This window comes from Bidens hawaiensis, unplaced genomic scaffold (genome assembly GCF_021521415.1).
Source record: "Bidens hawaiensis isolate Kalapana, Puna unplaced genomic scaffold, B.hawaiensis_p1.1 tig00023728_1, whole genome shotgun sequence".
In the NCBI taxonomy this organism is placed as follows: domain Eukaryota; kingdom Viridiplantae; phylum Streptophyta; class Magnoliopsida; order Asterales; family Asteraceae; genus Bidens; species Bidens hawaiensis.
Window position 1 is genome coordinate 232,482 of NW_027493730.1, and position 72,089 is coordinate 304,570.

Genomic DNA, 72,089 nt, shown 5'->3' on the forward strand with positions numbered 1-72,089 from the left:
GCAAAAATCCAAGTTCCATGAACTACTTAAACAACTTCACCTGAACATTCCTTTCTTTGAGGAGCTTACTCAGATACCCAAATATGCCAAATTCCTCAAGGAAATTCTTTCCAAAAAGGAAAAGCTAGATGAGGTCTCTTCTATTCCATTGAGTGTTAGGTGCTCTGCAGTGTTGCAGAGCAAGTTGCCTGAAAAGATGGCCGATCCTGGGAGTCTTACAATTCCCTGCATCTTAGGTGACGATACGGTTCGACATGCTTTGCCGACCTTCGGGCCAACATTAATCTCATGTCGTATTCTGTGTTCAGTAAGTTGGGTCTTGGCGAATCGAGGCCAACCCGAATGAGTATCCAACTTGCTGATTGTTCCGTGAAAAATCCGCGAGGGGTAGTTGAGAACATGCTTGTTCGTATCGACAATTGCATCTTACCGGTGGACTTTGTCATTCTGGATACGAATGAGGATGATAGCATGGAAGATTATCGACATCAAAGGGATTAATCCCTCGTTCTGCACTCATAAAATCCTCATGGAGGATAATTTCAAATCCGTCGTTCAGCCTCAACAAAGGCTTAATTTGGAAATGCTAGAGGTCATTAAGAAAGAAATCATCAAAATCCTTGATGCGGGAATCATATTTCCCATCTCTGATAGCGCCTGGGTGAGTCTGGTCCAAGTGGTTCCGAAGAAAGGTGGCATGATTGTCGTCACCAATGATATGAACGAGCTTATTCCCACTAGGACCGTGACCAGTTGTAGAATCTGCATCGACTACCACAGACTGATTGATGCCACTAGAAAAGATCACTTTCCTCCGCCCTTCATTAATCAGATGCTAGAGCGTTTGGCGGGTCAGCGAAATTACTGCTTTCTAGAAGGTTTCTCTGGGTATTTCCAAATCACGATCTCTCCCGATGATCAGGAGAAAACCACATTCACCTGCCCCTACGGCACGTTTGCCTATAAACGCATGCCCTTTGGACTTTGTAACGCTCCAGCTACTTTCCAGCGGTGTATGGTGGCAATATATCATAACATGATTCCATGGAGGTCTTCATGGACGATTTTTCTGTCTTTGGTTATTCTTTTGATCATTGTCTCTCCAACCTTGATAGGATGATGGCTCATTGCGTCGACACTAACCTAGTCCTCAACTGGGAGAAGTGTTACTTCATGGTATGTGAGGGCATTTTTCTAGGACATAGGATGTCTAGTGTGGGATCGAGGTCGATCGAGCTAAGATTGAAACCATTTCTAATCTTCCCACGCACACGTCTGTGAGATCTATCCGTAGCTTCTTAGGTCATGCAGGTTTCTATCGCCGGTTCATTAAAGATTTCTCAAAAATTGCGAGACCGATGACCATGCTACTAGAGAAAGACGCTCCATTTGTCTTCTCTGAATAGTGTATCGAGGCGTTTGATCTTCTAAAAGACAAACTCGTTAACGCCCCGATCATGATTTCTCCCGTATGGTCTTTGCCATTCGAATTGATGTACGACGCGAGCGACTATGCCGTTGGAGTAGTGCTTGGACAGCGGAAGGAGAAGCACTTCCACCCGATCTACTATGCTATCCGAACCCAAAATAGTGCTCAGGAGAATTACACCACCACCGAGAAAGAGTTGTTAGCTGTGGTGTTTGCATTTGATAAGTTTAGGTCCTATCTTGTTCTGTCCAAAACAGTCATCTACACGGATTGTAACATTATGAAAATTCCGAGTTCAAAATATCAACTTTCCAAAGTCAAAGGACCAAAAATGCCAAAATTCCAAACCTTAGGGTTTAAAATGAAAAATCTGTTTTCTTGTCCTATCGCGCTACGCGACGGGGAAAAAGACAAGCCCATCGCTTATCGCGATGGGGCTTGGCCAACGCTTCTAGAAGAAGTCAACAGCGATACGCGATCGCTGTTAACTTACGTCATCGCGATACGCAATGACGTGGCCTGACACCTCTTGCACAAGATGGCCACGCATCCACACGTGGCACACCTTTCGCCACGTGTCCCGACACGTGGCAACACGTGGCACATCGTCTGCCACGTGTCAACACGTGGCACACCGTCTGCCACGTGGCAAACCTATATGATGACTGCGCAGGACTACGTCGCGATACGCGACGGATGCCCAGGAGGCCGTCGCGTACCACGACGGGTTCCAGATTTTGCCTATAAATAGCAGGCCACGGGTTCAGTTCATTCACACCTCAACCACAGCCCTCTTACATCTCTCTAGAATATATGAACCATACCCTCGATCTACCTCGATAAACGTGCCATAATACCTCGATTTTCGTGTCTCGATTCCTCGATTTGCGTGCCAACATCTCCTAGAAGTTTGTGCCACCCTCCACCCCATACCAAAAAGGCGTTTGTCATAAGATGGTGGAGGGGCTTGAAAGACGCGACGACAAGTGTTGACGTTCAGTGTTTATTCGTTTGGCAAAAGAAAGGTGACTCGGTCAAGAAGTCAAAAGAGATCAAGTGGGATTGGAGTGTTGCTCAAATCGTTAAAGTTTATAAAGCCAAACAAAGGTAGGTTTACTAGCCAAATGAATATAATAATAAAATATTATAAGGCTTAAACCTTAAGTCGAGGTTATACTCGATACCTTGATAAAAGAAAAGAAACAAAAAGATAAGAATATGAGTATTTATATATATGTGTGTGAGTATATATTCTTTGTTATGAAAATATTATTTAAGTAATAATGAGTATTATTAAATAATAAAAGAAAAGAATACGTTTCTTAGAGAAGAAGAAACGTCGGGTTTTTATAAATAAACTAAAGGTTTATAATTACTTTTAAACTACAGGTTTTCAAGTAAAAGAGATTTATGAACTAAAGGTTCATCGAGGTAGAGTTATAAAATAAGACTAAAGGTCTTAAGCGGGATTGTATATCCGACTAACAAATGGTTATACTCGTACTATAAGTGCGAGATAGCAAGGGAAAGACCCTCGGACGGTGTTGAAGCCGATCCCAAAGCGATAAGGTAAATACGCCCCCAAACTTTTAAACTTGTTTCAAAATGAGTCAAACATGTTATATGAAAATGATTACAAGGGACTACGTGTCCCTAAAACCATTATAAATGAAAGTATAAACCTATCCCTCAGGCTGTGGTATACATGTGTCTGGATCCTTACATATGTGGTAGTACGCGATGGGCACATCGCACCACCCTAATCGTAGGACGCTTTCCCGCGGGAAGTACGATCATTGTGTATACTTATGGGTACTTAACTAAGTCGAACGCTGTGATATTTGCTGAGGTGACCTAGAGTAGAGACTTGAGTTTATAAATGTGTTATTTAACTTTGTTATTCCTAAGCCATGATGGGCCGAGGCAGGCGTAGTCTCGAGGGGTAATAAAGTAAAAGAAAATGTTTTAGCGTCAGCGTGTTCACCAGCATTCGTTGCTGACGTATTTTATTTACATTTTGCAGGTGAACAGGATTAGCGCTTGGAATGTCGAAGTGCTATTTATATATACGATGGCTCGGATTTGTTTTGTATAAACTTCGAATATTAAATGGTGGTTTTGTAAGCATAAAACAAATAATCTTTTGAACTTGAACGGGAATCTTTTAAAATCCCGACTTATATATATATGTAAATATTTACAACTTTAATCCACATGTTTATAAGACTTCCGCTAATCAAACGTAACTCTAATTTATTCACAAATATGGTACCAACATATCCGTCACACCCCTAGGCCGTGTTTTGGGGTGTGACACGGATCATGCTGCCATTCGTTATCTTTTCAACAAGCAGGACGCTAAGCCTCATCTTATCCTATGGATCCTATTGCTTCAAGAGTTTGATATAGAAATCCGTGATAAAAAGGGGGGCGAGAATGTAGCGGCCAATCACTTGTCACGTCTTGAAAGAGCCTAGATTGGAGAAGTTGGGGTCATCGTCAATGACCATTTCCCGATAGAGAATCTTATGTTTGTCAAGGCCCAAGATGACGGCTACTTGTGGTTTGCCGATATAGCAAACTTCCTCGTCGATGGTTCCCTCCCTAGGAGGATGTCTCACCAGCAAAAGAAGAAATTCTTTGCTGACGTAAAGTTCTACATCTGGGACGATCTGTTTCTTTTTCATATAGGTGTTGATCAGCTAGTGAGGAGATGTGTGGGTGTTGAAGATGGGTGGCAGATTTTGAGCCACTATCACGAGGGACCGACTGGAGGTCACCATGGTGCTGTTCTTACTACTAAGAAGATCTTCAATTCAGGATACTATTGGCCTTCGATTTTCAAAGATGATCATGCGCTCGTTAAAAGCTTTAACCGATATCAGCGTGTTGGTAACATCTCATCCCGAAATGAGTTTGTTGTTTTCACTTGGTTATGATCCTGTGTTTCTTTTTCAGGGACGAAAAATGTTTAAGTGTAGCGATATTTGATGTGGTCCAAATTATAAATATTATTATATAAATATTTCCTACACTTTTTAATAATTTTTTAGCTATCTTTAATAAAATATTACTCTTAAATGGCTCATATGTGAGTTTTAATGGTTTCAAGAGACAACGACTTAAAACTGAGTATTTGAACTGAAACTTGAAACCAATGATAAAAAGTTTGATAATATTATTTATTTGGTTATAATTGTGGTAAAAAAATATATAGTTTTTCATAAGAAAAGTTTGTTTTGTTTTGTAATTAATAAACTTAATTGTGAAATTGGGCTGTTCATTATTTAGACGTATGTTCACAGTGCAAGGAAAAATGATAGGGGCCCACAACAAAGACATGAGAGTCAAGGAATTACATGGGCTTGGAAAAGAAAGAAATAAGGTTTTTTAAACCCTTTATAAAGGAAACTAAAAGGGTCCACGGGGGGATGATTGACGGCTAACACATATTATACGAAATATATATATTTTAGTGGTGGAGTACAAGGCCGCTGTTTTTGGAGCAGTAGATCAAACGATAATTGATATTTATATAGTTTTGATTTGGAGGTCAATTTTTGCTTTTCTTTGGGTGTGGAGAATATTGTTTTGTGCTACTGTATCCGCAAAGGATATTATACATAGAATATTATTATTATTATTATTATTATTATTATTATTATTATTATTATTATTATATAGTGGTGTTGGCGGTTACGGAGAAAATAAGAACGAAAGGTATTATTATTACACAATTTTGGCTGTTACACAGAAGGCTAGAGCAAGAAAATAATTATAAAGCTTGAAGAATCTTTTGGTTGTTTTCTTTTCTTTATGATTATGGTTTGTTTTGAGTTTGGATCAGATATGAACATGCTTAATATTTTTGTGTCTTTGTTTATTTTTACTATTATGAGTAGCTAAACCTTTTAGAACTATCTAGGTTTGGTTGATTGACGATGTGTTGACGATTATTTTGGGTTGACTAACTAACATATGATTGATTTTCTATTGTCAAGTTCATATTATTATGATTTTATTCTATGACTGCTATTGAGTTTGGTCAATATTATATTAATTTAACCCCATGCGATTTTATCTTTACATGAATTAGTTTCATGTTTGGTTTAGGATTGCATGGTAGACTAATTACTTGGTGTTGTTAGTTGTTTGCGGTAGACGTCACTGTAGGGTTTGATTGGTTAGAGTTGTTTATCTCAGTAGTTCATCTCCTTTTAGTTGGACCAAGACATTAGGAGTTGGTTTATCTCTTTGGTCTAGTCGATTTAGTTAGCCGTTGCGAGACCACGTGCGGTTTTCTAGCCATTGATTAGGTTAATTTGTAAGCTAAATTATTTAATATTTAATTTTGAATTTCCCCTTAGTCCCTAGGTTTTTTAGGATTACGGGTCTTAGAGGAATTTGTGATTTTGATACGGACCAAGTAATAAATCATTAGGGTACTTAGAAAAATCAACCGTGCTTTATTCTTCTTTCTAGAAATTTTTAGGGGTCTTTAATAAAAACTGATCGTGGGGACCTATTTTCCCTTATCATTGTCTAGTTAGATTATCTTTAGAACCCGGTTTTATGTGTTCGCTGTCACCCGAGTGTCGTTGATAGTCGTTAAGATACCTTACCTAGGTGGTCCCCCTTCATCAAATTTGAGAGCCCCGTTAGTGCCGTTAAGTTTTCCAGTTAGTTTCGTTTAGTTAAGTTAGTTTAAATTAATTAAAAAAATCATAAAATCAATTAGAAATCTATTAAGGTAGGACTTAGATTAGGGTTTATAATCTGAGCAGTTCTCACGTGTCTTCGAGTTCGATATCCGGACTTTCCTCATCTTTACTATCCGCGACCGGTACACTTGCCGTTTGTGTGAACTAGGATAGGTTGTTTGGTTTTTTAAAGCTTAGTTGCAATTTGTGTTTAATTAATTAATATATATATATATATATACATATTCTGATGTGTAGTAAAACACACTTACTTTCCTTATGATTTTATCATGGTTTTTATGCTTAATTGTTTATTTTATGAAAGTATTGGGGGTTAAGTGCAATAATTTACAAAGTTTAAATGTTAATTGTAGGTTTATGAAAGATGGTGAAAAAAGAGTTAAGTTTGAAGACTTTAGGGGCCTTTTTGGTCAAGTTTCAAAGCTACAACTCAAGGCCCAACCCAAGCCCACAAGTTAGAAGCCTTACATGATATTATATTAAGTTAATTAACTTAGTTTTCAGCCATTATCCAGCCCTAAATCCCGAAAAAAAAAACCCTTCCTATCCATAGTTCCGATCGGCAGCAGCAAAGGAGAAGGAAAAAGAAGAAAAGTTTGGCGGCTGTGGTGGCTGTGACGGCTGGAGAGGAAGAAGAACACCAAGGAGACTCTTGTGCAGCTGCTAGGCATCAAATACATTCATAATCTCAGCCATATAACCCTAAGTAATCATCTTTAAACTTTGTTTTTTGTTCAAGAACCCTAACTAGTTGAATTGATCTTTTTCTTTGGATTGTTTTGCAATTAATTGATTGTTTGACTTTGATTTAGTTATTCTTGGATCTTGAATGAGTTTGATTATGTTTATGTTGATGTTTATGATGATTTACTTGAATGTTAATGGCTGTCCAAACTTAATGAGTAGCTAATCTTGTTTGTTCTACCTAGGTTTGATGAATATTGTTAGGTTTTGACTAATAATATGGATTGTTAATGTAAAGTTTGATTTAACAGTAAATTAGATTGTGTTTAGTGGCTGTGTTTTGTTTGATTATACCTAATAACCTCGTGCTTTAATTAATTGAATCGGTTTTGATTAGTTGTTGCATGTTTAAGGCTCTTTACTTTGTGTTTAGGGTTATTTTTTGCGGGAAGTACAACCGTAGGGATAAGTGGGTAAATTAATTAGATAAAATCAGTTGTGAAACACCTTCTTAGAGACCGAGAGGTGATAAGAAGTAAACTCGTCTCATTACTTTTACTTGTTAGAATTAAGATCGCGCTAGAGCGGGTTTTGTTCTTGTCGGGTTTGGGTGTTTGAGCGATTAGTTGGTCTAGTTTAAGTTAAGTTGAATTGTTCCTCTATCCTTGGTTGCGTAGTATTCGTTTCCATTTGGCTAGTGTGTCGGTGAGACCGAGAGGTGAGTCGGCATTAGAACACGTTAATAATTTGTTTTCCCGGTTTGTTCCTAAAATCAACTAAGATAAGTTAGAGTTTGTTAGTGAGACCGAGTGGTGATCTGACCTTCTTGAGTGAACCTTAGTTGTGTCATCCTTTAGAACCGGTGTCGTGAGAGTTTTCAATCCATTGTCTTGTCATCTCCTTCAATATGATTCTTACCTAGGTAGACGTTTTTATCACTGCAGTCAAAGTTTCCGAAGTTTTGTCAAAAGTTTTCATTTAGTTAAGTTAAGTAGTTAAATTAAATCTAAAAAAAATCAATTAAATATTTTGGTGAGTCTTGGTTAGAGTTTAGTGATTATAAACTTTTTCACGTGTCTTCGAGTTCGGTATCCGGACTTTCCTCGTCTGTGCTATACGTGACCGGTACACTTGCCGTTTGTGTGAACTAGGATAGATTGTTTGGTTTTTAAAGCTTAGTTGCGACTTGTGTTTTATTTTTATATATATATTTTCGCACATCAAGTTTTTGGCGCCGTTGCCGGGGACACGGTTTGAGGCGTATTAAGAACAACTCGAGTTAGGACTTGCCTTGTTTACTACTTGTCTTTCTTATTTGTTTTGTTTGTTAGTTTAAAATAGTTTACCTAATAATAGTTTCTTTTATTTATTTTAATAGTTGTATGCGACGTACTCGATCTCTAGGACCACCAGAAATTGAAGGATTTCCCGAACCAGAGAGAGAGCTTTTTGAGAGACGTCGTACAAAACCGTCTCTTAGTTCATCTACATCCGTCGGTAATACGTTCTCTTCTCCTACTTTTTCTGAACCCGTCATTAGGGATAGGATTATGGGTGACGCGAATCCACCACCGAGGAGGACAGTTGCAGACCGGGCCCGTCCGGTCGATACTGGCGCGAGATCCAGCATTGCTCCACCAGCTAATGTTCTGAACACGATTGCTCATTCTGCTCAATTTCATGGGTTACTCCATGAGAACCCACATGCTCATATCACTCGCATCACACGAATTTGCGACACGTTTCATCTTGCCGGCGTATCCGAAGACGCCATCAAACTCCGAATCTTTCCGTTCTCACTCGTTGATCATGCGAGTCTGTGGCTTGAGTCCCTCCCACAGGGATCCATTGCTACTTGGGCTGCCATGCAGACCCAATTTCTTTAAAAATACGATCCTCCGGCTAAGGCCGCTCGCTTGCGTAACCAAATTTATTCTTTCCAGATGGAGGATACCGAGAGCTTCTACGAGGCGTGGGTAAGGTTCAAAAATCTACTTGCGTTATGTCCAAACCACGGCCTACAAGACTGGGCGGTTGTTGAGAAGTTCTACAACGGAGTGACGTACGCAACTCAAAGTATGCTCGACACAGCTGCAGGAGGTAACCTACTGACAACGAAGGATACAGATGAGTGCATTGCCTTGTTTAACAGTTTATCCATGAGTGGATACCAGCGACCACCAGTTAAGAGTACCAATACCGTCGATTCCCTATCACGCGGCATGCATTCGGTCGACACGAGCACCGCACTTGCGGCACGAGTTGAAGCGTTAGCAAAGATCGTGAAGGACTTGCAGGTGAAAAGTAAGTTATGCGAGATCGGTAGAGGGGGACATGATACTGTTCAGTGCCCCGTAGGTTTCCAAGAGGAGGCAGTCGACTTCGTTAATAATCCAAACCAAAATCAACATTCTTTCAATTCTTATAATTCGGGGTGGAGAGGTAACCAAAATTCCAACTGGAGGAACGGAAATCAGTCCGGCTTCCAGCAACGTCAGAGCCTATTCCAGGATTCCGGTGAGGGAACGAGTAGTGGGGAGAAGAAGCCCACATTAGAGGAGATGATGGCACAGTAGATACAGATGCTGTCGCAACTCATGACTCGAGAGGACTCCCGTCACAAAGAAACTCAAGAGAAATTCCGGGAGCACGAGTCATTCATGAGAAATCAAGGAGCGTCAATTCAAAATCTTGAGCGTCAGATAGGAGAGATAGCAAGTCGTCTAAATGAGAGGTCGCCAGGTACACTTCCAAGTAACACTGAACAAAATCCGAAGGCGTTCGCGAAGGTTGTGACAACAAGGAGCGGTGCAGGGGCACGTAGCGAGCCCGTGATTCAAGAGGCGACGAGAGGAGTCGTTAACGAGCCTACGGTAGATGTAGAGGAGCAGGTAGACGAGGAGATTCAGTTGGAGTCTCCACCGGGCAAGGTGCATCAGAGGCACAGCCCCGGAAGTTCAGCACAGGCTGAGAACCAACCATTACCCAGCACACCACCGAGAGTCGACAAACCTAGACTCCCATATCCCGGGAGAGTCCGTAAGGATAGAGACGAGGAGCAGAACTCCAGATTTCTTGATCTTCTGAAGCAACTTCATCTTAATATTCCTTTCCTTGAAGCACTTACGCAAATGCCCAAATACGCAAAGTTTCTTAAGGATATTCTTTCGAAAAAAGAGAAGTTAGCCGAAGTCTCTTCCATTCCTCTGAGTGCTGGTTGCTCTGCAGTCTTGCAGAGAAAGTTACCAGAAAATATGTCCGATCCTGGGAGTTTCACAATTCCCTACATCTTGAGTGATAATATGGTCGTCCATGCGCTGGCAGATCTTGGTGCCAGTATTAATCTCATGCCGTATTCCGTGTATCGCAAGTTGGGTCTAGGGGAACTGAGGCCTACCCGTATGAGTATCCAGCTTGCTGATCGTTCTGTGAAATAACCCCGAGGGGTGGTCGAGAACATGCTTGTTCGTGTCGGCAAGTTCATCTTCCCGGTGGACTTTGTCATCCTGGACATGAACGATGACGATAGTGTCCCACTCATCTTGGGCCAACCATTCCTTGCCACTGCACAGGCATTGGTCGATGTCTACGAGGGTAAATTAATCTTAAGAGTTGGGGATGAGAACGTCACCTTTGACGTTCGACAGTCACTGAAACACCCCAAGTCTGCTGATGACTCCTTATGCTTCATTGATACCATCATGGAGCATGTCGGGGAGTTTCTCAGCGAAATTTGTGGAGGATCTGCCTCCGACACCCAGATTCTCGATAGGGAGATTCCGGAGATTGAAATAGTTGCCGTAACCAATCAGTCCTTAAATGACGACACCGAGTCGCATACCCCCTGAATCTGGCGTGTCTGCTGAGATCGTACGAGACGATCCGATGGACCGACCTTCGGTCGAGAGTCCTCCTCTTTCCTTAAAGCTTAAGGATTTACCTTCCCATCTTGAGTATGCATTTATTGATGAAGAGAGGAAGCTTCCGGTTATCATTGCATCTGCTTTGACCGAGGTCGAGAAGGAGAAGTTGTTGAGGGTGCTACGAGAGCACAAGGAGGCTATTGCATGGAAGATTATCGACATCAAGGGTATCAACTCGTCGTTTTGCACTCATAAAATCCTCATGGAGGAAAATTTCAAAAACTGTCGTCCAGCCGCAACGGCGGCTTAATCCGAAAATGCAAGAGGTCGTAAAGAAGGAGATCATTAAACTCCTTGATGCAGGGATCATTTTCCCCATTTCTAATAGTGCTTGGGTGAGTCCAGTCCAAGTTGTTCCTAAAAAGGGTGGCATGATTGTCGTCACCAACGAGAGGAACGAGCTTATTCCCACGAGGACTGTGACAGGATGGCGAGTCTGCATCGACTATCGCCGATTGAATGATGCCACCAGGAAAGACCATTTTCCTCTCCCATTCATTGATCAGATGTTAGAGCGTTTAGCAGGGCAGCAGTACTACTGCTTCCTAGATGGTTTCTCCGGGTACTTCCAGGTTCCGATAGCTCCCGACGACCAGGAGAAAACCAATTTCACCTGCCCTTACAGAACGTTTGCTTACAAACGTATGCCGTTCGGACTTTGTAACGCTCCGGCCACATTCCAGAGGTGTATGGTGGCCATTTTCCATGATATGATCGAGGACTCCATGAAGGTGTTCATTGATGATTTTTCCGTATTTGGGAGTTCCTTCGACCATTGTTTATCAAATCTCGAGAGGATGATGTCCCGCTGCGTTGACACCAACCTAGTCCTTAACAGGGAAAAATGTCATTTCATGGTTCGCGAGGGCATTGTTCTAGGTCATCGAATCTCAAGTGCGGGGATAGAGGTTGACCGGGCAAAGGCCGAGACCATTTCTAATCTTCCCCCGCCTACTTCTGTGAGATCAATTCGTAGCTTTCTAAGTCATGCCGAGTTTTACCGCCGGTTCATCAAAGATTTTTCTAAAATCGCGAGACCCATGACCAAACTTTTGGAGAAGAATGCTCCATTTGTTTTTTCTGAGCAGTGTATCGAGGCGTCTGATCTTCTAAAAGACAAACTCGTTAACGTCCCAATCATGGTTGCTCCCGACTGGTCGTTACCATTCGAGTTGATGTGTGACGCGAGCGACTTCGCAGTCGGAGCGGTTCTTGGACAACGGAAGGATAAACATTTCCATCCGATCTACTATGTGAGCCGGACCTTAAATGGCGCACAGGAAAGCTATACCACCACCGAAAAAGAGCTTTTAGCTGTGGTGTTCGCTTTCGACAAATTTAGGTCCTATCTGGTTTTGTCCAAAACGATTGTTTATACGGATCATGCCGCTATTAGATATCTTTTCAGCAAGCGGGATGCTAAGCCTCGTCTTATCCGATGGATCCTGTTGCTTCAAGAGTTCGATATAGAGATCCGTGATAAAAAGGGGGCCGAGAATGTGGCGGCTGATCATCTTTCACGTCTAGAGGGAGTTGATTTAGGAGATTCGCGAGTTAGGATCGACGATCGTTTTCCGATGGAGAGTCTGATGTTTGTTATTGCACAAGAGGAAGGTTTTCCATGGTTTGCTGATTTCGCGAACTATCTTGCTGACGGATACCTCCCAAAGATGCCTTACCAGCAAAAGAAGAAATTCTTTGCTGACATCAAATTTTACCTTTGGGACGATCCATATCTTTTCCGCATTGGTGCTGATCAGCTTATTAGAAGGTGTGTAGATGTCAAGGAAGAATGGCAAATTTTGAGCCATTGTCATGTGGGACCGACTGGAGATCACCACGGTGTGAGTTCTATGGCAAAGAAAGTCTTTGATTCTGGTTTTTACTGGCCGTCTATCTTTAAGGATGCTCATCTGTTCGTTAAGAGTTGTGATCGTTGCCAGCGTGTCGGCAACATTTCTTCGCGAAACGAAATGCCCCAGAATGCCATTCAAGTTTGTGAGGTTTTTGATATTTGGGGTATTGATTTCATGGGACCGTTTCCATCTTCGCGTGGAAACAAATACATACTCGTGGCCGTCAATTACGTGTCTAAGTGGGTTGAGGCTAAAGCTCTACCCACCAATGATGCCCGAGTGGTAGTCCGTTTTCTAAAAAGTCTATTTGCTCGTTTTGGAGTCCCGAAAGCCTTGATCAGTGATCGAGGTACTCACTTTTGCAACTCGCAGATGGATAAGGCGTTGAAGCGTTATGGGGTCACCCATCAGCTTGCGACCGCCTACCACCCACAGACTAGTGGGCAAGTAGAAGTGAGTAATCGGTGAATCAAACGTATTCTCGAGAAAACGGTTTGTTCAAATCGTCGGGATTGGTCGGACAAATTAGATGACGCTCTGTGGGCCTTCCGTACAGCCTACAAGACTCCGACTGGTTCCACACCATTTCGGATGATTTATGGGAAGGCCTGTCATCTTCCTGTTGAATTGGAACACCGCGCTTCATGGGCCCTTCAAAGGGTTAATCTTGATTTACCCGCCGTAGAGGGAATCGTTTCCATCAATTACACGAATTATAGGAGCTCCGGGATCATGCATATGCACAATCATTTCGGTATAAGGAGCATACGAAGGAACTGCATGACAGGAAATTGAAGGGTAATAAGTAGTTCAAGTGTGGGGATAAGGTTTTACTGTATAACTCACGGTTGAGGTTATTCCCGGGAAAGTTGAAATCCTGATGGTCGGGACCGTTCACGGTCACTGAGGTTTTCCCGTATGGCACGATTGAGATACAAGATCGAAGCGGGAAGTTTAAGGTGAACGGACATAGATTGAAGCACTACATAGGAGAGCCGATAACTGATCAGACAGTCGAGGTGTTCTACCTTGACTCATTCACCGAGGAATAGTCGTGATGGATGCATCACTCGGGAGACGGCCTGAGTTGTAGAGTTTGTATTATGATTCTCTTTATTCTCTGTTTTTATTTGTTTTATTTTTATTTATATTTAAAAAAACATAAAAAAATTAAATATTTAATAAAAATCAAAAAAAAAAATTTTTAAAAAATTCAAAAACACAAAAATATGTTTATTTCTTATGTTTTTGTTTTCTGTTTCGTACGCCGCTACATGCGAGCGAGTTTGAGTTTTTACAGGTATTATTATGCGCATGGTAGCTCTGATGGCGTTTTGGAACTGGTTCACCCGAGGTTGCGGCCGCGAATGAAATGCTATACTGTCGTTCGTTCGAGTCATACACAGCTGATGAAGAATCTGCATCTAAACCAACGGAGTAACCCGTTCTCTATTTTAATTTCTGTTCTTTCAAGTTTTAATTTTATGCTTTACGTTTTATTTTTATTTTATTTCTTTTCCTTGTTCTCATCGAGGACGATTTCGTTCTAAGTGTGGGGATGGGAATTTATTTTACTTAGTTGTAGAAAAAAAAATGTCCCTTGTTTTTAGTTTCTTTTGCATTAAAGTGGGAGATGATGATATTTATCGGAAATCGGTTTTTCAAACTACTAATAATATGAGATAAATAAAAGAAACGCACTTAACTTGGGATGTGTCGGTAGGCTCAGCCTTGAAAATGAAAGGGCAAATTTGATAAAACGGTTAAACGGAAATCTTTTGTGGGTAAAGCGTTTTGTCCGTGGAAAATAAGCAATGAAAGGTCGGGCCATACTCAAGCCTCAAATTTTGGTATGAAAAAAATGGAAGTATCATGAGTTTTAAAAATTTGAATACGTTATCATATGATGCTTGGGTAGGTTTAACGTTAGAGTATGCCGTGTAGCCTGTGATATAAATCTTAAACTGCTAGTTTAGTGTTTTACACCTCATTGGCGTATGGTTTTATAACCTTAAATCCTGTATTGATGGGATGCTTCGGGTCCGGAGACCATGGGTCTGTATGCAACCTATTCATTTGGGTATTCACAATTCCTAAGTGGGGTTGTGGATATTTAAAATAAACCCAAAGAGCAAACCCTTATAAGTCTATAAACATGATCACAAAAAGTACAAAAGTACAAATACACTACAGACTTGATCATCCATGCCGTTAGCCATGTGGGGTCCCCTAGCTCGCGTCTTATTACCATTAAAAAACGGACCACAAGGGACACGCTACATGTAAGCCCTACAGATGAAATTTTGCATACTCGCCTATGGTGATAGATTTGGGGTATTGCTTGATAACGGGGGTATGTCATGTTGTGGGGAACACTAGCTATTAATAAATTGAACCTTAATTGTATCTAATAGCTGCTTGGTAGACTTTGATGCTTAGGTGGATAAACAATACCCTTGATCGTCTTAACTATTCATAAATATTGAGCAACAAAGTTTTAAATCTGCTAACTTTGAGGTTTAAGTCAAGTTGGGGTGGTCTGGTCCGGTAAAAGCTGAAAATAAGCGGGTCTTAATTGTGTAAACCACTAAGTAATATTATTGTCGGATCTTATTTGTCTCGGTAAAGATTAAGGCATGGGTTTAGGTGGACAACAATATCGATGTTCGCGGTTTTTGCGTTTTTCTGAGCTTTAAAATCTAACCTATATGTTTGATTTGACTATGATTTTCCGATTCTGATCCAACTGCAGTCAAATCTTTTTCAGGGACGAAAAAGTCTTAAGTGTGGGGATGTTTGATGTGTAGTAAAACACACTTACTTTCCTTATGATTTTATCATGGTTTTTATGCTTAATTGTTTATTTTATGAAAGTATTGGGGGTTAAGTGCAATAATTTACAAAGTTTAAATGTTAATTGTAGGTTTATGAAAGATGGTGAAAAAAGAGTTAAGTTTGAAGACTTTAGGGGCCTTTTTGGTCAAGTTTCAAAGCTACAACTCAAGGCCCGACCCAAGCCCACAAGTTAGAAGCCTTACATGATATTATATTAAGTTAATTAACTTAGTTTTCAGCCATTATCCAGCCCTAAATCCCAAAAAAAAAAACCCTAACTCCTATCCATAGTTCCTGATCGGCAGCAGCAAAGGAGAAGGAAAAAGAAGAAAAGTTTGGCGGCTGTGGTGGCTGCGACGGCTGGAGAGGAAGAAGAACACCAAGGAGACTCTTGTGCAGCTGCTAGGCATCAAATACATTCATAATCTCAGCCATATAACCCTAAGTAATCATCTTTAAACTTTGTTTTTTGTTCAAGAACCCTAACTAGTTGAATTGATCTTTTTCTTTGGATTGTTTTGCAAGTAATTGATTGTTTGACTTTGATTTAGTTATTCTTGGATCTTGAATGAGTTTGATTATGTTTATGTTGATGTTTATGATGATTTACTTGAATGTTAATGGCTGTCCAAACTTAATGATTAGCTAATCTTGTTTGTTCTACCTAGGTTTGATGAATATTGTTAGGTTTTGACTAATAATATGGATTGTTAATGATCATGGCTTAAATTGTTAATGTAAAGTTTGATTTAACAGTAAATTAGATTGTGTTTAGTGGCTGTGTTTTGTTTGATTATACCTAATAACCTCGTGCTTTAATTAATTGAATCGGTTTTGATTAGTTGTTGCATGTTTAAGGCTCTTTACTTTGTGTTTAGGGTTTATTTGCGGGAAGTACAACCGTAGGGATAAGTGGGTAAATTAATTTGATAAAAGCAGTTGTGAAACACCTTCTTAGAGACCGAGAGGTGATAAGAAGTAAACTCGTCTCATTACTTTTACTTGTTAGAATTAAGATCGCGCGAGAGCGGGTTTTGTTCTTGTCGGGTTTGGGTGTTTGAGCGATTAGTTGGTCTAGTTTAAGTTAAGTTGAATTGTTCCTCTATCCTTGGTTGCGTAGTATTCGTTTCCATTAGGCTAGTGTGTCGGTGAGACCGAGAGGTGAGTCGGCATTAGAACACGTTAATAATTTGTTTTCCCGGTTTGTTCCTAAAATCAACTAAGATAAGTTAGAGTTTGTTAGTGAGACCGAGTGGTGATCTGACCTTCTTGAGTGAACCTTAGTTGTGTCATCCTTTAGAACCGGTGTCGTGAGAGTTTTCAATCCATTGTCTTGTCATCTCCTTCAATATGATTCTTACCTAGGTAGACGTTTTTATCACTGCAGTCAAAGTTTCCGAAGTTTTGTCAAAAGTTTTCATTTAGTTAAGTTAAGTAGTTAAATTAAATCTAAAAAAAATCAATTAAATATTTTGGTGAGTCTTGGTTAGAGTTTAGTGATTATAAACGTTTTCACGTGTCTTCGAGTTCGGTATCCGGACTTTCCTCATCTGTGCTATACGCGACCGGTACACTTGCCGTTTGTGTGAACTAGGATAGATTGTTTGGTTTTTAAAGCTTAGTTGAGACTTGTGTTTTGTTTTTATATATATATTTTCGCACATCATATTCTCACATCAGCTTTATAACGTCCATCTGACGTTTCATGTTTCAAATCTGAAGAAACGTCTTGCTAAGGGAAACCTCCATGTACCACTCGACGAAGTGCGCATCGATGAAACAATGCACTTTGTCGAGAAACCGGTGGAAATCATGGATCGCAAAGACAAGGAAACTAAACGAAGCCGTATACCTTTGGTAAAGGTTCGTTGGGAGTCCAAGCGTGGCGCTGAATTCACTTGGGAACGAGAAGATCAAATGCGAACAAAGTATCCTCATCTTTTTGTTACGGATTCTTTTACTTAATTTTGGGACGAAATTTTCAAAAATAGGGAATGCTGTGACATTTTTCAATTTTTCATATTCGTATTTGTATTTGTATTTGTATTTGTTAAACCGACCCGTTCATTATTTATTCGAAGCGTTCATCTTCGAGCTATAAAATTTTATAAAATAATCAAAGTTAAAAACTATATGAGTGTAAACCGTAGACAATCCAAAGATAATAAAATATAAAAAGTTTGATTAAGTTATATATAATTATAAAGTTCAAAGTGCATAGTGTAATTAAAGTTTAATAACAAACTATTAAGTTATTTAAAGTTTAGGGGCTAGAATGTAAACTTGAATTAAATCATAATAAAAAATAATAATAATCAATCAGCTCAACCCCCCCCCCCTTCCCCTTCGGTTTTCCAACCCCAAGTCCGGCCGCCGGATTTTCGGCACCGGCAACCCCTAAAATACCCGTTTACACCTCGTTTTAATCCGTTAATCACCCCAAACGTCATCTCCACTAATTATAAACATTATTTCTTGATTAATTCCATCATTTAACAAACATTTAACTCGTATTAATCACTAACTCGCCGGATTATAATAAAACCCAATTAACTCGAATTAAACACCAAAAGACGCAATTGAGGCTATAAATAGAACGATAAACTTCTCTTAAACGTTTTTGAAACATAACATTCCACAAACAAACTGTCCTCAGTTGCTAATTAGTTCATCCAAGATCGGTTCCGGCCAAGTCCAGTTCATCGTGTTTACGGCACCAAACTAAGTAAGTGATATATGAAATCGTATTAGTTTCAAGCGTATAACAAAACCCCTAACATAAATTAAGCAAACAATCAACAGATTAGGAGAATCGAATCTAGGGTTTATTCAAGAAGATGATGAACTTGATGTTTTTATATTTATGTTTTATGTTTCTAATTTTATAACACAAATCAGTTTGGCCCAGTGGTTGAGTGGGTTTGCTATGGTCATGAAGACCCGGGTTTAAACCCGGGTCACTGCAGATCCATTTTTGTATTTTGACAAACCATTTTAATAGTTTTAATAAATCAAATATATGTTTATAAATCGAATAAAATTATTTTAAATTAAATAAAAATTGTTTTAGATTATTTTTAACCTTTACAATAAAAAACCTAGACATTGTTAAAGCTCGTATTATATATACATATGTATACATATAATATAATATTGTTATAACTTTATTGAAACTAAACCGTCAAATGTATTACTAAAACATACCGGTAACGCTAAAATCCCGTAAACTGTATTATATTCAAATTTAATATTCATCTTATAAATAATATTATAATAATAAATATGTTAAAATGTGCAAAAGTATATATACAAACGATAATATAAGAACTTTAAAACCGACATGTTATTTCCATTAATTAGTTAGTAATTCTCATTTTCTGATTATTTTAGCTCGTGAGATTCAAACTTTTGGTTTCATATAACGCACTTCCCATTTCATTTCCAAGTTGTTCTTCCAATTTCAAAAGTAAGTTTCTCACACCCCATTTTTACCCTTTTTAACTAGTTTGAGGGTAGCATATATATCCTATCAAAAATTTAATTTCGTTTCTTTATTATTTACAAACTTACAATCGTTAATAATTTGAAAACCGACAAATAACGAATCAAACAACAAACCGACACCTTCTTCACCTTAGTTATGTTCTCTAAACTCTTCTTGGACGACAAAACGATTAACAAAAACAATCGATATTCGTAGTTTAAGCGCAAAAACAGGTAATAATTTTTAATTTGAGTGTTCGAACTTACAATTAACAAAAATCAAGCCGTTTGGATCACCGTTTCGAGCTTAAGTTTAACATCAATCGATTCGTATCCTCCTTCCGATCAAAAGCCCTAAAACATTAGTTTGAAATTCGGAAAAAAGTATAACGTCGTTAAGTCATTTTAACGGGGGACCACTAGTGGCCAGTTTCTTTAAATCTGGGAACGCTAGTGGTGATCAAATGAAAAGGGATCATTATCGGCCAATACTGTTCAGTCGGGATTATTAAAATCTAATAAACCTTAAACATACCATCCTAAATTGTTACTACTATTTATTAAATTCTTATAAAGTATTTAATACTCAAAACTAAAAATGAATTTTCATAAATTCGATGGTTCAATTTTTTCAGTTTTAATCACTCAAAATCAAAACCAAAAAATTCGGGTTTTACGACAAGTATTCTGTCATTTTTTTCGGTTACAAATCGATTTTTCAGTTTCATACAGACCTAGTTTGACTTCTTATCATCTCATGTATGAAATGATATGGATATTATTTAAAGGGATATTCGGGTATGTAGCCACAACTTTAATATAAAAAAAAACATCACTAAATTATAGATCGATGCTTATAGAGACTACAACTAAAGTGACTTTGCTAAATATGCCCAATTAGGGATGAGCATTTTGTCCCAAATAATCATATCCGTACCAGTATCGATTTAGCCTGTAACAAAAATCACTAAATTATAGATCGATGCTTATAGAGACACAACTAAAATGAGTTTGCTAAATATGTCCAACTAGGGATGAACATCTTGTCTCAAATAATTGTAACCGTACCCGTACCAATTTAGCCTATTTGGTACGGGTATCGGTACTCGTTTTTCGTTTTTTGTTGAATTTTGGTACATGTGCAATCGAGTAAACGTACGGGTACGGTGCGCGTACGTTTGGTATTTTGTACTTGTTTGGATTATGTAGAGGTTTAATTGAATTCTTCAAATTTAATATATAAAATAAATTCTCCAAGCATGTTATTATTGAATAAGTACCAAAAGTTTCTTCAATATTAAATAATATAACATCCAATACTCGAACAAACAAGCAAATCACTTAATTACAGCGAACGGATAAGGGTTTTTCAATACTATCTTATTATTAAATTAGCGACCAATTTGGTACTTGTACGAATTTGGTACCTGTCACGTACATGTACGAGTACCGGTACCCAGACTAATTCAGGTTGCTTGTTACTTGTAGTAGTGCAGGTTTCAAGATAGTCGAATATTTGAAAATAAAAAAGCAATGTGGTACAAAAATAGGTATTGTACCAAAATACTTGTACTCGTACCTGTACCATACCGAAAAAATTGGTACGGGTATTGGTACATGTTTTTTTATTGATTTTTGGTATGAATACAATCGGGTACAGGTACGGGTACATATACAGGTATTGTACCATGCTTATCTCTATGCCCAATATAAATCTCCTTAAACATGTGTAAGATTTATATAATAATTGAAAACCAAGAACTTTACATGTATTGTGTAGAGGATGTAAGGGTGAATTCATCTTACATTCTTGCTTATTATTATCTTTTGAAGTATATTATATATTTTTAAAGATTAATTAGGATATGTTTAGATTGCATTTAACTTTGTTAATCATTAGTTTCCTAAGATTTGTATACGCTTGTTAAAAATCTCTATTTCACTGATGATATTTGGGATGCTACGATTTTGAAAACATAAGTTTCATTAGAAATGTTTGATTATCTTACACCCATTTGAGATCAATTCATCAAGTCTTCTTGATGCCTTGAGTCAACAGTTATATGATGTTTGAGGCCTTTAAACTTCACAAAACTTGTTTAGAAAATTAGATTACACACGACATTCATAAACACATATATTGATGTGATAATTGCTGGTAAAACATCATGTACTTGAACAACTGATTGACTTTTAATTGTCACAACAAGTTTTATGCAGAAAATTATTGTAAGTTACTGTGGTACACAAGGCAGTGTACGTACATACGTTGGGGTCAACGTATATGTGCACTGAGTATATTTATTAAAGTTAAATGACGTTTTCTTTTACAGGTTTTCAAAGATGGTTTTTTTTCCATATAATAATTATATGAACTTACTTAATCAAGTATCTTCAGGAAGGAGTATGGATCATTCATCATTGGATTCGTAATTGAGTGCCCAAGATTCGATCTCTAGATCAAAGACGAGTACGTACGTTTGGGATTTTGCTCTCTAAAGGTTATGAGTTATTCAAAAGCTTGTAAATGTGAAGTACCAACTCACAAACCCAACTAAAGATATGATTTTGTATGATAACGTACTCGTTTATTAGTTTTTGTATAGAAAGTTTACCAAGTATTTTTATGGATCGAAAAATTTGGGATTGCCTTTTGTTAATAAATATTTATTGTAAATATGTTTGATAAAAATGTGACTGTTACAAATTATGAAATAACTGTATATAATAGACGAGTTGAATAAAGTTTGATCCTAACTCGAGTTTGAAAATTACTCACGAGCCGAGCTTGAGTTTTAATAGAGTCTTAAACAAACTGAGCTTAGCTCAAACTCTCCTAAATTAATCAAACCGAGCTCAAACTGTTGGAAGTAATTTCCAACTTAATAGGCTCATCACGTGTAGGTGACCGGGTTGGACCTATTGGACTCGTGAGATTCATTAATATGTAATGGGTTTATAGGGTTGCAATTAGGGTTTTATTATATTTTGTAATGTCTTGACTAGCAAGTTAGGTTAGTCTGTATAAACCGAGTTATGGTTAGACATTAGAAATTGTGGTGTGAGATGTAACCGAGTTAGGGTTCATCTAGAGACACACACGAGATGTAACCAAATTAGGGTTCATATAGATGCAACCATGTTAGGGTTCATCAAGAGTCAAATCGAGTTAGAGTTTGAGAGTTGTAATTAGTTTTTTAAGTGAGATTTTCTAATTAATATAAAAGAGAGTTAGTCATTTAATTTGTGTTTGATTATTGATCCAGAACTTGACAAACTATGCTCGACTTGTCTAAACGTCTACACACATTGTTTTACTTTCATGTCTCATATAAACTCTTTTTACTCTTTCATATATGATTATTTTACACCTCAATATTTCTACCAACGTGATCAATAATTAAAGAATCTTAACTTTATAGGAATACTAGCTTAAACTTGTCTTTATCTTTTTATAAAAGATTTACAGTTGTATAAAATTTGTAACCTTATCATTTGTTATTAAATATTAAAAAATCGACTATTTGGTCTTGAGACCCTTAAATAATTCTAGAAACTACAATTTTTTATTTAAAACCAATACAAATGATCCTGATTTGAACTTAAAATAAATTCATCACTCCAGCATGGGAGGGACATGCATGGATAAGAGTCATCAATCTCAAAAGCCTTCATGATGTTGATACTTCTTCAAAGTAACACCATTACTTTTTCACCCCAACATATTTCTGACTCGCAAAACTCCTTTTCAGATATTTCATCAATTCAAGATATACTTTTTTATTCTGTTACTTTGAGTTTGTTATAAAACTGTTGACGAAATTTTTTCAATATCACAATATTCTTTAAATTATAAAAAATTATTACTCAAAAAGTATTATGCTTAAGATTGTACAAAACTTACCCTGCCTCTCTCATTTTACTATTGGGTAGCTCCATGTGTCACCTTTATACGTTGTTATACATGAGTTAGGGACTTAGGGTGCCAAATGTGATATATGAACGAATGGAGAATGAAATGAACTAATGAAAAATTCTCATATTAAAATAAGGAGTTATGGAGATTTAAAATGGATGTATAGAGAATATATCATGAAGGAACCTTTTTAATTTTTGTAAATCTATATAAAAAAAATAAAAGTATATTAAATTTCGTTAGTTAAAAAATATACATAAACAACTCATTGAATTTATCTTCGTCTGAATGGGGGAAGGTTTAGACTTTGCAAGATGTTTCACAAAATCAAATCGAAGTCTTAAATGTAACTCCGCATTGTGCAACTTGGAAATGACATTATCTTCAATAACCGGCTAAGTTAGAGGATCCCTTATGTAAACCGGTGATACCGCGTTTCCATCATCTTTTTGTGTCATATTGTGCAACACATTGCGCACATTTATTTAGTTCATAATCTTCTCTTTCTTCTTAACCGGGCGGGTTGCTTAAGTATGCACATTTTGGCTTTTAATACATCGAAAATACACTTAACGTCTTTTCTAGTCGACTCTTGCACTTTCTTGAGCTTCTTTTCCCTTGTCTCAGTTGGATTTGAGAACGTTTTCACAAACATAGACCAAGGAGGCTAGATCTCGTTGATAAGATTTTAGCCACGTCAGTATTGTCACTTGTTTACATAAAATGGAATTCCAAACAACTCTAGTTGATATTGTGGATTGTTCGTCAACATTTATGTTGTTATTTGAATCGGTTTATATATATAAGGTTTTATATAAATCAATGAATTTTTGTTACGTCAAACATGATTGTTGCTAACGGTCAACCCCTCCTACCAACCGGATTCTGTTGCTGATCACCCTACCCGAACCATCGAATGCGTTATATCTACCCGACGGTCCCAAGCAACCAAAAGACGAACCCGAGGAATGCCCCCGGATACCCTTACCCTTTATGTCCTAATTATATCCTTATAATCCACATAGACATCAAATGAGGCCGCGTTAGTATGGTGTAAGGAGAGCATTCAGGTACATTTAATAGGGATAGGGACAAAAATGTAGGTGTTGAAGTGGGTAAGAGATCTGAAAAGGAAAAACTTAAAGGGTTGACTTAAAAAGCAATGCAGAGGGAGAATTAGAATCTTTGACCAAATGTGCCCCTCCCTACACACATATATTTCCCAAACGTCAAGAATATAATATCTGTCATTTTGAAAGCATCCCAACATCATTCCAAAATTTTTATTTCTTTATCAAAGTAGACATCAAGTACCTTTCCACCATGATTTCACTAAACACTTTCCTATGTGAGGACTTGGATTGCACAAATCAAAATGTCATGTAAGACAAAAATAGGTATTTGTAAAAAAATTTGTTTTGTTATTATTTGGTGATATATAATGATCATATTATATGTTGTTCATATTGCACTGTGATATGTGAAGTAATATTGGAAAGGTTAAAAAAGATTTGAAATGAGTCAATGATTACAACTTTATATTTAAAAACACGCTTGTGATAAATGATCATGAGTTCAATGTGTACCGAAAGATCCTTCGTTAACAAGAGCATGTTTACTATTTTCTGTGGCAAATAATTTGGTTTAAAAAATATCAACTTAATTAGAATTGTGTTTACTTTAGAAGAATTAGGTATGCTCCACATTATAAAAATGTGTCTACAAATAAAACAAGTCTACAAGAACAAGCTACGTACCATGTATAACTTATAATAGATGGCAAAATGGTTGGAAATCAACTTCGCTACCCACTTAAACATGTGACAAAATCTTAAACATGCGTATATCCAAAATTATCTAACTAATATATATGTAAACTAGTCTGTATAACATAGTCTTTCATTATTGGTAAAGTGGGTAACGTATACCGTATACGGAATTACGGATCATGCATGATGGAATTTTCGGTTTATAGAAAATTTTGTTTCAGTGATTCTGTTAAATATATTATTCACAAGTTTTATTGATTTGTAGTACATAATTAAAGAGATATATAAATAAGTAGAACAAATGCAGAGAAATAAACGTAAACAATATTTATAGAATTTGCATGTGAAATCCTGGATTTTTTTCGTCACCTTTTATTTTAATAATACAAAAGTTAGTATGTTTTCTTGTTTACACATATTTGAGATTACGTACAGTTGTTGACTTGTTGCTACTATAAAAGGCAATTTAACAATGACTATTTACATGAATAAACGACACTATTTCAATCTATGGGTTAAGTTATAATAAAAAGATTAGTTTTTTTAAAAAGGATATGAAATAATTTTGTCCATTCATTTTAAAATTGAATGGTTGAGACTAGATTAGAAAGATTATAAAGTGCAAAACAAGGGTAAGGGCATAATAGGGATAACACATTTCTAGACTTTCTCTCTCCACATGCAATGCACATGTCAAATACCCCCATCATTTTAAAACGCCCATAACTTTTTTATACGACATTTTTTTTCAAAACAATTACACCATAATAACAAGTGTTTTTTTATCTTTTATATGAGTACTATATTGCTATATAAAAATAAAAATAAATTCGTGGGTTTTATACAAAGTGTGTTTTGCCAAAATTGTGTTTTACAAAATTGTGTTATACAAGTGTGTTTTATTTTTTTATAGTGTTTTTTGCATTGTGTTTTTTACATTGTGTAATTTAATTGTGTTTTTCATTGTGTTTTTGTCATTGTGTTTTTATTTTCATAGTGTTTATTCCATTGTGTTTTTTACATTGTGTCTTCTTCATTGTATTTTTCATAGTGTTTTATTTTCCGACGAAATTTCCGAAGACTTTTCCGGCAAGGTGGATGCGGTGGGCGGTGGTGGTTGTAGGAGATAAGTGAAAATTTAAGTGGGTATTAATTAAGTAGGTTTTTGAAATTAAATTAAGTAGGTTTTCAATATTAATGTATTAGACAAAAATACTCTCCTTCCAAACCTTCTTATGGTAATCAAACTTCTTATTTGATCTTTTCGCTTCAATCTATACTATATATTATTAAGTGCCACATGTAATAACCAAATTCATTCTTACAAAAATTTCCCCACTCTCTCTCATATTAAATATTTTTGACAATTATCTTTCTTATTAATAATCTTGTATTTCATTTTTTTATACTTTTTAATCTTTCATTTTTTTCTTTTTAATAATTCTTTGTAATAATTTTGTAGCTTATTTTTTTAATTTTTAATTTTCTCTTTTTAGTAACACTTTCCTGATTTAAACAATTAAATACCAACATAAATATGTTTTTTTTGTTTTATATAAATATATTATATTAGTTATTAATATTAGTTTTTTTTAAGTAATCAATTTTCACGTTGATATTGAATAACGATTCCAAAAATTAAGGTTTTAAATATATTATATTAATTAAGGTTTTATAAGAAATGATATTATTAGATGAAGATGTAAGATTAATTTTAAAATCAAATTTTAATAAACTTTAACTTATTAAATATATATGATTATTTACTAATTACAAGTCTTTTTCTTTCAAATCCTGAAAAGACAAATTCACTATTGATGTATTCTTAGTGTTTGTGTTAACTTAAACGAGCAGGTTTCTTTAGCCGGTTAAAATATCAAACATGGTTCAAGTCAAAACAGTTTATGATTAAAATGAGTTTCGGTCCACGTGTGGGTTTAAAAAGTAGCTATTTACAACTTCTTTTTAGTTAACTATTTAATCAACCCATCATTTATGTTAAATTCATAATCTTAAAAATCCACAAAAATATGAACACTATACTACATATTTTGGTTTTTCAGGTGGATAAAATCACTTATTTTTAGAATACACATGTTAGACATTAGCACACTGTTAATCATACGATAAATTGACTTTGTATATTCTTCTATTATTGAAGATTTTAATATTACAGTTTTCTTTGGTGAGTGAGTTATACTTGCACCGAAAAAAGTGGTCGCTCAAGAAACTAGCAAGCGTTCGCTATCCATGTTCTATCAGTCATAAAATGATACGTTACAAGAAAGTATTAGTTTAGCAATGTTTTAAATGACCTTAAAATCTAAGGTTGTCAAGTTATAGATTAGTCCTAAAAGTCGATGTTGAAGTAATGTTGCTTAAAATATTAACTAGAAAATTGGTATATGCAATGAAACTAAACTGTATGTGAAAATACAATAAGATAACCGTGTTATAGAAGCCGATATCATATGCGAAAGTAATATTGGAACACACATTTTTATTCTTAAAAAAATCTTATACCTTTAGATAAAATGATTAATTTCAAAAGTATGAAATTTTCACTTTATTTTTATTTTGCATTAAAGATTAATAAAAGCTAAGGTTAATTATTATAGATGGTTGGTATGTTTCTGAGACAATTTATTTTAACTCATGATAGTTATGTGTTGCATTATTTAGAGTTATAAACAGAAACAATGTGAAATTACTATGTTTTCATATAGAAAATAAAGTTACAAATAAAACTACAAGCATTGTGTACAAATAAATATTTAAAGATTTATGAATTTCTAACAACTTTTTATTTTCATATTGTGTAATGTGTAATTTATTTTACCATATAATATATCTTTATATTTTTTGAATATATTTTTTGTATTTTACATTGTATTATTATTTAAATAAATTTATTTATTCTAACCCGTATGCTACACGGGTAACTAACCTAGTCTAATAATAAAAAAAAAAAAAAACTTGATATGGTAGTATAAATTAAGGGAAAATTCCCAAAATAGTCTAAAATACAAGAGATTCTCAAAATAGTCCCAAAGATTTTAAAAATTCTCAAAATAGTCCATGAAAATTCATCTCCAGCGACACATTGGTATTCGTGACGTGAGATTTGATTATCCAGTCACATTTTGACACGTGTAAAGGTGACGTGAGATTTACAATGAAATCTGTCTTCCCCGATAGTGTTCAAGCCAAAATCATTTCCACGGAAACCATGGTTTTCGAATAAAATTTATCGGTCCCGTGAGTTTTCAAAATTCATCGTTTTCCACGTTTTTTTGAAATTCATCTTTTCTGACACATTTCAGGTGAATTTCATCTTTATTTGCATAAAAAAAAGAGTTGTCAGAAAAGATGAATTTTGTTACAATTTTTTTCAATTCGATGGTTTTTAGATGAAAGTCATCTTTTTTTTTTGAATAAAAAGAATAGTTGTCAGAAAAGATTAATTTTGTTACAAATTAATCGTATTCGATGGTTTTTAAATGAAACTCATCTTTGTTTGCATTGAAATGAGAGCTGTCAGATCCGATGAGTTTTGTTAAAAATATATGGGATTCGATGGTTTTAATATGAAACTCATCTTTTTCGTGATCATTATGCCCACGTTGTAAGATCCGATGACTTTTCTTATAAATATATTGGATCTGGTGGTTTTTTTGTATAAAAACATCTTTTCCGGCATGATTGGGCCCACGTTGTCAGATCCGATGATTTTTATTAAAAAATATTGGATCCGATGTTTTTTAATTTAAATATATGGTCAGCGTTGTGTTTCGTATATGAATCATCTATGTAGATAAGTTTTATGAGAAACTAGTTTGGATGACCCAGGTTACAACGTGTTTGTACTATCCAACGAAATTTTTCATAAAAGTGTTGTCAAAGACAAATTTTACCAGAAATAATATCCCTTAAAATTAGTTATACAATTAATAATTCAATTTTACACTTTCATCTTCATTTACCATTGTTGAGTTGTATGTGTTGATTTCATGGAATTTGATAATGTTGTAGTTTGTTATGGTGGTAAATGGAAAGACGTTAACGAACCCGTGACATTATGTTCATATCAAGAAAGCGTGATATTATTATTATTATGGGAATCATCTTCAAGCAGGGTACAGAACTGAACGATGTAGGTCTTCTTCCCAACCCGTGACATTAGGTTGCCATCATAAAACGAACCGACGAACCCAGAATCCATATCAACAACTTCAATCCTATCACAGCTCTTAAATTTCATTGTTTTACAAGTGATTTTTGTTGAAGTGGGAGAATATATAAGGAAAAACATAATATAACAAGGTTAAAATAAACATTTATTGGATATATAAAACTTTAATGAAAATCGTCAAGGAGATAAAATTCAGAGGTAAATTATCGTTTTTTATTTTAACTTTTTTGAAAATTTATCAGTTTTTTTTAAACTTTTTTGAAAATCATCGGGCAAGACTAATTTCACTGGAAAAGTATCCTTTTTTTTTGCAACTTTTTTGAAATTTCACGTAGGAGACGAAATTCACCTGAAATGCGTCCGAGAAGATGAATTTCAAAGAAAAGCGAATTTCATCTTTTTTTGAGAACTCACGGGCTCGATAAATTTCATTAGAAAACCATGGTTTATGTGGAGATGATTTTTACTTAAAAATTATCGGGGAAGATAGATTTCATTGTAAATCTCACGTCACCTTTACACGTGTCAAAATGTGACTGTATAATCAAATCTCACGTCACGAATACCAATGTGTCGCTGGACATGAATTTCCATGGACTATTTTGGGGATTTTTTAAATCTTTGGGAATATCTCTCATATTTTGGACTATTTTGGGAATTTTCTCAAAAAAGAATTATCAGTTGATGAGAGAAGTTACTAAAATAATTCGAAGAAATTCAAAATTTCCAATCTGAATCATTCAAATCCATTGGCGGGCGTGAGATTGGAAATCCCGTCGCTGGATGTAACAACTCAAATTTTATATTATTATTTTAATAATTGTTACCTGGCCCGTTTATATATTCTGGAAATTTTATCGACAACATTTCACGTTTACCGAGTAAATTAATTATTATTATATTGTTGTTTAATCATTTATATAATATATATGTATAATTTTCAAATTATAACAAAAACTATCCTAAACTAAACTTTTGTCCACTTATGTTTTCATTTGCATTCTCTAGGGACTAAATCTGCAATATTATTATATTAGAACCCATCTTCCAACCCAAACCCCTAACCCGAAACTCGTGACCCGTAACCCGCAACCCGTTAACATTCTTGGACCGCAATTCTCGTTACTATATTAGAAATTAATCATTGGATTTGTTAAAACATGCCATAATCGGCCTAACAAACTAGTTTAATTAGGAAATCCGAAATCAATTTGATACGTATTGCTATTGTGAACGGCCGTCACTCATAAATTAATTGTTAATATAACGATTATAGTAATGCAATTAAACCTGCAGTTCGTATCCTCAACCCATCTCCTATCGTTTCCCTATATTCAATTAACTTATCCTCGTCGTCTAATATGGTGTTCTGGCCTGTTCTAGCCGTCCCTGCCATCATCGGATTAACTAGCTTTGAAGCATCGTTTAAGGTAATTCATTATGCATTCCAGTTCGTCGTTCATCATTCTATCTTAACCCCATGGTTAATTAAACGAAATAAAACGAATTGAGCATTTTTGTGATCTAGGGTTTATATCAGTTTGGGGGTTTTTGGTTGCTTCTGTATATAATTTAATTGTTTACAAATTTTTATCCAAATATCATGCTATAGCAATTGGTGCTGGATGTGTGTTTTGTACCTGTGGTCGCGGGTTCGAACCCGACCACCCGTTTTGTTAGTTTCTATTTCCTTATTAGTTTTTGTTAATTATTATAATCTAAATTTAATAAATGATAAATTATATTAATTATTAGATAAACATTTCTTTTACTAAAACCGACATCTTGGAGTTATGATCTTGTCAAATCTCGTTAAAAACTTTCATTTACATATAATATATATATATATATATATATATATATATATATATATATATTATAACGCATACATATATAATATATAATATATATAATATATTATATATACATATTATAACGCATACATATATATATATATAATATATATATGTGTATATATATATATATATATATATATAAGCATGTATGCGTTATAAGTATATTTCAATAATATTAAACATTATTCTTTTTACTTGAAACCCGACACTTTAATCCACGTTCCTCGTCGTTAGATGGTTTTATAAATTTGCTTATATTAGTTTTATATTATATACATGTATCATTCTTTAAAAATTGTAACTATCTTAAACGTATTAATTATATTTATAAGTGTAAAATAAAATTTGATTTTCGATAAATATTTCAATATACATATTGTATGATTAATGTATATTTTAAAGTGGTATTAAAGTATTTTAATATATTATGAATTATAATTATTAATATTTATTTAAACCTCTATTTATTTATTTATTTATTTATTTAGTGTTTACATAAGTATATTATATCTCACATTTTATTTATAAATTTGTATATTACTAGTACTCATAAATATTTAAGTTAATAATTTTGCGAATTCATGATAACTAATAAAATTGATTTATTAATAACAATAGAAACCCATTGATCAATTAATAAACAACCTAATCCCAATCATAACTCAAATCACATCGACATCTTAATTCATTAAAGTCATGTTATACATTTTATAATTAATTCATGTTATATTATTTAACTAGGAATCCTTGTCGGTGTATCCTGAAGGGTTCATCATTTTCATGTCATCATATTTGTTTCGTTCATCCGATCAGGTGAGTAATCACTCCCCTATTTTACTTGTTTTCAAATGTTTTGGGGACACTTGCGTACCATTTATCAAATTACTTATCTTATTCTTTCTCAAACGCAAACTGTGATCTTTGTGTTGTGTATTAATTGAATGACTGCCTGTTACTTGCTATTTTGCTTACTTGCTTACTTGAACCGCATTCGGAGAGGTCCAACATAATTTCATTATAGTATGATCATACGACCGTCGTAGTGGCCGGAGCCCGATCGCATTGGCAATGGTTTCACCGACATCTCATTACTTGCTTAACGATTTCATTGTTTATACTCACAGATAACAGTTTTGCCTATTTTATTCATTTATATCATTATATATTATTACCATTTTTTATTGTGTCAAAACTGGTGATCTACTCACTCAACATGTGTTGTTGACAAACATATATTTTGTACGCATTTGCAGGTTATATATTTGGATTGCTTATCGAACTGAAGCTCATATAGAGATGACTTTAGGATAAAACATATACAAGAATAGTTGGTTTTGTATTTGTAATTATCTTTATTTTGTTGTATATAAATGTTTGATAATAAATAAATTAATTAGATATTGTCGCTTTATAACTCCACGATAGTAACCTTGTGAGCTGTGACAATCAGTTCACGCCCCGGCATTTCCGTCGTAGGTTGGGGTGTGACAGATTGGTATCAGAGCCGAAGGTTTAAGATAGGTCGTTAGTGGCGCCTTAGTAACATGCTTAGGAACCCCATACGTACTTATTTGTTTACTTGATGTGTTCTATTTGATTGTTTACAGCTTACATAATTACTTGTTAGATTAAATACTTATTAATTGCTTAGCTAATTGTTTATTTTATTGTCGTGCACACACACACAACTCCGAAGCTATACTTCACTTTTCAAAATATTTTATGACTCCGAGACTACGTCTCAAAATATTTTATCAATTGAATATTTTGAGAATTTTCTCTTTAAATTAATAAAAAAAACAACACTAAATTATTCATCATAAAAGTAAAGTTATGTATTAAAACTTTTACTAGAATACTAATTTTAGTTATTATTTGTAAGTGAAGTTATTAGTAAATCATAGTGTCCACATTCTATTTATTTTTATTTCTCACCATATCCCACCATTCATATTTCCAAAACGTAACCAGCGGCTACACCGACTCATCATCATTCCCGCCTATATATACATACAAACTTATACAGCACTCACACACCATCTTCATCCACATTAATTCCAAACCCAAATCATCTTCATTCATTCATCCACGTTAATTCCAAATGACCAAAATCCAGTCCCTCCGTAAAGTCTTCCTCCCATGCTTCACCTCCACCGCCACCGTCTCCGACCACCGCCACACCACCACCACCACCATCAAGAAACGCCTGAGCACCTCCCTCCGCGACGACATTATCACCAACCCCTCCGAAGAAACAGATGATCACCCAGATCAAGACTCCGACTCATCATCACCATTCGTAATCATTTCAAACTCAAACCCACCAAGATTCTCCAAAACCATGGTCATCGGAACCATCTTCGGCCACCGCCGTGGCCACGTCTGGTTCGCCGTCCAACACGACCGTCTCAAACCCAAACCCTCACTCCTCCTCGAACTCACCATCCCAACACAAACCCTCGTCCAAGAACTCCAGTCCGGCCTCGTCCGCTTAGCCCTCGAGTGCCACGCCTCGCCGGACTCAGACCTCGCCACGTGTCCGCTCCGGTCCGTGCCCGTCTGGACCATGTTCTGCAACGGACGGAGGCTAGGGTTTGCGGTCCGGAAGAAGACCACGGAGCCGATCCGGTTAATGTTGAAGTCAATTCAGTCAACGACGGTGGGTGCGGGGGTGATTCCGTCATTTGGGATTGACTCGGTGGGTGAGTTGATATACATGAGGGCTAACTATGAGTGCATGGTGGGTGGGCCGGACTCGGAGTCGTTTCATTTGATTAACCCGGATGGGTGCTTGGGCCAGGGTCAAGAATTGAGCATCTTCTTGATGAGATCTGGATAGATCATATATGATCATGTGGAAAACATATCAGTTTTCTTTTCTTGATTAATTATATTATTAGTTTGTTTTTTTTGGGTTAGGTGGATTAATATTCTTGTGTAGGATTTGATGGTAGATGAGTGATTTTGTTGTTAATTACTCCTTTAACATAAAACTGATTTTAGTGGGAACAAATTCTTCGTGTTTTTGGGTACTTATTCTGTCCAAAATATAGTTGTATAATAGTATATGTTTGCTAAGAGTATTTTTGTTTTAGCTTGAATTTTAACACCAACTAAGGCCGGCTCAACCTTTTCCGAGTAGTCTCACATTTTTCACAAGATTTTTAAAAGATACACATATATCAAAATAATTATATGTTGAAGCACATAGAATAAAAAGAGTATAATGAATTTTTTTTTTATTTTTTTTTTCAAAACTTGAAAAGTAATAAAATTTACTATAAATCACCCACACACATCTTATTTGTGAAAACTTAAAAAAAGAAAAAGAAATAAATAGCATTTCTAAACAATCAAATGCGAATTATCAAACACAAACAAAATTGAGGGCTCAAATTTCGGATTGTTTTTATAGATTCAAGTTGTCGTGACATATTTACATAAATATATATTAAAGTAACTACGTATTTGGTTTACTTTAAAGATGAATACATAACTAGGGACAAAATTGATGAAGATGAAGACAAGAATCGGTTACATTGAATTGATTGCAACAAAGCGAAGAACAAAACTTCAGGAGACAACCTAGAGATCGATTGATGTAAACCAACAACTGATTGTCGAAGCTCATTCCCGTCACCACAATACGTCTCACCACCTCCAAAGCCACATCGAGAACAACTGTGTTTTGTTTTGGGTCATTCAAAATCAGTGACTACATAGGCGAGAACAACTGTGAAAGTTGTCAGAATTCAAGTTGATTTCGGGTTCTTAGGGACCGATTAATATACTTCAATACTCTCCGTTGTTGCCCCATTGGTGCTCCTTTTTCTAGTATTTTAGGAGAAAATTGTGACTTTGTTTCTTCCGGTCAACTTTAGAATCTGACATACACATTCGTACTTTGTAATTTTGTAAGGGGTGTGTTCCATGACTCAAAATCGTGACCTCTGGGTCACATAGCAACTTTGGCATTGATTCAAGGTTCTACATTTTTATTGTCGTCTATTGTTGGATTCTTTTCTTTCCAATAAAGAACAGGTGAGGTGGCACTACAAGATAAAATTAGGACACATGCCAAATACAGGTCTAGAGGGATACTGAATAGCCTGTCAATATAAAAGGAAACATGTTTGCCAGCTGGCTCTATAATTAGATATGCTATGTTTTTGGAAATTATGGTAACTTAACTTGTGTTCAATATGTACACAAAACTTTCAACTCCATATTCATTGTACGGAGTTTAGTATATATATTTATTGGATTGGATAGTTTTTGTAATAGCACTTCGTATTTAATTATTTAACAAAATCCATGGTTACGAATTTGATTGATAATATAGAATTATATACTAAGTTTCTTCATTTTGTAATAAAAACATGAAAACTACTCATGTTTTAATATTGTTTCTCAAGTAAAGAAGTTAATAAATATCTTATTTAGATCATTCACTTTTCCTTAAAACGATTTTCTTTTTTGTGTTTAGCTCATCGTACTCTGGCAAAAAATGTTGTCTTAACCGGCTCACGCTGGCTTCAGAGTTTGGCTTGTGCATTTCCCTGTGAAACCATACCGTCACTTACATTCAGTTAAACTAATATTAAATTTATTTGGTTGTTCGATGTGGTTAATGCCGGCCAGTGTTGTTCAGAGCTGGCCGCCACGTCACCATAGCGCCTCACATTTTCCTCCTTTGCCCGTTAACACGCTAACACCCGAGGCTGATAACGCCAAACACCGCCCCTCTGGCGTGATGTTTAACACCGGAAACATCACCATCTCTAAAAACATGTTGCGTCGGTGGCCATGAAGTGTGTAACATCGGTTCCTATCACACCCACAATGCATTGCCTTACCATTTCATGATTTTATTCAAAACCATCAATAACTTATAACATAAATTAAATATTATATCCAATAAGAAACTCATTTCACGCATCTATAATGATTTCTTTTACATAAAACACAAAGATGCTAAACAGACATTAGACACAGCTATTGAGTAGTCGCATTAAGATCACATGACTCTCTTGTTGCCTAACAAGACAAGTCATTTATCATCATTATTACCATTATAAAAGATTATATTTTTACATATTATATGTGTCTAGTAGATGACAAAAGTAGGGGTATTAGATCAAATTACAGAAATTTGGATATTTACCACACAGCCAATACATAGGCCAACACCACCATATTCAAATCAAATTCACACAAAGAATAAGTGGTTGTACTGTACAAGATAGAATTTTACAAAGCATTGGTGTGAAACTATGAACAGTTGGTTGGTTAGTTCAAACTGATGGAGAATGACCACCAACACCCTTGAGGAGTGTTATCCTTTGAGATCTTGAATGGCTTTGTCTGTTATTAAGAACGTCTATATATGTTCTAAGCCTATACCGGTCTGAATTTGTGATCGAGAATGGTGGATTAAGAATCAGTGAAGGTGCTTCCACTAGAACAAAACTTAACAAACGCACTGCCTTTGAATAAAATCCTGCTGCCTTGTCAGTATGACCCATGTACTCATCCACCTGTCAAATGCAATAAATTAGGCGATTTGTTTGTGTATTTATTTAAGATTATAGCATGACTTGGTTATGTGAATGTACTTGAATTGGCATATCACATATGCATATGTAATGTGTATCCATATATTACTAGCATCTACAACACATGTCTAGATTTAATATAGTTCTCTTATCCTACTCTTTTCCTTTTATTTTCTATCTCCTATAAAATTTTCAAAAAATTTATAAAAATGTGCACATGTGCATATATCATGTGCATTTAGACAAAAATAAAACAAATGCCTTCTTTAGAAACAAACCTTCAACATATTAAAATCAATATGCATTCTATAGTACAAGACTTAAGCTATTTTCACAGTTCTCAACATATTAGTGGTTTTGAAATGAACGGCCCCTTCTCTCTTGACATGTCTGTGCGTGTGTGAGTTTATAATATATTGTAACATTAATCGTCATGTAAAGTTACACAGATGAAGACTTACAGCCCCATGTCTGCCGAAATTAAGCGCGGCCTGGAATATTATTTCCATGGCATCTGGCATTCCCACATTTCCTGGAGAAGAGACAAGAATTAACTTAACATAACGCCTAGTACTAACTTGTACCTTTACTTCAAGATAAAATAGCATTATTATAATAACTTATCGAGTTAGAATATGTACCGCGCTCTATAACCTTGGCAAGTTGTTCAGCACTTTCAACTTCACCAAGAAATATTTTTTCAATATGCCAGCAAACGTCCTGCGGTGACGTGGCAGCTTCTAGACATTCTTGGATATCAAGATTATCAAATTCCCTATTGGTTTTCGTATTAAAAGTTGTAATTTCTTGAACTGGACTTCCTTTGATATCTGAAGCAGCCTGTGTGTGACAGATATCCAGTGCTTGCTTCCATATTGCAAGAATCACAAGTTGAATTGAAAATGCTTCTAGTCGGTGTCCTGCCTCCATCTTTTTTAAAATTAAAAGCAGTTAATTAAATAATAATTAGATATAACTTGAATATAATAAGAAAAAACTACTTAAGCAGTTAAACATGCCTTAGCATTGACCAGGTCAGAGATGGCAGAGGCACAATCATGCAATGATTTGATTCTCGCCAAGCTGTCAGTTGACGGTTGTTCTAAGGCATTGACTATATCAACTGTTTCAGGACTTCCAAAGCTCCCGGTGCAGCGGATTTTACTGTCGGCACCGCCAATGATGGGCAGTGGTGCACTAGATGTTGATTGAATCTTTCTAGAAAGTGATTTGGATGGTGCTATTTGGTTCACCTTAGAAACAGTTGCTAAAGAAGGCATGTCACCAACGGGACCAGATACAAGGACATAATCTTGGTCAATGAACTCCAACGAGTCAATTACTGATCAATTGAAAACAGGGCATGATCAAATAGTATTACAACATAAGAAGTGTACATTTTATAGTAGCTTAACATACCTTTGGAACGCGTATTTACTGTTCTGTGATCAATTGATCTAAAAGATTCTTTCGGGTTTATTTCTGAAGATTGCAGATCATTATCTGGTTGTTGTTTGATGCTGTTATACCTAGAAGAAGTTTCCATGCCTTTTGCCACATCAGCATCCAATGAAAACCCATATGCAGATCTCAAAGGCGACTTCTTAAGAACAGGTGGGCTTCCATCAAGAACATTTGAATCCTCATCAAGACTGAATGGCAGATTATCTTCTTCTTCTTTCTTAAATGATGAGCTTTTAGAATATAAAAACACATCTGATGTTGTTCTTCGTGGTCTCCTATCTCTGCAGATACAGAAACGTTAGTTAACTGTTTAACATGCATCAAATTAATAAAATGTGTGTATGAATGAAACGAGAACTTTTGGTTATAAATTACCTTAACGGTTCATCAGGCTTTGTTAGGGTGAAAAATGGGTGTGTGAAAAACTCCTCGAACGTCAACCTTTCAACTGTGCATCAAAGTAACTAGACTCATAAGTAATAAGTCACACATTCTGTTATTTTTAGAAGTATTAAGTCACAAGTACCTGGATTTTGTCGCAATAATTTTCGACAAAGATCAATGCACTCGGGACTCAAGTCCTTAACATCTGGAGGAAACTGCAATTCAGTCAATTTCATGATGTTTTGAAGCAACTGCATGAAAGGTGGAATTAGAACAAGACATACAAAAACAATATGTCAGATTGTTGTCAACTTAAACAATTATGCGATATATAAAAATTTACAAACCTGAATTTGATTATTTCCTGTGAATGGTGTTCTCCCGGTTACAAGTTGAAATAAAATGGCTCCAACACTCCATAGATCTGCCTGTGACTCAATTTATATGTTAATTTTGGAGAATTTATAAGCAGAACTAAACTAAAGTATGCATTGTTTTGGTAAAAAGAAATCACCTTGGCATCATACTTATGAAGTTGCATAATTTCTGGTGCCATATAAAGTGGCGAACCACATAGTGTTTCTGCAAGGTTTCTAGCTTGCAAAGACCTGCAAATACAATAATACGTTACTTTCATTTTTAACCAACTACATACTGTTGCCATTACCATACCTTGCAAAGCCAAAATCTGCAATCTTCAAAGTCGAATTGTCATCGTTTGTAGAGAGTAAAAGATTCTGTTCCACAAATACAACATATAAGAAACAAACATAAAACACTTTTAAGTTAATGCAAATAAAAAAGTAAATACTAATTACCAACCTGCGGTTTCAGATCTCTATGAATAATTTGATTATCACGAAGGACTTTCAAACCAGCCGCTGCAAAACAAACAATTTTAACAAACTCAATCACTCACCAGTCACCAACACTATTAACTTCTAAAAGAAAAACAAACTAATATTATCATACATAATTAGTAATCACAAACCTAACTGCTGCATAAAGTGCGCAGATGTTGATTTTGGAACTCTACCGCGGCGTCTTTGAATAAACACAGATAAATCACCTCCTTTACAATACTCCAACACAAGATGTATCTTTCCAGGCTCCTAGTTTCACACACTAAACAATCTCAAAACACTACTAACAAAAGTCATTTAATTTTTCAACTTCGTAACATAATTATAATATTCATAAATTTTTCAACTTTAAATCATATTAATCCTTCCCGACCCGAACCAACGCAACCCTTTTTTAATTGACATGTTCCGGCCCTAACCCGTTTCGACCCATTACCCGTTAGCTGGTCCTAACAACAAATAGAGTACCTTGATCATATCATGCAGACGAATAATATTCGGGTGATTAATATTTCTCAAGATATCAATCTCAGACATGAGACTCTCTTCCAACTTCTTGTTCAGTTTTCCGGTCAAAATCTCTTTGATTGCAACCTCGGTGCCGTGGATTTTATGTCTCGCGTGCCAGACCACGGAGAACGAACCCGACCCGAGCTGTTTGCCCACGACGTAATCGCCAACCGATCGGACCCTGTACGAAGATTGACTCGTCATCATCGGAAAACCCTAATGATTTAGAAGTTGGAGTTGATTAGTTGAAGTTAACAGATTGGCTAGTGTTGGTTGGTGACATATTGAGAATTTTATAGAAGAATTGATTGGTTGATTGAATGAGTGGGTTTGATGTTTGATTTGATTAATGTTGGGATGAATTTGATGTTTGATTAATTGATGATGATAAGGTGAAAAAGAAAGAGGGGTTATCGTGTGCTTGCGCACACCAAATTTCGAAATTACAAACTACACGCTTGCTTCATATAGCCGTCGCCCCAAAACCAAAGTCATGGATTTTTAACAATTCGGCTTCGGTTGACTTGATATCGACAATGTTTTTTCCTTTTAAAACGTTTGGAACCGCCATATTGATTTTACGCTCATGCCTCTTACTCAAGAATAGGGGCGGATGTAGCTCAATGGTAGAAGTGGCATCCGCTACCCCTTAATTTTTTCATCAAAATATAATTTTTAATTTTATTTTTTACGTTGTTTTATGATAACGTTACCTCAAAATTGGAAAGCCCAAAACTTCACCTTTTAAGGTTCTATTAAAAGGCTAAAAGTCCAATATGATTAAAAGCATACTACTTAATTATAATTTAGAAGCCCAACTTAAATAACAGGGCAAAGGCACGGACGAAACACATAACTAAGCATTGATACGATGCACGAAATGGACAACTGGGTGACTATATACCCACCAAACGAGTAACCCGATGTTCGTACTCTTGTAATGAGAAACCAGGTTCCGGATGCGCAAAACGCGTAACCGGGCATCTGTCTGTACGAGCAAAATGTGTCACTGGGTGCCAGTACATGCGAAACGGGCAATCGGAACCTACACACGTTTAACGCGAAACATGGCCCATTACAAGCAAAACATGTAGCTGGCCGCCGGTATGCGTGGAACTCGTAACCAGGCCTCTGTACATGCGAAACACGTACTCGGGAGCTTGTACTAGCGAAATAGGTTAAAAAAAATTCTTAATGTACAGTTAAAAAAATGCTACCTCTGAAATTACTCAAGATCCGTCACTGCCCGAACACCATCAAGGAGGAAAATCATCTATGTGGAAAAACCTCGTTAAGTCAGGTTATGTGCCTTGGGTTGCAACCAAGACCGTACTTAACTTGAACCCAAAATTTCTAGAAAATCAAAATCGAAAGCTAGACTGATATAGCCGGTCTTGGTCTTTTTGGGTCAGGTCGGTGTCAATTAGGCCATAACCGAATATGAACCTTTATAGACTAAACTGTTCCATACTTCAGTTTTACATGGGTTATATTAAACCCGAACTATACCCAACCCAATATCCAACATGGATTCATCTTAAGTATTAATACTGAGAATTAAACCAAAACCGGTCGTAAGCTAGTCAAAAAATCGGTTTGAACTTTTGTTGATCAAACCGGAGTTGACATGTTTTAAACAAGCTTGTGCCCCTCAACTCGGGTTAGCGGGTCCGTACTCAACCCTTGCGTTGAAAATCAAATACCCTTGGGCTTGGGCACACGGCACCGTTTGTTTGTAATTGTAATCGTGTTTTCATTTTTCATACAGAGGTCGGTCGGTCTTTATTTGCGTCTTCTCCGATTGATCAAAATCAATGGATTGGGGAACAGTATCAGTGGAAGATCTGGTGGAAGCAGTGAAGGAAGTGGAGTGGTCATCGCCTCCTCGCCCTCTCAACGAGTTCTTCTCCAAATTCACCATCCCACGCTCTTCCAACAAATGGAACAGTCGCCTCAAGTGTAATCTATACTAGTATGTTCATTAATACCTACTACTTTCCTTATTACTATCATTCTAACCTTACTTACTTGATGATGAATGCTGAAACTCAATTAGGCTTTTAATTGGGAGGTTTTCTAACTATTTATTATTTTTTGAGTTTTGGTATTGCGTATATTGGGAACTCACACTTGATGCAGATAAATATCTGTTATCGCGATGGGATATTGGTAATTTTAATATCATGTAAAATTTATATACACAACAATTTAACACTAATAATTCACTATACTCTCCTCCTACCATTAACAAATTAATTAACCTTTTGCAACTTGCAAAACACTAACAATTCTTAGCAAGTAGGATCTCATTAAGACTTAAAACATTAACATTGAACACTTAAAGTTGATAATTAAGACTTAAAACGCTGATATCGGGAATGTCGGTGATATATCGGTCAATATCGTCGATATTATTGGTACGGATATTCAGGCCGATATAATACCAAGGGACCGATAACTGACATGTATCGGCGATATCGACTGCATAGGATAGTTGCTTACTTTCTTTTGTGGTTACTATCCTTGAAATTATTGAAGTATTTGGTTTGCTTTGAGTTTAAATAAATGGAAAAGAGTAAACCCTAAATTATGTGTTCAGTAACTCGTGTAAGGTTCTTGTTACTTGAAGCTTTAGTTAGATGCTTTTGATTTTCTTGCTTTCAAGAGTTTATTTGTGGTTGGACTTTTTTTTTAATACGTAATTTTATTGTATTTGTAATAAAATTTGGTAAGCTCTGTACAAAGATTTATACTCTTTTTTTTGTTTTGTTTTTTTTGTGCAGCTATCGGACAAATTATTTTCTCATGATTCTGTTTATTCTTGGTAAGCTAACTGATAAAAAGAGATCCACATTTGAGCTATTTTTGAAGTTGCTTATAAATGATATTTTGATGATAAATTTCTCATGTGTAGGATTGGGATTTCTTAGGAGACCGCTTGCAATTGTTGCAGCTTTGTCAACAGCTCTAACAATAGCTTTCTTAAATGATAGGTACATCACTCTTGATCTGTCATAATATGTGTATTGTTATCTATGATACTGATAATTGACATGCAATCATCTTTAGGTCTTTTGTTGTTCTTCTTTCCTGTTTCCCTTTGAGATCATGTTTATTATGTTAAAGAAGTTTTTAGATTGGCACAGTTTGTATTTAGGAAGATTAATAAGGGAATTCATTTGTACAGAGCGATGGGGAATTAGGATCATTTGTACAGAGCGATGGGGAATTAGACAGTGATGTGACCCACCGAGTTCAGGTAGGATGGTGTAGATGGAAAGCAGCCACAGGTATATTATGCGACAAGAGTTTCCCGACTAATCTGAAGGGAAAATTCTATAGGGTGGCAGTTAGACCTGCAATGCTATATGGAACAGATTGTTGGGCCATCAAGAAGGCACAAGTGCGGAAGATGGAGGTAGCAGAAATGAGAATGCTACGTTGGATGTGTGGGCACACAAGGCTAGACAGAATAAGAAACGTTGTGCTTCGCGAGAGATTAGGAGTGGCGAACATAGCAGACAAGATAAGAGAGTGGAGATTGAGATGGTTTGGACATGTAAAGAGAAGACAGACGACGAATCCTGTTAGATCCGTAGAAAACATTACTATAGAGGGGAGGAGGGGTAGAGGACGACCGAAATTGACTTGGGATGAGAGGATTAGGCATGATTTGATAGACCTAAACCTCTCTGAGGACATGGTTGAGGATAGGAATTCGTGGAGAAGTAGAATTAAAGTTAAGGATTTTTAGAGAGATTTGAATACCTTAGGGCTTAGACTTAACTTATTTAGGTCACATACCATAATGGTATTTCCCTTACATACTTTATTATTATTATTATTAGCTTTTATATTGCGGTTAAACTGTGACCTTTTTATTAATATTATTATAATTAGTAGTAGTTTTTTATATAACTGTTAAACTTTGATTTCCTTTTTTTGCTTCATACACATGTTCTTAGAGCCGAGGGTCTCTCTGGAAGCCACCTCTTTATTCCTTTGGATAGAGGTACGGTGTGCCTACATCCCACCCTCCCCAGACCCTACCTATAGCTCTGCTGTCGGTGGGATTTTACTGGGTATGATTGATTGATTGATTGATTGAATAAGGGAATTCATTATCTTTTTTTTTTTCGTATTTAGTCTAGCATGTGTGTGTTTGTATATATTCATGTGTAATATGAATTTAAGAAAGCGCGTAAACTCTCTTAGGGGCTGTTTGGTAGCCTCTTAATGATTCTATTGAGAGGCTATTTCTGAATCGGGCAGAGTTATGGTTCATTTAGCCTCTTAGTTGGTAAGTTTCAGAAAACATGTTGAATGATTCAGAGACTACCTCTTAATCGGTCAGGCCTCTTAATGAGTCAGCACGAGTTTGCCAAACAACCCCTTAATCTTTTATGGATAAAAAATTCTGAAATATTCCACAAAATAATACCAACATCAATCAAGATAATGACTAGAAGTATTTAAACTTTCCACAAATCAATTCAATAAGCTGATTTGAGATCTTGATTGGCTCTTCAAAAGGTTTTCTTAGAGCAGAAATCAAGCTATTTGGAACTGCAAACTCTCTATGTAAATGAAGATGTAGACGTGTAGTTGTTGATCGCACATATTCATTTTCCCTTTCAATCTATTTTCTATGCTGATTATGCTTTAAATAGTCATGGACATGTTTCTGGAACAATACGATTTAAAATAGTAAAAATGCACTAGAAATATAATCATGAAAATCTCAATGGAAAGTTGATAAAAATAATCGCGTCTTTGAATATACTCTGTCCAGTTTTGTAGGATTCTAAAGTTTTCTAGGCCTTATTTGTCTGTAAAGAACCATCTAATTTACATGAATATATGAACATATCCACTAGGGATATAAAAGAACTTAAATTTCAAACAATAAAAACACTTTCTTTTAGTAAAGATTATGCTTCAGCCTTGATTTGAGAGAACCATGCAGAATTTTTCACCAAAAAGGTTTAGAAAAAACATAAGATTTTTTTTTTACTTATAAGCAGAATTTCCTGTCTTTTGTTTTCTTCAATCTCACAATTGAGCCAAATTCACTGAAGTTTATTTGATCAGTGAGCATCTCATGAATACATATTATTCATGTTTTGTGGTGATACAAGTGTTGCATTATAAATATTAGCTTTGATAGCTTGATGTTCTCATTTTTATGTGCTCAGCAATGTATTATACATATAAAAAGCATAACGTGAATTTGTTGTATAATAATTATTAGCTCTTCGTCTCCTTGGTCACCTGTCACATGTATTTTTTATAAGTGAAACTTTGATGACACACATCCTTTGACCATATATCCACTTTTTGATTTATGTTAGTTAAATAATCAATCAATTCATAGACGGGATGCAGTTTAGCAGATTTTGTACTCGTGAAGTATAATCATTTTTTACTTCTTATTAACACACTGCTTGCTTATTATAGCTTTGCAGGCACATTTAGTGAAAAAGTAACAAGAACTGTGAGGCGTTTTTCTCCACATTTAGCTGCAAAAACGAGGCCTCCACTAATGTGAGCTTATTTTTATCTTGTATTTAATTATAAAAGGGTCTTACATGGCTATCTGCAACTTGCAGGCCTGTTCTTCGTGGACGCCCTTCTTCTAAAAGAGCAATTTATATATGTGGACGGCCTCGTTGGCTATTTGTTTTGATGTTTTCTGTTGGTATGGAAACGCTTCTCTTACATTATAATTAGTTAACTTTTTTTTATTTTTTTGTTTTGGTAAAATCTTGAAAACTAACCCTTTTGTTCTTTTTCAGTGAGTCTCATTCTGTGGTTTGTTTCTTGCGGTCTCTTGACTTTGTTGTGGGCATTGGCCGTTGGTCTTCTTGGTATATTTCAACCTTTTTATTCGATGAATAATATAAACTTTATAAAAAAAGTAATAGATAATGGTGGTTAATAGTTTTTTTGATCTTTTCTCAGCTACTATCATGCATGCAAGCTTTCGGACACCTAACCTGAAAGCTCGTTTGAATACATTCCGTGAGGAATTTCGTGCAGTTTGGCGCAATTACAGTGATATATAGTCACCCTTCTTGTAGGTACTCATTTTTCTGAGCTTTGACTTCACCTTAGTAGAATAAAATATGTTTTGTTATGGTGCATATTGCTTTCTTAATCTCTTGTCTTCTGATGTTTTTTATTTTGGTTTTGAGCCTGTCATACACTTTTTTTAAAGATTGTATATTATTTACCAAAACTTGCAACTATGATCTTGTAGAGGTGGAAAATGGGTGAGTTTGTTAACAGGTCAAAATGGGCAGTTCTTTCATCTTTGATTCAGGTTGAAATAGGGCAGTTGGGTTGACTGTTGACGGGAATCGTCTAGTTTGCTCATCTCTCTTATGTATAGCATATGTTAAACTATGACCACAATTATATATTATTAGAGTCGAATCATGTGTCTATTCCATGAAGCTAGAGAGTCAACTCCTATAAGTTTAGCTTTTTTAAAGTCTGAAAGACTTTTCTTTTGATTTGTTATTTGTACGATGACTATCCCAAAAGTTCCCTTAGGGAAAACACCCAAAAATGTACAATGGCTATTCGTCTATTCCAAAAGTTGCCTTAGTGAAAACACCCAAAATTGATGAAGCGCCTAGGTCCTTGTCGATCAGCATATGGATGGCTTTAATACTTCATTAGACTTCATAAGTCAATAATTTTTTACTTCATACGTTATAACCCAACAATCTTTTACCAAGAGGCTGACCATCAAACCAACTGCCATCCAATATGCAACTCTAGTAAAACACGTATCTGCCTCGACCTATCTTGAGTTCTTGACATCTTCTCATTTGGCATCTAGAGCGCTAGTTGAAGCTGCAGATAGCTTCAGCTTATCTGTTGTCGCTACTTTAGGATAGCTTGCACTTTACACTATGTCTGTTTGTCACGTTAGAGTACAATATTATTATTTTTTTGTTCTTTGCCAACCTTGACAAGAAGTTTATTAATCATTTGAGCTCTTTGCTTGCTTGTGCTTATCTTCTTCTAGACTTGTTATCATATTTAAAAACTATTCGGTCATTGGGTGTCACATCTACTTTATTTGTATAGAAGTTTATACTCTGTACTTCTCTCTGAAGCTATATAAAAACTATTCGGTCATTGGGTGTCGCAACTACTTTATGTGTATAGAACTACATGAACTGTTATCTCCTTTATTCAATGTTTTCTTCACTCTTTCAGCAAAGTTATCCTATTGAGGTGATTTCATGACTATTTTCCGCATCCTAATCGTATTCCCGACAAAATAATCAATAAACTCTTTCTTGTGGTATTTCTCTCTTCGTTATCAAACTATAAGCATATAGTGATGTAACCTTTATATTAGAGGTAATAAAAACATTAGATTTACTTTTCACAAGCCATCAGATTTACTTCACAGATAAACCTATGACTTTTCTTGTGGAATCATCAATTGAAGGTGACATAGTATTGCTATCGGCCTGTTGATGTAGGGCCATAGGGCCATAGATATAAGTCAAGTCTCTTATCACTAGCTGGACTTTACCGTTACTCTGAAATTTTACATCACTTCCATGAGGTAACATGGATTTATGCACCCGTATCCATAATTGCACATTCAACATCAACAAATCAAGGCAGCATCAAACCTTTCAATCACAACATTCTCTTCTTTCTGTCCAGTTTTCATGTTCAGAGGTAAAAAACAAGCCCAAATTTCTATACGAGCCAAGCCCGTTTTCTAACTTTGGCTCACTGTAGTTGGATCATCAATGTCTGTTCCTTTAGTATATAAGTTAACTTTCATAGGACCAATATTAGTTTCATTAAAACGACTGGTTTCATAAGGTAAGTTTTGAAAGATCGATCTTGATTTGTTTTACACGACCATCCCAAAAGTTTCCTTAGTGAAAACGCCAAAAAGCTAAGCTGATCATGTTTTACACATATATTACTTTTATTACTGATGAAATGTCAATAATACCCTTCCAAGAATAACTGGATAGGTGAACTCTTGTTTTGTATTGTTTTATTTATTAACCTTTAGTTAGTTATGTAGGTACATGTGGTGGTATTTTGAGGCTGGACTGATGCTGCTGTCGCCAAATAATCCTCTGCTCAAAAAAGCACACCTGCTGTGGCCTATAAGCTGCCTGAAGCTCTTATCTTCCAACATTGCTTTAGATAAATGTTTGTTTATATAATTCTGAAATTATTTCCAGTATGTTTTTCAAAATTGTGGGTCCGTCTTTAGTGGGTATTGATACCGTGCTTGCTTGAAGACTACTTGATGTTCTAAGCGTAAAACTTATAGCAAAATTACTATGTCTAGGATTCTCTTTTATGATCTAAGGTTTAATTTCTCGAGATTTTCATACCCGATTTATGATCTCATCTCCATATCAAAAACATTATTAATTTTAAGTTTTTTTTAATTACTTTAAAGATTTTACAAAATATATATATTATATTTTGATGTTATTTAATAAGCTAGTATGTGCGACTTATATTTGATAATCGTATATGATATCTAGAAGTGCTTAAACTGAAGCCAGTTTTAGTTTGAACAGGCTCCGGTATAGGTCAAACTTCGTCAAAAGGGGATGTAGTTGGAACCGGTCCAGGTTTGAAACTGGGTTTTAACCTGTTTGGGTTTGACTGATTTACATCGGTTATAAACTATAAATAAAGGTATCGGTCACAAACTGAACACAAACAGGTGACGTGGGTTATACTAAACTGGGTCTTGCCAAACTATTTTTTTTGGCACCTCTAGTGATGTCAGACTATCAGTAATATCATAGTTAACTTCGCAGGGATAGACGAAGTACATACTCAAACGTTACATTCCCGATCAATGTTAATGATCATAGATACCCATCTACTTTTTCCTGCTCATTAATCTGGGTTTAAACTTTGGATGGGTTAAAAATAATAGTTTTTATTTTTACAAAATTGTTTACAAATTAGAACTATATTATTTAAACTCATTTCTAGATGTTTTAAACTCATTAACAACCATTTCCTCCTTGACATCTTTTTTCAGTTCTTTGGTTTTTTATTTTTACTTAAAAGTTAAAAGATAAAGAATAACACATTTTTTTAATAGATTGGTCAAAATTCCAACCAATTTACTAAAATTACTTTTCTTAAAATGACCAAAAACAAACACACACCAGCAAGTTTCGATACCCCGAATCACAAGTTCACCAAATCCATGACAAACAAAACACGAAAACTAACATAAACGCTCAACAACCATCAACTCAACACGTCCTGCCAAAGACCTCCTCTGGTATTATGTACCAAAGCTTCGGTCTCCTGCATCTCTGAGCCCCGGGATAATCATTCTGAACACGTCATTCAAACACGAGCTTATAGTAACTCATTAACACACGATTGAATATTTGTCTCATGAAATTACTTACCCATTGTCAGTAAGAGTTGGATCAATGACTCCAGCATACACATGAAGCCTGAAGAAATGATTAATAAAAAAAGGAAAATTGGTTTTTATTAGTCTCAACTATCGTCTTTTCGTCACTGTTGGTCCCAACTAACGAATTGGTTGCTGACGGTCCCAAATTTTAACGTATTTGTTCCTAACGGTCCGCGACTAACAGAACTTTAACGTCGTTAGTTTCAGGTCGTCGGAAAAACGTTTTTGGCCGGAAAACACACATTTTTTCCAGAAACTCAACAATTTTGTCCCAAACATCATGGTAACTTTGTATCGTACCTTTAGGTATCTTTTTTCTAGTAAAAGCCTCAATTATTGAGGTCGCTGGAACCTTAGGACCATAGTCGGAATCAGTTGATGGTGCTTAAGTGATGGTGGTTGCTTGACGGTGAGTCAATTGGTGGTGGTGGCGGTGTTCAAGTGGTGTTTTCCGTAAAAAAATTGTCTTTCCCGGCCCAAAACGTTTTTCCGGCGACCTGAAACTAATGGCGTTAGGATTCTGTTAGCCGCGGGCCATTAGAAACAAATACATTCCAAGTTGGGACCATTAGTGACCAATTCGTTTGTTGGGACCGGCAATGACCAAAAGTCAAAAGTTTGGACCAATAAAAACCAATTTTCCATAAAAAAACATCAATCTCAAAAGATAAATATCTATCATCTAGTGTCAGTGTTTGAAGGTTTCTATTAATATTGTACCCGGGATACTTTTCGCTCAGTTTTTTTAGCGCTGGGGGGCAGGTCACAGCACATACCTAATAGCAACACCCGAAATATGTGTTAAAATGTTGTAACTGTTTATAACAGAATACAAACTGTTTCCATACGTAGCACTTTGATATTCTGGTTGCCAACTCCGCGCTCCTTAATCAGATCAATGGCTGTGATTATCGTGCCACCTAAAGAAATGACAGTAAAAAAATTTATTTAACTTAAAGTGCATAGTTCAGTTATATAGATGCAAACAATCTTGCCTGTTGCTAGCATAGGATCGACAATGAACACCCGCGTTCCTTCAGAAAACTTTTTAGGTAACCTGCATAAGAAAATAAAAAAATATCAGAATATTAACAGATTTTGCAATGTCGTAAACTTTTGGCAAATTCCTATCGCACAAAATAGCTTCTAAAAATTAGGAGAATCGGTTGCCATTTCTTACTTGTTCAGATATACTGTTGGTTGAAGTGTCTCCTCATTTCTGCTAACCCCTTAATTCAACAAAAAAATAAAAAATAAATAAACAGAACTAAGTAATTACATCTACATCAATAAAAATTAATTAATGTTAATTACCTAGGTGGTATGTCTTAATTGCTGGTAAGATGGATGATGCATGCTCTGCAAGAGCAAGACCAGCTCTCAAGATAGGAACAACCTACAAAAGCGACTTAAATTTTATTCCTAAAAAATATGAAACTAACTTATATATTAATTTTGGGAATTTTGGGATTGTCTAGACGCAGTGGTAGGGGGCATACCTAGGGGCGAGAGGATTTGTATAGGAGGTGATTTTAATGGACACATTGGTAGGGCTAACGATGGTTTTCAAGCCGTACATGGGGGTTTTGGTTTTGGGGATAGGAATGAGAACGGAATAGAGCTCCTAGAGTTTGCGGTGGCACACGACCTAGGTATTTTAAATTCTTATTTTAAGAATAAAGACTCCCATTTGATCAATTTTAGCAATGGCGGACGTGAAATGCATATTGACTACCTTTTGATGAGACAAGGAGACCGACGTTGGTGGAAGACTGCAAAGTCATACCTGGGGAGACAGTTGTGGCGCAACATCGACTGCTGGTGACAGATATAGGCTTTAGAAATAAGCTAATTGCTCGAGAGAAGAAAGGTACACCTAGAATTCGATGGGGAAGCTTGAAGGATGAAAAGCTCCTACTGTTTAGGGATAAACTCATAAGGCAGACACGAGCTAGACTAAATGAGGACTCAACTCATATATGGGAAGCTATGGCGACAAACATTATCCAAGTAGCAAAGGAGACTCTCGGGGTAACTACAGGAAAGGCTGGTGGGCATAAGGAGTCTTGGTGGTGGAATGAGGTCGTACAAGACAAGATAAGGGACAAACAAAGATGTTTTAGGGAGCTTATGAGGTGCACGAATGAGGAGGGGCAAGTGGAATTGAGGGAGTCCTACAAAACGGCCAAGAGAGAGGTGAAGAAGGCAGTGGCGGAAGCGAAGAACGCGGCCTATAAATGGATGTATGAAAGTTTAGAAACAAAAAGGGGGGAACATGCTATGTTTAAGATTGCCAAAGCTAGGGAGCGTAGAAGGCAAGATCTAGGACCTGTGAAGTTCCTAAAGGATACAGATGGACATGTACTGGTCAAGGAGCAGGACAACAAGCTAAGATGGCAAACCTACTTCCATAATCTTTTTAACAATGGGAGAGCTTACCAAGAAGAACATGACAACACAACCTCCCAACGACAACAACCGAATAACTGTTACTGCCGACGGATAACACGAGAAGAGGTCCAGAATGCACTTAGGAGGATGGGAAGGGCTAAGGCGGTTGGCCCAGACAACATACCCATCGAGGTGTGGAAGTGTCTAGGAGAGGAAGGAGTCATGTGGTTAACTAATCTCTTCAATATTATCCTCAAATCTGGTAAGATGCCAGACCAGTGGAGGAGCAGCGTCTAGTTTCTATCTATAAGAACAAAGGAGACGCCCAATGTTGTGGTAACTACCGAGGAATCAAATTGCTAAGTTATACTATGAAGCTATGGGAAAGAGTGATTGAAGTTAGACTTAGACGGGAAACCCAGGTTACAGTGAACCAATTTGGGTTCATGCCGGGGCGTTCCACCACAGAGGCAATACACCTTATAAGAAGATTGATGGAAAAGTATAGGGAGAAGAAACGTCACCTGCATATGGTGCTTATTGACCTTGAAAAGGCATACGATAGTGTGCCAAGACAGGTGCTATGGGAGTGCTTGGAGGGTAGTGGAGTACCGAGGAAATATATAAAGATAATTATGGATATGTATACCAGGAGCGCAACAAGTGTGCGTGCGCCCATGGGGTATACTGAGTTCTTCCCCGTATTGGTAGGACTTCACCAGGGGTCAGCGTTGAGTCCGTTTCTTTTTGCAGTAGTCTTGGATGAGTTGTCAAAGTCGATTCAGGGGACGCTCCCGTGGTGCATGATGTTCGCAGACGATATTGTGTTACTTGTGGAGACAAAACAAGAACTAAACATGAGGTTAGAGGAGTGGCGATCAACCTTAGAGACAAAAGGTTTAAGGATTAGTCGCTCTAAGACGGAGTACCTCCACTGTGATTTTGGGGGGGTAAATGACAATGATGACACACAGATCACCATTGAAGGGCAAGTGGTACCGAAGGTCACGAAGTTCAAGTATCTAGGATCATTTGTTCAGAGCGATGGGGAATTAGACAGTGACGTGACCCATCGAGTCCAGGCAGGATGGTGTAGATGGAAAGCAGCCATAGGTATATTGTGCGACAAGAGTTTCCCAACTAAACTAAAGGGAAAATTTTATAGGGTCGCGGTTAGACCTGCAATGCTATATGGAACAGATTGCTGGGCCATCAAGAAGGCACAAGTGCGGAAGATGGAGGTAGCAGAAATGAGAATGCTACGATGGATGTGTGGGCACACAAGGTTAGACCGAATAAGAAATGATGTGTTCGAGAGAGAGATTAGGGGTAGCGAACATATCATACAAGATAAGAGAGTGGAGATTGAGATGGTTTGGACATGTGAAGAGAAGACATTCGACGAATCCTGTTAGATCAGTAGAAAACATAACTATAGAGGGGAGGAGGGGTAGAGGACGACCTAAATTGACTTGGGAAGAGAGGATTAGGCGGGATTTGATAGACCAAAACCTCTCCGAGGACATGGTTAGAGATAGGAATTCTTTGAGAAGTAGGATTAAAGTTAAAGATTTTTATGGAGAAAGGAGCACCTTAAGACTTCTATTTACCTTATTTTGGTCACACACCATATAGTATTATTATTATTTTATTATTACTAGTATTGTTTTATTATTACTATTATTATTAGTATTATTATTATTATTAATACTATTATTATTATTTTTATTATTATCTCATTTACTATATATTGCCTTATACATATGTATTACAGAGCTGAGGGTCTCTCTGAAAGCCACCTTTTTATCCCGTTAGATAGAGGTGCGGTGTGCCTACATCCCACCCTCCCCAGACCCTACTTATAGCTTTGCTGTTGGTGGGACTTAACTGGGTATGATTGATTGATTGACTTATATATTAATAAAAAAACGATTAATACTAACCGCTACAGGCTCTTGTGGATCAATGAATTCTACCGCAGCAGGCCCGAGTGGGGACTGAATCTCCCCTTTAATTGTAGGCTGCAAAAAAAAATAAAAAAAATTATATGAATCTAACACGAAATTTACGAGATTGAGTTTAGTCTAAACGGAATGATGCATACCAGCCAATCTCTAGATGCTTCATACATAAGCAACCTTCCCAATTCAGCCATGGCATTCTCTGCATATATATTAAGTGACAATATAAATAATCCCAAAAGTAAAAACAAGAAATTGAATTAAAATCCAATTGCATGTCACATTCTAGAAACATATATATATGCATAATCACTAAACATGATCCAACTGCATGTCAGATCTTAGAACACAAAAATGCAAAAACATTATAAAAGTTAACAATTACTGAAGACTGGAGATGGTGTCTGCTTGTTTCTAAGGACTGAAAGCCAATGTTTGATCAAAGGATGAGGGGGCACAACAACCTGCGAAGAATCAAAAAACACTTAAAACGACATCGTTTAGTTTAGTATAGTTTTGATGAGATGGGGAGTTGAAGTAAACTAGTACCAGCATTCTGGTGTCGGAAACAGGGCTGTTCTGTTCAGTGGTGGATTGTGACGGCAAGTTGCTTTTTAAACCATACAAACTGTAACTGTTAAAAGTGACAAAAGAGGTGTAGGACAAAACTAGGGCTAATTTGGGTAAACAGAGATATAAGACGGTGTTAAGGGGGAAGGTTAAAGATAAGATTGTGGAAAAGGGTTCACCAAAGGGTAACAAAAATAAGGGTGTCTTAAATAAATAAATAATTGATATGTGTCAAGTGGGGATCAAAAGAAAAGGGTATAGAGGTAATTGTAAACATCTTCTCTCTCCAGGCAAGACACATGTTAATACCTCCATCATTTTATAACGTTTATAATTTTTTCGTATGATATTTAAAAAAAAAAGTTTTTTATCATAATAACAAGCGTTTTTTTATCTTTAATATGAGTATAATTTTTGTTATATAAAATTTAAAACAAAAATCACGTCGTTGTGTCTTAATGCACACCATTGTGTCTTTTCGCACACCATTGTGTATTTTCGCTTATCATTGTGCATTTTTTCGCCATTGTGTCTTTTAGCACACCATTGTGTCTTTTCGATTATCATCGTGTCTTTTTTCGTCATTGTGTATTTTCGCACAACATTGTGTCTTTTCGCACACCATTGTGTCTTTTCGTTTACCATTGTGTCATTTTTCATCATTGTGTCTTTTCGCAAACCATTGTGTCTTTTCGCTTATCATTGTGTTTTTTTTCGTCACTGTGTCTTTTTTCATTATTGTGTCTTTTCGCACACCATTGTGTCTTTTCGCTTATCATTGTGTCTTTTTTTGTCATTGTGTCTTTTCGCACACCATTGTGTCTTTTCGCTTATCATTGTGTCTTTTTTCATCATTGTATATTTTCGCTTATCATTGTGTCTTTTTTCGTCATTGTGTCTTTTCGCTTATCATTGTGTCTTTTTCGTCATTGTGTCCTTTCGCACACCATTGTGTGTTTTTTCGTCATTGTGTTTTTTCGTCATTATGTCTTTCAACTCATCATTATGTTTTTTTAAATACTAATAACACCGTTGTGCAATAATAATATGTAAAACTAATGATAAAATAACAACAAATTATCTAATACATAAAACACAATGATTAATACATGTTACACAATAACTTGAAACGTAAAACACAATGGTGAATACATATAACACAATGACCTAAAACGTAAGACACAATGGTGAATACGTATAACACAATGACCTAAAACGTAAGACACAATGGTGAATACGTATAACACAATGACCTAAAACGTAAGACACAATGGTGAATATATATAACACAATGACTTGAAACGTAAAACACAATGGAAACAACATATTACACAATGACACAATGAACAACAAAAAACACAATTAAAAAACTCATTAATTTTTTTTTATATAACAATATGATACTCATATTAAAGATAAAAAATCGCTTATTATTATGGTGATTTTTTTAAAAAAATAATGTCATATGAAAAAGTTATGGACATTTTAAAATGATGGGGGAATTGGCATGTGCCTTGCATATGGCTAGAGAAAGTCAACAAAGGTGGGTAATTACCTTCATGCCCTTTCCATCAATATTTATTTATTAAATTAATCTCAGCCATTCAAATCTAAGATCAATGGACTGGATTCCTTCTCACCCTTCTCATTTTTGTTGTCCTTTGTATTTTAACTTTACCCTGTGAAAAAAAGGATTTTCTTTTCACTTGTTTTTTTTCTTTATGTTATTAATGTTAAGATATTAGCAATAATAATACTAGCATTTATTATTATTATTATTATTATTATTATTATTATTATTATATAATAGTATTGATATATATGATGATCTTTTTAACAACTTCTAGAACTACATTTTTATGACAACCGTTTATATTAGGCTATGTGTAACTGATAGGCTACAAAATGGGACGTTTTCCATTATGTGGCGCCCACTCAGTAAATAATGAGTTTTTGTTTTATGATTGCAATGGTGTTATAGTCATATATATATATATATCACACATACATTAAAATAATAATAAAAACAAAGCATGCATGGGCGAAAACTGTTTCTCGCCCACCCCCATTTTCGCCTCTTTTGTCGCCCACGGGGGCGGTGTTCGTGCCCCATTTTACCCCTATTCCTCGCCCACTACACCTGGACTTAATTTTGACACTCTAGGCTTGACTAACTTATGACAACTATTGAGAAGGAAACTAATCATCTTGGTAAAAACTTGATAGAGACATGTTTCAAATAAAAAAATAAAAAGATCTCAAACTTCTATTTTCAAAGACGCACATGAGTTTGTTAAAAATTGTGACCGATGTCAACGTGTTGGTAATATCTCGTCCCGGAATGAGATGCCCCAAAATGCGATTCAGGTATGCGAGGTTTTTGACATTTGGGGTATCGATTTTATGGGCCCGTTCCCGTCGTCTAGAGGGAACAAGTACATTCTTGTGGCTGTTGATTACGTTTCCAAATGGGTCGAGGCCAAAGCATTGCCCACTAACGACGCCCGAGTTGTAGTGAGATTTTTAAAAGGTTTGTTTTCCCGTTTTGGAGTCCCGAAGACCTTGATCAGTGATCGAGGTACTCACTTCTGCAATGCGCAGATGGAGAAGGCGTTGCAGCGCTATGGGGTCACCCACCGGCTTGCGACCGCCTACCACCCACAGACCAGTGGGCAAGTAGAAGTGAGTAATCGGGGAATTAAACGTATTCTCGAGAAAACGGTTGGTTCAAGTCGTCGGGATTGGTCCGACAAATTAGATGACGCTCTGTGGGCTTTCCGTACAGCCTACATGACTCCGACTGGTTCCACACCATTTCAGATGATTTATGGGAAGGCATGTCATCTTCCTGTTGAATTGGAACACCGCGCTTCATGGGCCCTTTAGAGGGTTAATCTTGATTTATCCGTCGCTGAGAGTACACGTTTCCATCAGTTGCACGAGTTGGAGGAGCTCCGGGATCACGCATATGCACAATCATTTCGGTATAAGGAGCGGACGAGGGAACTGCATGATAGAAAACTGAAGGGTAATAAGCAGTTCAAGTGTGGGGATAAGGTTTTATTGTATAACTCCCGGTTGAGGTTATTCCCGGGAAAGTTGAAATCCCGATGGTCGGGACCGTTCACGGTCACTGAGGTTTTCCCGTATGGCACCATTGAGATACAAGATCGAAGCGGGAAGTTTAAGGTGAACGGCCATAGACTGAAGCACTACATTGGAGAGCCGATAACTGATCAGACAGTCGAGGTGTTCTACTTTGACTCATTCACCGAGGATTAGTCGTGATGGATGCATCACTCGGGAGACAGCCCGAGTTGTAGAGTTTGTATTATGATTCTCTTTATTATATGTTTTTATTTGTTTTATTTCTATTTATAAAAAAATAAAAATACAAAAAAAAAAAAAATATTTCAAAAGATCAAAAAAATTAAAAAAAATTCGAAAAACATAAAAATATGATTATTTCTTATGTTTTTGTTTTCTGTTTTGTACGCCGCTACATGCGAGAGAGTTTGAGTTGTTACAGGTATTATTATGCGCATGGTAGCTCTGGTGGCGTTTTGGAACTGGTTCACCCGTGGTCGCGGCCGCGAATGAAATGCTATACGGTCGTTCGTTCAAATCATAAACAACTAATGAAGAATCTGCATCTAAACCAGGGGAGTAACCCGTTCTCTATTTTAATTTCTGTTCTTTAAAGTTTTTATTTTATGCTTTACGTTTTAGCTTTATTTTAGTTCTTTTCCTTGTTCTCATCGAGGACGATTTCGTTCTAAGTGTGGGGATGAGAATTTATTTTACTTAATTTTTAAAAAAAATAAAAAATAAAATAAAATTAAAAAAAATTAAAATTAAAAAATTTAAAAAATAAAAAGTTTTCTTTTGTTTTTCGTTTTCGTACGCTGTTCAAGTTTGTTTAAAAAAAATAAAATAAAAAAAAAGAAAAAAAAAGAAAAAATGTCCCTTGTTTTAGTTTCTTTTGCGTTAAAGTCGGAGATGATGATTTTATTCGGAAATCGGTTTTTCAAACTACTAATAATACGAGATAAATAAAAGAAAACACACTTAACTTGGGATGTGTCGATAGGCTCAGCCTTGAAAATGAAAGGGCAAATTTGATAAAACGGTTTAAACGGAAATCTTTTGTGGGTAAAGCGTTTCGTCCGTGAAAAATAAGCAATGAAAGGTCGGGCCATACTCAAGCCTCAAATTTTGGTATGAAAAATTGGAAATATCATGAGTTTTAAAAATCTGAATACGTTATCATATGATGCTTGGGTAGGTTTAACGTTAGAGTATGCCGTGTAGCCTGTGATATAAATCTTAAAATGATAGTTTAGTGTTTTACACCTCATCGGCGTATGGTTTTATAACCTTAAATCTTGTATTGATGGGATGCTTCGGGTCCGGAGACCATGGGTCTGTATGCAATCTATTTAGCTGGGTATTCACAATTCCTAAGTGGGGTTGTGGATATTTAAAATAAAGCCAAAGAGCAAACCCTTTTAAGTCTATAAACATGATCACAACAGTACGAAAGTACAAATACACTACAGACTTGATCATCCACGCTGTTAGTCATGTGGGGTCCCCTTGCTCGCGTCTCATTACCATTAAGAAACGGACCACAAGGGACACGCTACATGTAAGCCCTACAGATAAAATTTTGCATACTCACCTATGGTTATGGATTTGGGGTATTGCTTGATAACGGGGGTATGTCATGTTGTGGGGAGCACTAGCTATAAATAATTGAACCTTAATCATATCTAATGGCTGCTTGGTAGACTTTGATGCTTAAGCTTAGGTGGATAAACAATACCCTTGATCGTCTTAACTATTCATAAATATTGAGCAACAAAGTTTTAATTCTGCTAACTTTGAGGTTTAAGTCAAGTTGGGGTGGTCTGGTCCGGTAAAAGCAGAAAATAAGTGGGTCTTAATTGTGTAAACCACTAAGTTATATTATTGTCGGATCTTATTTGTCTCGGTAAAGATTAAGGCATGGGTTTAGGTGGACAACAATATCGATGATCGCGGTTTTTGCATTTTTCTGAGCTTTAAAATCTAACCTATATGCTTGATTTGACTTTGATTTTCCGATTCTGATCCAACTGCAGTAAAATCTTTTTCAGGGACGAAAAAGTCTTAAGTGTGGGGATGTTTGATGTGTTGAATAACACACTTATATTTCCTTACAATTTTATAATGTTTTAATGATTTAATATCAAATTTATATTAGTTTAGGGGGGTTAAGTGCAAAGTTTTACAAAGTTGAAATGTTTTGTGTAGGTTATGGAAAGATGTGGAAAAAAAGGCGAGAAAAAGAGAACTTGGAGGGTTTAAGTGTCAAAGTTTCAAAGTTTAATCAAGGCCCGACCCAAGCCCACATATTAAAAGCCTTATATTATATTATATTATATTATATTATATTATATTATATTATATTATGATAATAACACAATAAATCAACCAATATTCAGCCCCTAATCCCGAAATCACACAAAAGAACCTCAAAACCCTAACTTTGCGATCGCAAGTCAGCCGGCCGGAAAAAAAGAAGAAAGAAAAGAAGAAAGAAGCGGCGGCTGGTCTTTTTGGCGGCTGGAAATCAAAGAGGGACATCGGGGCAGCAGCTAGGGGCTTCAAACACTCACAAATCTCAGCCATAAACCTTGAGTATACATCCTTAAACTTTGTTTATTTTTCAAGAACCCTAACTTTGATTGATTTGGTCTTTTGTTTTACATTGTTTTGCAATTGATTGATAGATTGACTTGTTATTGATTGAGTTTGGATCTTGAATGAGTTTTATCATGTTTATATTGATGTTTATGATGTTTACTTTGATTGTTTGTGGCTGTCCAAAATCAATGTTAGGCTAATCTTGTTTGTTCTACCTAGGATAGATGATTGTTGAATGGTTTTAACTTGTTTAATGGATTGTTAATGTTCAAGACTTAAATTATTGATGTAAAGTTTAACTAAACCATGAATTAGATTGTGTGTGATGGCTGTGTTTTATTTGTTATTACTTATAATCCTCTTGCATTAGTTAATTGAATCGGTTTTGATTAATTGATTGCTTGTTAAGCTCTTTACTTGGTGTTTTGGGTTTATTTGCGGGAAGTACAACCGTAGGGATAAGTGGGTAATATATCATCTAAAATAAGTTAAAATACACCTTCTTTGAGACCGAGAGGTGATAAGAAGTAATATTGTCTCGTTGCTTTTACTTGTTAGAATTAAGACCGCGCGAGAGCGGGTTTTTGTCTTGTCAAGTTTGAGTGTTTATGTGCAATTAGTTGGTTTAATTTGGGTTGAGTTAAATTGTTCCTCTATCCTTGGTTGCGTAGTATTCGTCTCCATTAGGATAGTGTGTCGAGGAGACCGAGAGGAGAGTCGATATTTGAACACGTTAATAATTGTTTTTCCGGTTTGTTCTTTAAAAATCACCTAAAATAAGTTAAAGTTTGTTAGAGAGACTGAGAGGTAATTTGACTTTCTTAAACAAGTTTTAGTTGTGTTATCTTTTATAACCGGTGTCTTGAATATTTTCACTCCATTGTCTTGTTATTTTTGTCAACATGATTCATTCCTAGGTAGACGTTTTTACATATTGAATTTAAATCAAAGTTTTCTAAAAGTGTTTTGTCAAACGTTTTCGTTTAGTTAAATTAATTTAAGTAGTTAAATAAAATCTTAAAAATTAAATAAATATTATTTTGGTAAGTCTTGGTTAGAGTTTTCTTAATCATAAACGTTTTCACGTGTCTTTGAGTTCGATATTCGGACTTCCTTGATGCTATACTATTTATGATCGGTACACTTGCCGGTTTTGTGTGGTTTCTATAGGATTTTCGTTTTTATAAATTTAAAGCTTAATTGTGATTTGTTCTTTATTTATATTATACATTTTCACACATCAAGTTTTTGGCGCCGTTGCCGGGGACACGGTTAGAGGCGTATTAAGAACGACTCGAGTTAAGACTTACTTTGTTACTACTTGTCTTTCTTAATTGTTTTGTTTGTTAGTTTCAAATAGTTTAGTTAATTAATATTTCTTTTATTTATTTTAATAGTTGTATGCGACGTACTCGATCTCTAGGACCACCAGAAGTTGAAGGATTTCCCGAACCATAGAGAGAGCTTCTTGAGAGACGTCGTACAAAACCGTCTTCTAGTTCATCTACATCCGTCGGTAATACATTCTCTTCTCCTATTTTATCTGAACCCATCGTTAGGGATAGGATTATGGCCGACGCACCACCGAGGAGGACAGTCGCAGACCTGGCCCGTCCGGTCGATGCTGGCGCGAGATCTAGCATTGCTCCACCAGCTATAGGAGTTCAAACGACCTGGCAGATTCCATCGAACGTTCTGAACACCATTTCCCATTCTGCTCAATTTCACGGGTTGCTCCACGAAAACCCGCATTCACATCTCACTCGCATCGCACGTATTTGCGACACCTTTCATCTTGCCAACGTATCCGAAGACGCCATCAAACTCCGCATCTTTCCGTTCTCACTCGTTGATCAGGCGAGTCTGTGGCTTGACTCCTTCCCATAGGGATCCATTTCTACTTGGGCCGCCATGCAGACCCAGTTCCTGGAAAAATACGATCCTCCGGCTAAGGCCGCTCGTTTGCGTAACCAGATTCATTCTTTCCAGATGGAGGACACTGAGAGTTTCTACGAGGCGTGGGAGAGATTCAAAAACCTACTTGCTTTATGTCCGAACCACGGCTTGCAGGACTGGGCGGTTGTTGAAAAGTTCTATAACGAAGTGACTTACGCGACTCAGAATATGCTTGACACTGCTACAGGAGGCAACTTATTGACGACAAAGGATACCGATGAGTGCATTGCCTTATTTAACGGTTTAGCCATGAGTGGATACCAGCGACCACCTTCTAAGAGCACCAAAACCGTCGACGCGTTATCACGCGGCATACATTCAGTCGACACGAACACCACCCCCGCGGCACAGGTTGAGGCGTTAGCGAAGATTGTGAAGGACCTGCAGGTAAAAAGTAAGTTATGCGAGATCCGCAGAGGGGGACACGATACCGTTAAATGCCTCGTAGGTTTCCAGGAGGAGGCAGTCGACTATGTTAACAATCCGAACCGAAACCCTAATTCTTTTAATTCTTATAATTCGGGCTGGAGAGGTAACCAAAATCCTAACTGGAGGAACGTAAATCATTTCGGCTTCCAGCCGCGTCAGAGTCTATTCCAGGATTCCTGTGAAGGAGCGAGTGGTGGGGAGAAGAAGCCCACGCTGGAGGAGATGATGGCACAACAGACTCAGATGCTGTCGCAGCTTATGACTCGAGAGGATTCCTGTCACAAAGAGACTCAAGAGAAATTTCGGGAACACGAGTCATTCATGAGAAATCAGGGGGCGTCAATTCAAAATCTTGAGAGGCAGATGGGAGAGATAGCGAATCGTCTGAATGAGAGGTCGCCAGGTACACTTCCGAGTAACACTGAGCAGAATCCGAAGGCCTTCGCGAAGGCGGTGACGACGAGGAGCGGTGCAGGGGCACGTAGTAAGCCAGTGAATCAGGGGCCTGCGGTAGATGTAGAGGAGCAGGTAGACGAGGAGATTCAGATGGAGTCTCCACCGGCCAAGGTGCATCAGAGGCGAAGCCCAAGAAGTACAGCACAGGCCGAGGACCAGCCATTACCCAGCACACCACCGAGAGTCTACAAACCTAGACTCCCATTTCCCGGGAGAGTCCGCAGGGATAGAGATGAGGAGCAGAACACTAAATTTCTTGATCTCCTGAAGCAACTTCACCTTAACATTCCATTCCTTGAGGCACTAACTCAAATGCCGAAATATGCAAAGTTCCTTAAGGATATTCTTTCTAATAAGGAGAAGGTAGCTGAGGTCTCTTCCATCCCGCTGAGTGCTGGTTGCTCTGCAGTTTTGCAGAGAAAGTTACCGGAAAAGATGTCCGATCCTGGGAGTTTCACGATTCCCTGCATCTTGAGTGATAATTCGGTTGTTCATGCACTGGCAGATCTTGGTGCCAGTATTAATCTCATGCCGTATTCCGTGTATCGCAAGTTTGATTTAGGCGAGCCGAGGTCTACCCGTATGAGTATCCAGCTTGCTGATCATTCTGTGAAATACCCCCGAGGGATGGTCGAGAACATGCTAGTTCGTGTCGACAAGTTCATCTTCCCGGTGGACTTTGTCATCCTGGACATGAACGATGATGATAGTGTCCCACTTATCTTAGGCCGACCATTCCTTGCCACTGCACAGGCGTTGATCGACGTCTGCGAGGGTAAGTTAATTCTGAGAGTTGGGGATGAGAACGTCACCTTTGACGTTCGACAGTCACTGAAACACCCCAAGTCTGCTGATGACTCCTTATACTTCATTGATACCATCATGGAGCATGTTGGGGAGTTTCTCAGCGAAATTTGTGGAGGATCTGCCTCCGACACCCAGATTCTCGATAGGGAGATTCCGGAGATTTAAATGGTTGCCGTAACCAATCAGTCCTTAGATGACGACACCGAGTCGCATACCCCTAAATCTGGCGTGTCTACTAAGATCGTACGAGACGATCCGATGGACTGACCTTCGGTCGAGAGCCCTCCTTCTTCCTTAGAGCTTAGGGATCTGCCCGCCTATCTTGAGTACGCATTTTTAGATGAAGAGAGGAAGCTTCCAGTTATCATTGCATCTGCTTTGACGGAGGTCGAGAAGGAGAAGTTTTTGAGGGTGCTATGAGAGCACAAAGAGGCAATTGCATGGAAGATTATCGACATCAAGGGTATCAACCCTTCGTTTTGCACTCATAAAATCCTCATGGAGGAAAATTTCAAAACTGTCGTCCAGCCGCAACAGCGGCTCAATCCGAAAATGCAAGAGGTCGTAAAGAAGGAGATCATTAAACTCCTTGATGCGGGGATCATTTTCCCCATTTCTGATAGTGCTTGGGTGAGTCCAGTCCAAGTGGTTCTTAAAAAGGCTGGTATGACTGTCGTCACCAACGAGAGGAACGAGCTTATTCCCACGAGGACTGTGACGGGATGGCGAGTCTGCATCGACTATCGCAGACTGAATGATGCCACCAGGAAAGACCACTTTCCTTTACCCTTCATTGATCAAATGTTGGAGCGTTTAGCGGGTCAGCAGTACTACTGCTTCTTGGATGGTTTCTCCGGGTATTTCCAGATTCCCATAGCTCCCGATGACCAGGAGAAAACCACTTTCACCTGCCCTTACGGTACGTTTGCCTACAAACGTATGCCGTTCGGACTGTGTAACGCTCCAGCCACATTCTAGAGGTGTATGGTGGCCATTTTCCATGATATGATCGAGGACTCCATGTAGGTATTCATGGACGATTTTTCCGTATTTGGGAGTTCCTTCGATCATTGTTTATCTAATCTTGAGAGGATGATGTCCCGTTGCATTGATACCAACCTAGTCCTTAACTGGGAGAAGTGTCATTTTATGGTTCGTGAGGGCATTGTTCTGGGACATCAGATCTCGAGTGCGGGGATAGAGGTTGACAAAGCGAAGGTCGAGACCATTTCTAATCTTCCCCCACCCACCTCTATGAGATCCATTCGTAGTTTTCTAGGTCATGCCGGGTTCTACCGCCGGTTCATTAAAGATTTCTCAAAAATCGCGAGACCCATGACCAAACTTTTGGAGAAGGATGCTCCATTTGTTTTTTCCGAGCAGTGTATCGAGGTGTTTGATCTTCTAAAAGACAAACTCGTTAACGCCCCGATCATGGTTGCTCCCGACTGGTCGTCACCATTCGAGTTGATGTGTGACGCGAGCGACTTCGCAGTCGGAGCAGTTCTTGGACAACGGAAGGATAAATATTTCCATCCGATCTACTATGCGAGCCGGACCTTAAACGGCGCACAGGAAAGCTATACCACCACCGAAAAAGAGCTTTTAGCTGTGGTGTTCGCTTTCGACAAATTTAGGTCCTATCTGGTTTTGTCCAAAACGATTGTTTACACGGATCATGCTGCTATTCGTTATCTCTTCAGCAAGCAGGATGCCAAACCTCGTCTTATCCGTTGGATCCTGTTGCTTCAAAAGTTTGATATTGAGATCCGTGATAAAAAGGGGGCCGAGAATGTTGCGGCCGATCATCTTTCACGTCTAGAAGGTGCTGAGTTAGGAGATTCGGGGGGCAGGATAAACGACCGTTTTCCGACGGAAAGTCTCATGTTCGTTAAGGCACAAGAGGAGGGTTTTCCATGGTTCGCTGACTTCGCAAACTATCTTGCTGATGGATACCTTCCGAAGATGCCTTAGCAGCAAAAGAAGAAATTCTTTGCTGATGTTAAGTTCTACCTATGGGACGACCCGTATCTTTTCCGTGTTGGTGCTGATCAGTTAATTAGGAGATGTGTAGATGCAAAGGAGGGATGGCAGATTCTGAGCCATTGTCATGTGGGACCGACAGGAGGTCACCACGGTGCGAGTTCGACAGCGAAGAAGGTATTTGATTCTGGATTCTATTGGCCTTCTATTTTCAAAGACGCACATGAGTTTGTTAAAAATTGTGACCGATGTCAACGTGTTGGTAATATCTCATCCCAGAATGAGATGCCCCAAAATGCGATTCAGGTATGCGAGGTTTTTGACATTTGGGGTATCGATTTTATGGGCCCGTTCCCGTTGTCTGGAGGGAACAAGTACATTCTTGTGGCTGTTGATTACGTTTCCAAATGGGTCGAGGCCAAAACATTGCCCACTAACGACGCCCGAGTTGTAGTGAGATTTTTAAAAGGTTTTTTTTCCCGTTTTGGAGTCCCGAAGGCCTTGATCAGTGATCGAGGTACTCACTTCTGCAATGCGCAGATGGAGAAGGCGTTGCAGCGCTATGGGGTCACCCACCGGCTTGCGACCGCCTACCACCCACAGACCAGTGGGCAAGTAGAAGTGAGTAATCGGGGAATTAAACGTATTCTCGAGAAAACGGTTGGTTCAAGTCATCGGGATTGTTCCGAAAAATTAGATGACGCTCTGTGGGCTTTCCGTACAGCTTACAAGACTCCGACTGGTTCCACACCATTTCGGATGATTTATGGGAAGGCATGTCATCTTCCTGTTGAATTGGAACACCGCGCTTCATGGGCCCTTCAGAGGGTTAATCTTGATTTATCCGTCGCTGAGAGTACACGTTTCCATCAGTTGCACGAGTTGGAGGAGCTCCGGGATCACGCATATGCACAATCATTTCGGTATAAGGAGCGGACGAGGGAACTGCATGATAGAAAGCTGAAGGGTAATAAGCAGTTCAAGTGTGGGGATAAGGTTTTATTGTATAACTCCCGGTTGAGGTTATTCCCGGGAAAGTTGAAATCCCGATGGTCGGGACCGTTCACGGTCACTGAGGTTTTCCCGTATGGCACCATTGAGATACAAGATCGAAGCGGGAAGTTTAAGGTGAACGGCCATAGACTGAAGCACTACATTGGAGAGCCGATAACTGATCAGACAGTCGAGGTGTTCTACTTTGACTCATTCACCGAGGATTAGTCGTGATGGATGCATCACTCGGGAGACAGCCCGAGTTGTAGAGTTTGTATTATGATTCTCTTTATTATCTGTTTTTATTTGTTTTATTTCTATTTATAAAAAAATAAAAATACAAAAAAAAATAAATATTTCAAAAGATCAAAAAAATTAAAAAAAATTCGAAAAACACAAAAATATGATTATTTCTTATGTTTTTGTTTTCTGTTTTGTACGCCGCTACATGCGAGAGAGTTTGAGTTGTTACAGGTATTATTATGCGCATGGTAGCTCTGGTGGCGTTTTGGAACTGGTTCACCCGTGGTCGCGGCCGCGAATGAAATGCTATACGGTCGTTCGTTCAAATCATAAACAGCTAATGAAGAATCTGCATCTAAACCAGGGGAGTAACCCGTTCTCTATTTTAATTTTTGTTCTTTAAAGTTTTTATGTTATGCTTTACGTTTTAGCTTTATTTTAGTTCTATTCCTTGTTCTCATCGAGGTCGATTTCGTTCTAAGTGTGGGGATGGGAATTTATTTTACTTAATTTAAAAAAAAAAAATAAATAAAAAAATAAAAAAAAATTAAAATTAAAAAATTTAAAAAATAAAAAGTTTTCTTTTGTTTTTCGTTTTCGTACGCTGTTTAAGTTTGAAAAATAAAAAAATAAAAAGAAAAAAAAATGTCCCTTGTTTTTAGTTTCTTTTGTGTTAAATTCGGAGATGATGATTTTATTCGGAAATCGGTTTTTCAAACTACTAATAATACGAGATAAATAAAAGAAAACGCACTTAACTTGGGATGTGTCGATAGGCTCAGCCTTGAAAATGAAAGGGCAAATTTGATAAAACGGTTAAACGGAAATCTTTTGTGGGTAAAGCGTTTTGTCCGTGGAAAATAAGCAATGAAAGGTCGGGCCATACTCAAGCCTCAAATTTTGGTATGAAAAATTGGAAATATCATGAGTTTTAAAAATCTGAATACGTTATCATATGATGCTTGGGTAGGTTTAACGTTAGAGTATGCCGTGTAGCCTGTGATATAAATCTTAAAATGATAGTTTAGTGTTTTACACCTCATCGGCGTATGGTTTTATAATCTTAAATCCTGTATTGATGGGATGCTTCGGGTCCGGAGACCATGGGTCTGTATGCAATCTATTTAGCTGGGTATTCACAATTCCTAAGTGGGGTTGTGGATATTTAAAATAAAGCCAAAGAGCAAACCCTTTTAAGTCTATAAACATGATCACAATAGTACGAAAGTACAAATACACTGCAGACTTGATCATCCACGCTGTTAGTCATGTGGGGTCCCCTTGCTCGCGTCTCATTACCATTAAGAAACGGACCACAAGGGACACGCTACATGTAAGCCCTACAGATAAAATTTTGCATACTCACCTATGGTTATGGATTTGGGGTATTGCTTGATAACGGGGGTATGTCATGTTGTGGGGAGCACTAGCTATAAATAATTGAACCTTAATCATATCTAATGGCTGCTTGGTAGACTTTGATGCTTAAGCTTAGGTGGATAAACAATACCCTTGATCGTCTTAACTATTCATAAATATTGAGCAACAAAGTTTTAATTCTGCTAACTTTGAGGTTTAAGTCAAGTTGGGGTGGTCTGGTCCGGTAAAAGCAGAAAATAAGCGGGTCTTAATTGTGTAAACCACTAAGTAATATTATTGTCGGATCTTATTTGTCTCGGTAAAGATTAAGGCATGGGTTTAGGTGGACAACAATATCGATGATCGCGGTTTTTGCATTTTTCTGAGCTTTAAAATCTAACCTATATGCTTGATTTGACTTTGATTTTCCGATTCTGATCCAACTGCAGTAAAATCTTTTTCAGGGACGAAAAAGTCTTAAGTGTGGGGATGTTTGATGTGTTGAATAACACACTTATATTTCCTTACAATTTTATAATGTTTTAATGATTTAATATCAAATTTATATTAGTTTAGGGGGGTTAAGTGCAAAGTTTTACAAAGTTGAAATGTTTTGTGTAGGTTATGGAAAGATGTGGAAAAAAAGGCGAGAAAAAGAGAACTTGGAGAGTTTAAGTGTCAAAGTTTCAAAGTTTAATCAAGGCCCGACCCAAGCCCACATCTTAAAAGCCTTATATTATATTATATTATATTATATTATATTATATTATATTATATTATATTATATTATATTATATTATATTATGATAATAACACAAGAAATCAACCAATATTCAGCCCCTAATCCCGAAATCACACAAAAGAACCTCAAAACCCTAACTTTGCGATCGCAAGTCAGCCGGCCGGAAAAAAAGAAGAAAGAATAGAAGAAAGAAGCGGCGGCTGGTCTTTTTGGCGGCTGGAAATCAAAGAGGGACATCGGGGCAGCAGCTAGGGGCTTCAAACACTCACAAATCTCAGCCATAAACCTTGAGTATACATCCTTAAACTTTGTTTATTTTTCAAGAACCCTAACTTTGATTGATTTGGTCTTTTGTTTTACATTGTTTTGCAATTGATTGATAGATTGACTTGTTATTGATTGAGTTTGGATCTTGAATGAGTTTTATCATGTTTATATTGATGTTTATGATGTTTACTTTGATTGTTTGTGGCTGTCCAAAATCAATGTTAGGCTAATCTTGTTTGTTCTACCTAGGATAGATGATTGTTGAATGGTTTTAACTTGTTTAATGGATTGTTAATGTTCAAGACTTAAATTATTGATGTAAAGTTTAACTAAACCATGAATTAGATTGTGTGTGATGGCTGTGTTTTATTTGTTATTACTTATAATCCTCTTGCATTAGTTAATTGAATCGGTTTTGATTAATTGATTGCTTGTTAAGCTCTTTACTTGGTGTTTTGGGTTTATTTGCGGGAAGTACAACCGTAGGGATAAGTGGGTAATATATCATCTAAAATAAGTTAAAATACACCTTCTTTGAGACCGAGAGGTGATAAGAAGTAATATTGTCTCGTTGCTTTTACTTGTTAGAATTAAGACCGCGCGAGAGCGGGTTTTTGTCTTGTCAAGTTTGAGTGTTTATGTGCAATTAGTTGGTTTAATTTGGGTTGAGTTAAATTGTTCCTCTATCCTTGGTTGCGTAGTATTCGTCTCCATTAGGATAGTGTGTCGAGGAGACCGAGAGGAGAGTCGATATTTGAACACGTTAATAATTGTTTTTCCGGTTTGTTCTTTAAAAATCACCTAAAATAAGTTAAAGTTTGTTAGAGAGACTGAGAGGTAATTTGACTTTCTTAAACAAGTTTTAGTTGTGTTATCTTTTATAACCGGTGTCTTGAATATTTTCACTCCATTGTCTTGTTATTTTTGTCAACATGATTCATTCCTAGGTAGACGTTTTTACATATTGAATTTAAATCAAAGTTTTCTAAAAGTGTTTTGTCAAACGTTTTCGTTTAGTTAAATTAATTTAAGTAGTTAAATAAAATCTTAAAAATTAAATAAATATTATTTTGGTAAGTCTTGGTTAGAGTTTTCTTAATCATAAACGTTTTCACGTGTCATTGAGTTCGATATCCGGACTTCCTTGATGCTATACTATTTATGATCGGTACACTTGCCGGTTTTGTGTGGTTTCTATAGGATTTTCGTTTTTATAAATTTAAAGCTTAATTGTGATTCGTTCTTTATTTATATTATACATTTTCACACATCATCCGATGACTAATCGCATGAAAGCGACACATGTCCGATGACTAATCGGATGAAATCAACATGTGTACAATGACTAATCATATGGAATGACATGTGTCGCCACATGTCAACATGAAAGGACACGTGTCATCACAAGAATGAATGGTGGCGAGCAACGGTCCGACCGAGGATGTGAGATTCAACTATAAATAGTGGTCATGGGTTGTTCATTTGTGACATCCCGAACACCAAACCACTCTCACTTTCTCGAAGTTTGTGCCATCTAGTGGATTCCCGACGCCACACTAGAGTTTTGACGTTTCATACCCCGACACCCTACGTATAGTCGAAGTACTCCTCGTTCGTTCTTAAGCGTTATACCCATTTTAAGGTAAGAGTTAGGTTTAAGATATTTCAACTCATAACTTAGATCCTAGTCGATGGTATAGCCTAAACCTTGAAAAGTTTATAGATATGTTTAAGCTTTTTATATACAAAGTTTACAAAAATAGACGTTTCTTTATTTTTAGGAAAGATAAAATTTTGCATACAAAGGTTATTGTCAATTGACGTTCTTCTAAAGTAATAAATGTTAATTTTTTATATATATAAAAGATAATTGTAAATCAGAAAAACATGACGGGCATGTAGTAACTGGAAGGGTGACAATACCGGTAGTCGAGTCTCTTGTCTAAGGAAAGTAATTCGTATAAATCCCAATCAACCGCGGGACCGGTTTACTTTCCTGGAGAGCTTGATGAGAGTGTTCGAAGCTATTAGGCCAAAACATGCTACATCAAACGTCATATGAACTAAAAGGTTTTAAGTAATCATTATGAATAAATAATGTTTCTTCTAAAGGAGGTAACATAAAAGTTCTATAAACACGATTTCTTCTATAGGAAGAAACGTATAATTTAGATGATTTCTTCTACAAGAAGAAACGTCAATATTAAAATAGGATTTTATAGACTAAAGATCTAAAGTAATATTTTAACAATAAAATATGCATTCAAAGGTTTTAAGCTATTTATCCAGACTAAAGGTCTGAAGCTAGATCATTTGATCTAGATAAATTATTAAACTATTATTCTCGAACTATAGGTCCGAGGTAATCGTTCATCAAATACAGAGAAGTTGTTAATTGAGCAACTCATCAAAAGGTGAATACGCCCCCAACTCTTTTAAATTATTTAATCGAGTCATTTCAATGAGTCAAAACGTTTACATGGGATTATAGATCCCTAAAAAATTTAGTAGTCACTGGCTCTCAGGCTAGATATACGTGTGTCTGGATCCATTCATATGTGGTCAGAGGGTAGGCATACCCCGCCACGCTTAGCATCATGTCCCTGCAAATTGAGCCGATGACTATGTGATATATTTGGTACGCCGATCTACAGGGCAGCTGAGTTGTTACGAGTGAAGCTAAAGGTTTATTTAAATGATTTAGTGTCAGCGTGTTCACCAGCAATTGTCGCTGACGTATTTTATAAAACTATTTTACACGTAGTCAGTAGAAAGGTGTAGTAGAAGATGGAGGATATAGCCGTTAGACGCATCTGATGGCTCAGTTTGGTTTTAATTATTTAAAAGATGTAAATTAACGTTTTATCACTTTTAATGTTTTTTTAAGACAATACCGGGTATTTAACTCCCGAGTTTTCTATAAATGAATATTTTAAACAAGAAAAAACTTCCACTACGCAACACATACTTTGATGTATTTTCAAAATAGGTACCAACTATGGTCACACGCCTAGGCCCATGGAGCCGGGTGTGACAGGTTGGTATCAGAGCCATCGGTTTTAGCGAATTAGGTATTTGACAAAAGTACCTAGGCTTACATTAGTTTAAGTTAGGTCTTGTAGGGATAAGATAGGTTGATAATCTATCTTATTCTTTCTAAACCAACAACTATATATATTATATGTATTCTAGTACTTAAATAAGATTTATATCTGTTTATAAATCTCTCTATACTTTTATGGTAGAATGTCTGGGCAAAACCCATCAAACATTGAAGCTTCAAGTAAATAAAGCGTCAGTAAGCGTACATTAGAGAATGGACAAGAGATTCCCGAGAACCTAATAAATAAAATTCA

General features: G+C 36.6%; 4 protein-coding genes and 1 long non-coding RNA gene across 7 annotated transcripts; 2 read left to right on the forward strand and 3 right to left on the reverse strand.

Moving 5' to 3' along the window:
- The first annotated feature begins 32,765 nt into the window (after positions 1-32,765).
- Positions 32,766-33,503, forward strand: LOC143567962 (protein MIZU-KUSSEI 1-like). Its single transcript, XM_077054232.1, has one exon. It carries the CDS (start codon positions 32,766-32,768, stop codon positions 33,501-33,503), a length of 738 nt encoding a protein of 245 aa, XP_076910347.1.
- Positions 33,504-35,809: 2,306 nt separating this feature from the next.
- On the reverse strand, positions 35,810-39,728 carry LOC143567967 (serine/threonine-protein kinase ATG1c-like). Of its 2 annotated transcripts, none has more exons than XM_077054238.1 (13): positions 39,399-39,728; positions 39,059-39,179; positions 38,890-38,948; positions 38,740-38,804; positions 38,582-38,675; positions 38,415-38,495; positions 38,210-38,318; positions 38,065-38,131; positions 37,639-37,964; positions 37,239-37,561; positions 36,861-37,149; positions 36,681-36,751; positions 35,810-36,201 (listed from the first exon to the last, which is right to left on the reverse strand). In XM_077054238.1, the coding sequence occupies exons 1-13, from the start codon at positions 39,645-39,647 to the stop codon at positions 35,959-35,961; spliced, it is 2,097 nt and encodes a 698-aa protein (XP_076910353.1). In that variant the 5' UTR covers positions 39,648-39,728; the 3' UTR covers positions 35,810-35,958. The 2 variants fall into 2 exon arrangements, with proteins under 2 accessions (XP_076910353.1, XP_076910352.1); XM_077054237.1 differs by having other exon boundaries at positions 38,059-38,131.
- A 1,526-nt stretch (positions 39,729-41,254) lies between these two features.
- Positions 41,255-47,757, forward strand: LOC143567963 (PRA1 family protein A1-like). 2 transcript variants are annotated; one of them, XM_077054234.1, is made up of 8 exons: positions 41,255-41,412; positions 42,224-42,264; positions 42,355-42,433; positions 44,898-44,984; positions 45,050-45,138; positions 45,236-45,307; positions 45,402-45,516; positions 47,509-47,757. In XM_077054234.1, the coding sequence occupies exons 1-7, from the start codon at positions 41,255-41,257 to the stop codon at positions 45,503-45,505; spliced, it is 630 nt and encodes a 209-aa protein (XP_076910349.1). In that variant the 3' UTR covers positions 45,506-45,516; positions 47,509-47,757. The 2 variants fall into 2 exon arrangements, with proteins under 2 accessions (XP_076910349.1, XP_076910348.1); XM_077054233.1 differs by having other exon boundaries at positions 45,402-45,520; positions 47,509-47,754.
- Positions 47,758-48,564: 807 nt separating this feature from the next.
- On the reverse strand, positions 48,565-49,665 carry LOC143567964 (uncharacterized). The gene is made up of 3 exons (XR_013141498.1): positions 49,609-49,665; positions 48,878-48,925; positions 48,565-48,799 (listed from the first exon to the last, which is right to left on the reverse strand). It is a non-coding gene; the product is annotated as an uncharacterized LOC143567964 (long non-coding RNA).
- Positions 49,666-49,707: 42 nt separating this feature from the next.
- LOC143567960 (uracil phosphoribosyltransferase-like) lies at positions 49,708-54,455 on the reverse strand. The gene is made up of 9 exons (XM_077054230.1): positions 54,433-54,455; positions 53,790-53,874; positions 53,626-53,704; positions 53,384-53,442; positions 53,223-53,300; positions 50,203-50,284; positions 50,069-50,117; positions 49,884-49,945; positions 49,708-49,808 (listed from the first exon to the last, which is right to left on the reverse strand). Exons 1-9 carry the CDS (start codon positions 54,453-54,455, stop codon positions 49,708-49,710), a joined length of 618 nt encoding a protein of 205 aa, XP_076910345.1.
- Between the last annotated feature and the right edge of the window lie 17,634 nt (positions 54,456-72,089).

Excerpts from the sequence above, each read along its gene's own strand:
- LOC143567960 (XM_077054230.1), bottom strand. The coding sequence starts at position 54,455 with ATGGTAAACGAAAAGACACAATG. Across the intron at positions 50,285-53,222 it reads ATCCACAAGAGCCTGTAGCG|GTTGTTCCTATCTTGAGAGC; the intron begins GTTAGTATTAAT and ends TCGCTTTTGTAG. Across the intron at positions 50,118-50,202 it reads AATTAAGACATACCACCTAG|GGGTTAGCAGAAATGAGGAG; the intron begins GTAATTAACATT and ends TGTTGAATTAAG.
- LOC143567962 (XM_077054232.1), top strand. The coding sequence starts at position 32,766 with ATGACCAAAATCCAGTCCCTCCGTAAAGTCTTCCTCCCATGCTTCACC.
- LOC143567967 (XM_077054237.1), bottom strand. The coding sequence starts at position 39,647 with ATGATGACGAGTCAATCTTCGTACAGGGTCCGATCGGTTGGCGATTAC. Across the intron at positions 38,676-38,739 it reads GCAGATTTTGGCTTTGCAAG|GTCTTTGCAAGCTAGAAACC; the intron begins GTATGGTAATGG and ends TTGTATTTGCAG. Across the intron at positions 36,752-36,860 it reads TGCCAAGGTTATAGAGCGCG|GAAATGTGGGAATGCCAGAT; the intron begins GTACATATTCTA and ends TCTCTTCTCCAG.
- LOC143567963 (XM_077054234.1), top strand. The coding sequence starts at position 41,255 with ATGGATTGGGGAACAGTATCAGTGGAAGATCTGGTGGAAGCAGTGAAG. Across the intron at positions 41,413-42,223 it reads CTCAAGTGTAATCTATACTA|CTATCGGACAAATTATTTTC; the intron begins GTATGTTCATTA and ends TTTTTTGTGCAG. Across the intron at positions 42,434-44,897 it reads ATAGCTTTCTTAAATGATAG|CTTTGCAGGCACATTTAGTG; the intron begins GTACATCACTCT and ends TGCTTATTATAG.